At 42.9% G+C, this 72,089-nt stretch overlaps 1 protein-coding gene and 1 long non-coding RNA gene across 2 annotated transcripts; one reads left to right on the forward strand and one right to left on the reverse strand.

The window, feature by feature from the left end:
- Positions 1-6,496: 6,496 nt before the first annotated feature.
- LOC121322638 (Krueppel-like factor 7) lies at positions 6,497-34,365 on the reverse strand. The gene is made up of 4 exons (XM_041262815.1): positions 33,881-34,365; positions 11,927-12,533; positions 9,342-9,465; positions 6,497-6,569 (listed from the first exon to the last, which is right to left on the reverse strand). The coding sequence occupies exons 1-4, from the start codon at positions 33,980-33,982 to the stop codon at positions 6,518-6,520; spliced, it is 885 nt and encodes a 294-aa protein (XP_041118749.1). The 5' UTR covers positions 33,983-34,365; the 3' UTR covers positions 6,497-6,517.
- A 242-nt stretch (positions 34,366-34,607) lies between these two features.
- Positions 34,608-49,414, forward strand: LOC121323670. Its single transcript, XR_005951153.1, has 3 exons — positions 34,608-34,677; positions 35,608-35,691; positions 49,378-49,414. It is a non-coding gene; the product is annotated as an uncharacterized LOC121323670 (long non-coding RNA).
- Positions 49,415-72,089: the final 22,675 nt, after the last annotated feature.

A 72,089-nucleotide genomic window follows, 5' to 3' on the forward strand; every position in this document is an offset into this window, starting at 1 on the left:
GTCTCGGCTCTAAATCAATGGAGATTTCTGTAATGGTGAGGATTTTTTTCGACCCTTTGTAGATACATTTTTTCTTTTCAAAATGTTTAAAAACCGCAACCAAATTAAAGGGCTTTCTGCACATGCAAAGGGCTTTCAATCACAAAAAACAATCACAGCAACGCGACAGTCTTGGACTTGTATAGCGCCTTTCGCTGTCGAAGTCGTCCTGAAGCTCAACGCGCTCTCTCTACATGCCTCCCTACAGCCCTGAAGCTATGCTTTAAAATACAGGAGCTCGACACACAGTATGAAGAACGTTCAGGATTTGTAAACAGATTGCCCATCACCGGCAACTGGATTCAGAGACAATGCATCAAGTACAATTATCCATGTGTGAATCGTGCGCGTTCAACAAAAACAATCTACACACAATCAAGAGCAGACACTTGAATCATCAACCAATTATCCCGCAAGCAAAATATCACTGTAGCTCCATATTGGTGAAACGCAATTGTTAAAAAAAAAGAAAAATCAATGCCATGTTCCATGCTTATGGTCAATTCAGAAAGGCTGCTCGCTGAATCCATGTTTTATATAGTCATCTACATTTTGCAAGATTTTAGTTCCCATACAAAAGATTGAGAGCGAGTGAGCAGAAAATAGGGAGTTGACTTGACCTTTAAATCCTTTAAAAAACCCAGTGTTGTTTGTTATAAACATTTGCAAATTAATATTATTTTTTTTTCTATTTCAGTAATGCTACCATAACAAAGAATGTTTGAATAACTAGCCTACGCAAAGTGCAGGAACTCTCGAGTGAGAATAATAAGTGATTTACAGACTTTTTATTGTGTTGCACGTTCTGCTAGCTGACTGAAAAGGACAAAAACGCTACATATAGAATTGCCCAAAGCAGTTCAAAATGCCAACTAAGTACTGAAAGTTATTTCAAATGATCCTGAAAGATAGGAAACAGCACAGCAAGGTTCAATACATCTTACAGGTATTGTTATAACGTATATACCCGTGAGCCTGCCTCTAACTGATGAGCCTTGTTCCAATGAGGTCTTTAACTGTGTACTTGAACCCTGTTCATTCAGGTATAATACTGTATAGAATGAATTCATTCAGTACATAATCCTGGGGTTTGTTACCATGTGGGTCTTTGGGGCTTCACCGGATTGAACTGTGTTTGTAAGGATGTGTGCTGCCTCCCCATCCCTCATTAATAAATATCGAAGAGCACGGCACACAAATGGAACCCCAAGCCAAGCAGATTCTACCATTTATTACACATATTACATTCTTAAATAAAAATGCTCCACAGAACAGTTCTTGCATAGATATCTTACAATACCAATTTAAAAAAGAATTATGAAACAGACCAGTAACAAAAATAAATTTTCTTCTTCCTTAATAAAGAACATTACCTTACTAACATCATATAATACAAATAATATATATTTTTAAAACACTTTGTACAGCAAAACAAAACAAAACAAAAAAAGTGGTGGAAATTAAACAAATAAAGCACGGGACAGGCTGGTGTGTTTCTCAAAAGTCATTCTGCGTCTGAAAAACAAAAATAAGGTGCAATGGAGACTCTTTTACTGCATTTCTCCACGCGTCGAAAATCGATTTGTGAACCGTGGTGAAGCTTGGAATCCAAACATCCAAAAGCTGGAAAAGGCTGATCTGCTTGAAGAACCCCCCAGGGAAATCCCGAAGAGGAACCTTTTTAAACAGCCAATCATTTTAAATGAGGGGGCTGACACAGCGGGAGTACAGGGTCCTGGGGTTTAGGGGCTCAATGGTCCCATACAATTATAATACACTGGAGTGCAATGGGACTTCTGATTACTGTGCCTCAATGCAACCCTGCCATTAAAAGCAGACAGGGGCTGTCCTAGGAATCTTTTTTAACCAAAAATAAATAAACAATAATACTAAAAACAAGTTAAAGTGAATATTTTCAGGTTAGCACAAGTGGTGCTGTGCAGCTGAAGAAAGCAGCGCAGGAATTTGGAGTGCAGGGCACCAGTGGTGTCAAAGGGGCTGTGGAGCTTCTGTGTGCCAAGCCAAAGGGAAGATATGCCCCTCGCTCCCAAACTGCAATACAGCCCTCTCGGACAGCTTTGTGATTTCTAGCTGAAGATCCCATGTTTATCAAAGCTGATCTGCACTGTGCATGAGCAGAGAGCACACCTGTGATGTTACAGAACAACAAGCAACAAAGTGATCCCTTAAATTAACATCCCCGGACAGTGTTCAGAAAAATGGTACAAATTTTACACTGGAGGAAAATAAGGTGTTTGCACATGGATAACAAGCTGGGCAAGCACATCCCCACACTGATAGAATCGACAGCGTAAAAGAGACCTGCTGTGTATCTGTGAGACATCTTTGCATGTAAAGACTATGGGAGGGAGCAGATGCATGTAGAGTGACGCTACAGTATTTCTCACTCTGTGTTTCACCTTGGGCACTTACATTTTTTTTTTTTTTTTTTTTTTTTTTTACGATTCCCCACAATCGGGAACCCTGAAGCCACACAGTGGCTGGTCCTCAGACCATGAGAGGTAATGGAAAACCATAAACAATCCTAATTTAATGATAAAAATAACTAGCATCAGCATCAACGTTCAAAACATGCAGGCAGGCGCCTGACCGAGCCACCACCACGGGCAGCGAGCAAGTCAAAACCCATCCCTTGCAAATTACAGATTAAAAAGAAAAATAAAACCAGAGCAAACAGGCCTGTAGAAATGTGTAGCAACAGCACACAGTGGAGGAATCCGGAGTCCTTCACTTGGACACCTCCGTCACCCACGACTCAAAGCTTGCAGCTCACTCACCCCGGCAGGACACTGGAGAGAATACAGTCCCTGCGGCACTGCGGATAAAACCCACTGCTCGAAATCGAGGAGGCAGGGGCTTATATACTGGAACAGTGCAAGGTGGGGGGAGGGGAAACTCTGACTGAATACACTTACACACTGAATATGTGAAAAATACATACACACACACACACACACACACACACACACACACACATATATAGACACACATACATACATAAAGATGCAGTACCCATTATTAAGGCCATGGGGCAGTTTTTCCCTAGCGAGCCGTTACAGAAACGTTTTGGATGGTTTCCCTGTTCAAACCCAAACAGTCATTTCAATGTCATTAAAGCGATCCTGCAGGTACGGCACCTCCTGTGGTGCACTGATGCAAGGCGGCATACTGGTGGTACTGCCGGATTCCTGAGGGGAGGGGTTACTCAGTCCCTGCTGGTCAGACAGGGTACTGCATCTTTAACTATCCTAACATGAACAGCTATGTGGACACGTGACACAGACAGGTTCCAGCAGACAGACTAGGGGAGCAGTATACAGACAGCGTGCTCTTATCAATGGAGTGGCATTGTTATACACAGGCTGAGGCTTGGAGGGGGGAATACTTTCATTCATCACAACTGGTAGGGATCAGACGTTGAAGCCTGCGGATATAATTTGCAATTATGCATGATCTGCATGGCTATAGGCAACAGCTACTTTAATTCTAGCCACTCCAGATAACTTTGTACATTTGTTTTGTCAATAAGCCTTACTAAATTACCTTAAAAACTCTGGTCTGGCTAATGCATACAACCGTTTCCTGGTAGATGATGCAATGATCTTCCATATTTATGCACCAAGAGACCAAACGTTACTATTATTATTATTTTTTTTTTACAGGGAGTCGGCTCAGTGTTTAAAAGGTGCGACGTAAAGGAAAAGCAGTAGTTTCCTGCGTTAATGGGGGCACAGTGCAAAATTTTTGGAAAGTATAACCGTGCGCTTTCACAACACAGACCCTCACTGTTTAAAGACTTTAGTAGTTTTTTTGGAACTGGGAAAACAAACTCCTTCTGGGAAAATGATAGGTGTCAAACTCATACAGGTTCAAAGATTTTATTAACTGCTAATATCTAATATATAAATTATATATATATATATATATATATATATATATATATATATATATATATATTATATATATATCTATATATATATATATATATATATATATATATATAAAAAAATTAATAAATAAACAAGGGCTTGATTTCAAAATCAATCAACCCTTTTTATACATTTGGTTAATTTTACAAAACATGCACTTGATCATTGTTGTTATTAATCTTGTATTATTAATATTGCTATGCTAATAATAACAATAATATTATTAACAACAACAATAATAACTTTTAACATTTATTCATAAAACAGGTGTTAAGTCCCATTTAAAAAAAACAAACAAACAAAAAAAAAAAAACAACCTTTAACAAACTCCAAAGACCGGATATATAAAAGCGCTCCTTTCATTTGATCGATTTCTTGGTCACTTTCTTAGCGAGTGGAGTTCATATATTTTAGAAATACAAAAAGAAAGTCTGTAAAACTGGACAGACCTGATCCATGTGATTTCAGCATTCAGTGACCCAGTCTGTGCACCTTGACTGCACCATGACATTCTGGTTGTGTTCACAGATGATGGGTCACACAGCACTGATGATAATGAACCTGGGGGAGCCCAGAACCGTAGCTGACTGTGCATGGAAGTAGTGAGGAATTTGACCTGTAAATGACATTTTTACTCAACAGGAAGCATAAAACAACAACAAAAAATGGACTTCATGCTCTTTTTTGGTAACATAAACTGGCCACATACAGGACGTAGCACATTAGCTCCCCACATTGCCACCTTCTGAGCATGCCCAGGAGTGTTTGTTCTTCTGAGCATGCCCAGGAGTGTTGGTTCTGAGCATGCCCAGAAGGCCTGGTTCTTCTGAGCATGCCCAGAAGGGTTGGTTCTGAGCATGCCCAGGAGTGCTGCATTTTCAGAAGTCGTTCATTAAAGACACACACGCACCAACGGAAAGTGTAACTGAATGTTGACATGGAATGGTGAAATAACACATGATCCATATTTAACTCAATCCTGCTACCCTCCCACTGGCTGCCATCGCTTCCAGGGCACGGTTTTGTGCGGCCATAAGAAGTCTTAATTAAGAGTCTGACTGGGAAATCGTCAGCAGTCATCGTTATGCACTTAACAACGACAAAGTTGTTCTGGAGGCGACTCTCATTGCGGAGGCCCATAGATGCCTGGGAAGGTTTGCAGAATATGAGACCAGAGAGAGATCTGAATAAGATTTAAAACCATTTTCTACTAAATCTGTACAGTGACAAGTTTGACTTCAGAACCGATCATTCTGTAATCTGTGGCTCTGCCATGCAGTGATCAAATGGGGTGGTACTTTTTTTTTTCTTTAAAGAAAACCTGTCAGGAAAGAACTTTTTTTTTTTTTTTTTTTTTTTTTTTAAATAGAGAAAAAAAAAGCACAGCTAACATTTCAAAAGTCAGTGCAGTTGATGGGTAAGAGATGGGTAAAGTTTGTGTGGCCCAAAGCATCCTGTGTTCCCGGGCTTGTTGCAAAGTTCAGCCATGTAGAACGTCGAAAGGCAGTTCACTGTGGGCAGAAGGCCTCCTAAGACTGCAGTTCCAGGAAGGATGCAGAGCTCTCAAGTTTGCAAACACGCATTTCAAGTTTTCAAGAATGAGGCCTAATCCAGAAGGTAGTCGTGAGAGAAACTCTCTGGTATACATTTTAAACTGTTTTAAGGAAACCAGGCTTTTTTTCCCCTCCTTTTAAGACCGTCATAAAGCCTTTTCCTTTTTTCTTTTTTTTTTCTACGTTGAAGTCAGTGCTCGCAGTTACTGGATTTGCACGTGCATACTGTAGCATGTTGTCTGTAGATATACACAAGCACATCTGCACACAAATGAAGCAACAATTTTTTGTGAGTTTTAAGACATTTCAGATCCGAAGAAGAGGCAACAAAGTGTCGCTGCCCAGTTAGGTGCCTTTAAGGTTGCTGGCGTGGAAAGGAATGGCATCTCCAGATTGGAGCAAGCAGAGGGGCCGTTACAAGACGAACACTTCACAGAGCTTGAAGAGATTCCCTGAAGCGTTGCGGGATCCAGTTTGGCCACCAGTTTTTGTTTGATTTGTTTTCTCAGTTTTGGCTTTAGTTTAGTTTTTTTCTCCAAGTAAAAAAAAAAAAAAAACTGGGGAAAATTTAATTAAGGTCATATGCAATGGCAGACAACTAATGCAATCCTCTTGGGTTTCCACAGCAACAGGAACACCACCAAATAAACGAGGCGTGATTGTTTCAGCAATCGTTTGGCAGTGTCTGACTCCAGCACCAGGCTGGGTAAGGCATGACCAATCAAGTAACAAAGTTAAAGTTTGTATGCTCTTTTATTCCCAGCTCTCACTCTTTCTTTCTTCTGTTACTCTCCTGCCTCAAGACAGGACAAACTGAGTGTATTCTGTGCTCTTCAAGATGTGTTCGGGGCTCCTTCCAGTTGTGCAGAACTGTCTGCAGCTTCACACGTCTTGACAGAACTGATCGAAGATCTGCTATATATATATATATATTTATCTAATATATATAATATAATAGATTAAAAGAGTTCTTCCTCATATATGTCTCTTCATGTGAAGAGCAAGATGGTCGGACCGGGAGAAACACCTGAAACACACACAAAAAAGGGAAGTGTTTAAATCAGTGCTGGACTCCCCTTACTATGCAGTCTCTGATACACTGCGGAATCTGCTAAACACCAGTTCCATTTGTGTGCAGAAAAAAACAAAAACTGCATCAAACTGCAACACAATACTGCATCTTCCTCAAAACAGTATTTTTGTCAGTTAAGTTTAGCCCTGCTGCTTGATTAGCTGTGGGTTTAAATTCTGTGCCGGGTCTACCTCAGTGCCAATACAGTCACAGGAAATATTCCTCAATATATTATTTTTGAACCTCGAAGAGAGTCATGTGTGGATGTCTCCACTTACATTTCCCGATTAGCACAAATCTTGGACTACCTAATTCTACTTCAGGTTAGGCAATCCAAGATTAGGGCTAATAAGGGTCTGTGAAACCAGCCTGACATACTGTACCTAAATACATATAATTATGCAACTGTATCACGTTACTAAGTTGTCCCACTAATCACTTTACAATTAAAACAGCCAGATTATTATTAATTTGCAAAAGAATAGGCAGGGGCAGATTAACTATTTAAACAGATGGCATTCAAAAGCAGGAGAGGGAGAGAGAGAGAGAGAGAGAGAGAGAGAGAGAGAGAGAGAGAGAGAGAGAGAGAGAGAGAGAGAGAGAGAGAGAGAGAGAGAGAGAGAGAGAGAGAGAGAGAGAGAGAGAGAGAGAGAGAGAGAGAGAGAGAGAGAGAGAGAGTCTTGCTAGCAATCAGGCAGTTTATCCTATGGGCCGGATGTTGTATTGCAATTCACAGTGTGTGTGCTATCCTGGGGAAACCCCAGGAGCAATGAAGCAGGTTACACTGGCTTAGTTTTATCACATACTGTATGTAAAATAAAATCAGATCTGTGTTTAGTTGGCCCTCAACTCCTGAGGTTGACCAGTTAAAGTAAGTCGGAAAACAGCAACGTCAGACATTGGACTTCTGAGAATACGACTGACAGCTTGAGAATGAAAAGGAGAGAGAGCAGTAGTAGCTATGTAGCCACTCTATCCATCCATCAGTAAGCCAGCTTCTTCTGCTTCTCGTATCATTTAAGAGGAGCTGGCAGTAACAGGGAGAGTGATGGTTTCCTGCAGAGATGGACAGATGGTGAAGTGAGTCAGTGCCAGTGGCCCCGGCACCAGCTGGCACTTCCAGAACCAATCAGGCAGCTGGTGGGACACGAGAACCCCCTGTACCCCCCACCCTGCCGTGTGTCAGCACTTGATTAGGCAGGATTAATGACAGGGGGAAGTGAAGTCCAGGTGGGCTGGGTTCCACACGATACTTGCTGTCAAGGTGGCAACTGTAATGCCCTATAGGGGCTGGCTAATGGAGAGTGCACATCACCACAAAAACCAAGTTCCCAGCTGTTTTTCTATATAACTTTTTTTTTCTTTGTAATTTTACTGTCTGTTATTTTCTCCAGTCATTTGTATTTCAATAATGATAATTTAAAAAATGTCCTGGAAAAGGTTTTAGTTACAGAATATGTGACTGTCCTTGCATAATCGGAAAACTACATTTAGAGCAATCTAATATATTTCTATAATCTATGATATATTTGTACTTGACATTTGGGCTGTTTCTCTGAGATTTGGTAACCTCAACCATTTATCATTAAGACACAGGATCAAGTGAATAAAACGGGGGCGAGGACGGGGGTGTTTTCAAGAATCCCAGAATAGACTCACACTGACAGACACGCTATGAGAGAGAGGAAACACAAAGAGATACATGGGAAATGAAGGGCTGACAATGGAAATGAACGGACATGCTTCTGACTGACATCTGCCAGCACTGTGCAAGCAGGCATCACTCACAGTGCTCCTTGATTGACCCGAAACGCCCTTGCATGTCCCACTGTGCTAACAGTTCTGCTCCCTTCTTTATTATTCTGGGCTCTGGTGCTTAGAAATGATCCCTGCTCCCCACTCCCTTTTTTTCAAGGCATATTTAAAAATTTGTTTTACAAAGTGGGGGACGTCCACACAACATCGTTTTTTCAGGATTACTATCTTTAAGGGGACATTTTCTCAAATTTTGTCCAGACATTGATAGTAACACCTGCCCACACACACACACACACACAGTGCAAGAGGTTTTAACCTTTATCCCTCCAGCCACACAAAAGCTAATCCTGAGACAATAGGCTGGCCGAAGCCCCACTTCAATGGAAACTCAAAGGCTTGCAGGAAGCTCTATTGATGCTGGTTTCCTGTCAGACAGAGTCTCTGCTGTGCTGTTCCCTGGCTCTGCAGCCTGCTCTCCTCTTACTGATCCCACACCTGCTGCCCGGTCCTGATGACACAATCTGTCAGGTAACAAAGCAGGGTCCCCGCAGAGCCCGCAGCAGAACAGGCTTCCGTTTCCACCAGGCTTCCTTGCAGCCCATGTGTAAACACTGTATAGTTAGAACATAGCGCCGATTCACAAACTCGCTTCATTCACATTCAGGCCATGGTGACAGCAAATTGAACTCGTGCTAAAGGGATGGGAATAAGACTCCCATTGCATAGCAGTTTCACCCATTCCTAGTTTTGTTATGAGTTTAATAAGATACCTGAGCTGGGTGAAACTGCTATGCAAGAAGAGTCTTATTTCCACCCCTGTGCTAAACAGATTTATTTTTTATATCAGATAGTAAAACACCCAGGAGCTGGCACTCACTATTAGCCTGGACTTTTATTGTCTGTTATTTTCTACAAAGGTTTGCGTTGCAGAGGGCTGGGGTACGGGTGCCTGGGCAGGGGCTCTCTTACCTGTCACAGTGGTTACACTTGAACGGTTTGGCTCCAGTGTGCTTCCTGTAGTGCCTCGTCAACTCGTCGCTCCGTGCAAAGCGCCAATCGCAGCCCTCCCATGAACACTTGTAAGGCTTCTCCCCTGCGGAGAGATCGAGCACAAAACCTTACTGTGCAGAAGAGACAGTCGTTACTCCCCAGCCAAACACAACCTGACCCCACTGAGACCGAAAACTAACACAACCTGACCCCACTGAGACAGAATTATTTACAATATATATTTCAGCTTGACCTGAACAGAAAATAGTCCATCTGATGTCTCACAGGCAGTCTGCGGCCAGTTTACCTTGAAAGACAGGGTTTGCTCACATACATGTCCCGTTTGTTTTTATGCACACAGTAATTCGTGTTTAGGACCAGGCATTAGCAAAAGCTTGGAATAGCCCCTTTGAATACAGCCTTTGCACACAAACGCAAGCTGATAAAGTAGGTGGGCTTTAGAATTCCACTGGACTAACGCAAGTCGTGGCAACATGGAGGGGGGGCAGGGTAGCACAATCAGGTTGTCATGACAACATGTAGTCCACACCAGAAGTAGAATTCGCCAACCAATCAGGCCTTGTCGCCAGCTTGACAAACAGACAACCAAGCTCGCACCTACCCACTCTAATCAGCTCGCCACTTCAATGATTAATAAACTACACATCATGTCTAGCAGCACCCTGAATACGCCCTCTCTTATCCAGCGTCCACAAGGTTCAAGCCTCTTTGTAAAGCACAATCCTTAATGAGCTTGATTGTATTGCATTCTTCTAGCAGGGATCACTGCCAGGATGATAAATGCCACTCTTAGTGAAGTTGGATTAAGACTTTATTTTGTTAACCCCCCGCAAGTGATGCAACATGAGGTGAACAGTACTGTGTGATTAAAAGGTGCATCAGACAACGCGCATAATTCAATTCACAGCGTGCACAAGACAGCTAAAACATACCACTTGAAGCCTTTTATTTGGTCTTTAATGCCGGATCCTGCCATTCCCAGCTAATCAACATGCACTAGGTGAAGACCAGCTGTGATAAGGAGCAAAAAACACACCTAGAGGGGGTAGCCAGACACCTCAGCATTTCCCCGGCCCGCGCTCCCTCTTCACGGCTAAGCAGACACCAGGGAGGCTGACAAACAGCAGCGATCAACACGCTCACATCCTGATTTAAACACTCGCAAACAAGCTGAACCTCGAGCTGACCTTCTTGAAATATGGAAAGTCTACAAAAGAGTCTGTACAGAATGGGAAAAAAACTTGCACGTTAAATAAGTTGTAATGAAAATAACCCGCTAACCTCATTTAAAAAAAAAAAACATAGCAGCAGGGTTTTCCTTGGTCTATTTTTTGTTTTTGTCTTTCTCTCTTTTTTTAAAGCCTGCAGCGAGTCAGGGACGCAGGTGAGAGACACGCTGCAGGATTCTCACTCTGCTTCCATTAATTGGAGACAGATCCCCAGAGGTTGAACATCAGCTCAGCAGACTGGGCCCTGCACCCACGGCAACCAGAAAAAACAGCCAATTAGAGCTTGGAGCCATGGCGCATGATGCAGTCACTTAGCAACTAAAAAAAAGAAACAGAAGAAACCGAGGAGGACATGACAAGGCAGCAGGCCGAATCCTGCACCCACAGAAAACACTCCAGGAAGAGCCAATTACTGCTTGGAGGCACACGTTGCCTGGCAACCAAAACAAAGAGAGAGAGAGAGAGAGAGAGAGAGAAGAAAAAGAGTGTGAACAGCAGTGTAGTAGGCCGAGACTAGCACCCAGCTTGGCAAGTAATTGGCCAATTACTACTTTCTGCCTGGTGCTGATGTGGTCTCCTAGCAACCAGCCCCATCTCCCTAGTCAGACAGGTGCCTCTGTAGCAGTTAATTGCATTTTCTCAGGCAACGGAAGAAAAATCAGTTATATTATCTGTGAGGTTGTTAAAGTAGCTGGGTAAAAGCCGTTTATGGATTGTTATTTTTGAGTTCATGGTGCTGGTGGATACTGCTTGATATTATGAGCTATTCCAGCTTCCCAACCCCACCTTATTGCTACTTGCATAACTCATGCCAACCATTATGAATGCAAAACAATCAGCACACGCAGGGCTATGCACTTTCCATACATGCGGCAGTTTTACGAGCCGGTATAATCAGAATCTTCGGTGGCTGTAATTTATGGGAATAATTAAATAAAAATAAAAAAAGCTGATTAAGTAAATTACACCGCTGAGCTTCACTTGTAGCAGATCATTATGAGCATGTGTTATTCACAGTGCTCTCACATGCCTGTGCTTTTCAGTTTTGGTCTCCTGGTTGTCTATTAAAAGACGTTAACTATAAAGGAACCTCAGCCATAAATTATGCTGTTTAAAAATGTTTAAAATAGGTGTGCATAACACATTTAAATAAATGCAAGTCTGCACTTGCATTGTATCTGCTTAGTGCTTGGCGAAGGTTTCTGTTCTGGACAAAAAGTGTGCAAACTCAAAACGCCCCCGCAGTATGAAGCAAATCAGAGGTGCTCGCCACCTCGGAAGGCGGTCGAGCACCCAGACGAAGGCAGCCCTTACCCGTGTGTGTCCTCTGATGTGCTTTCAGGTGGGAGCTCTTTGTGTAAACCTTGCGGCAGCCATTGAACTGGCAGCGATGGACCCGCTTCTTGTTTTCGGGGGTAGTTTCAGCTGTTCTGACACCAGCGGCCCCCTGCTCCCCGTCACTCTGCGCCCCCTTTGTCGGGGAGGGTAGCATCGTTGCAGTGACCACCTTGGCGGCCCCTGTGCCGATCTTCTTTGCCACCAGCTTGAGTGTTAGTGTGCCGTCAGCGGCGGCTGTGAGCGTCTGCGCGGGTTTGATGAGGTGTCTGCCGAGCTCGGGGGAGGAGGGTGGGGTGAGGGAAGTGACTGCGCTGAGCTGGGCTGCGTTCACGCCTCCACCCGTGCCGGCACACGCCTCTTTGGTCATGGAGTCCGATGTCTGGACACTCAAGGGGACATTCAGCAGGACGTTGTCCTGGGAGACGAGGAGTCCCGTGGGGCTGGGCTGCTCCGAGAGCAGTAAGTGGTCCTCGACTTCAACCTTCATGAAGGAAGGTGTCAACAGGCAGTCCAAGTCTTCATCGAAGGGGTCTGTGAACTTCTTGGGCTCCGTCTGCAGGTAGCGCTCCAGCTCCAGGCACGTCTGCAGAGAGATCAGAGACAGGAAGTCAGTGCCATGAGGCAAAGGGTCTGTACAGCAACACACAGCTTTGTATTTGCAAAGCGAAGATACAACCGACACAGCAAGTCTCCTAATCCTTTTCTCCAGTGCCAAGTTTGCTAAACCCTGATGGACCCGCTCCTAGGCACTAGGCACTTCCTTCTGTGGTTTCACATGGTATTGGTTTACTGTTTAACTATGCAAGTTTAAAAAAAACTGCTGTTTCTTTGCTATAAGAACCTCAAACAACTCTTGCTACCTGATACTCTATCTCTCTAATGTCACGAGAAGCTGCTGCGTAACTCCTAACAGCAAACTACAAGGGGTGCGCCGATACTCGTACCCGCACTCCTGGTTGCCTTTAAGAAGCATTTAAAAAAATCAGCAGGTATGAAATAAATCCATTCGCGTTGAACTCAAAACAAGAAAAGCTGACCTTCCCTCACCAACTGATCCCAATCAATGGCAATACATTTCAGCATTGTTTTATTTTCCTCTCATCCGCAACACTGACACGTCTACTGTCACAGACCGATAATGATAACAAAAATGAAAAGTGGAATGCATTCCTTTAATACCTAATGATAAATACTCCTAAAAATGATCAGCACACCCCAGCCTAATATACTATACATAGGCCTATTCTTATATATTAGCCCTAAACATTTTCTACATTACTAAAATATTGAAATGGTTGTTCTTAATAACACCCACACTTTCATTACTGGTACATTCACCTTTGAATGTCCCAGAGGAACTAAACTTCATAGCTTTCATATAGTACAACTGCTTGCAATAAAAAAGCCAAGTAGAAAAATAAATGAACCACACATGGACATAATATAATATAATCTCTGAAGATTAAACACCACTCAACCATGACAACAAAACTTCACTGTGGTTTAATATCGTAATAAAAAGTGTAAAACACAGTATTCGGGTGGTCAAGAGATGATCTGGTTTCATTACAAATTAAAATACAGTATTGTGGTCGGGCAACTGCCTGTGCAATACCAGATAAACAAGAGGGCCAGCCTAGCCCTGCATGGCCAGGAGGTCAATGCATTGCTCAGCCCAGCCCTGCACATCCAGGAGGTCAATGCATTGCTCAGCCCAGCCCTGCACGGCCAGGAGGTCAATGCATTGCTCAGTCCAGCCCTGCACATCCAGGAGGTCAATGCATTGCTCAGCCCAGCCCTGCACGGCCAGGAGGTCAATGCATTGCTCAGCCCAGCCCTGCACGGCCAGGAGGTCAATGCATTGCTCAGCCCAGCCCTGCACATCCAGGAGGTCAATGCATTGCTCAGCCCAGCCCTGCACGGCCAGGAGGTCAATGCATTGCTCAGCCCAGCCCTGCACATCCAGGAGGTCAATGCATTGCTCAGCCCAGCCCTGCACGGCCAGGAGGTCAATGCATTGCTCAGCCCAGCCCTGCACGGCCAGGAGGTCAATGCATTGCTCAGCCCAGCCCTGCACATCCAGGAGGTCAATGCATTGCTCAGCCCAGCCCTGCACGGCCAGGAGGTCAATGCATTGCTCAGCCCAGCCCTGCACATCCAGGAGGTCAATGCATTGCTCAGCCCAGCCCTGCACGGCCAGGAGGTCAATGCATTGCTCAGCCCAGGCCTGCACATCCAGGAGGTTAATACATTGCTCTTTGAAATCCAACACCCCTTTTGAACTCAGAGAGATCAAAACAATTACCATATTATCACAACCCCCCCCCCCCCCCCCCCCCCCCCGTGTAATTAAACAGTTCAAATTAATTTTCCTATAAAGAGGTTTTAATTAAAAGAGCTGTTCTTTTTATCAAACATCGTTTGAAGCTATGCCTCAAGATGCAGCCCGACGTGGCTTTTTAACACAGTGTGTGCTGCTGAAATTACCCGTTCAAAACGATAGATCAAACGGGACTAAAGGGATGTTTGCTTTTTTTAGTCACTATGCTGCTACTTAAGCTTCCACAGGAAAGTCTATAGAGGTCTAGCAATTTTAATTTATTTATTTGTCACCACCCAAATTTTTGTGTAAGAAAAATCTAAGTGTTTTCTTTGCTCCTTCGTGTTTGAGTACAATACTCCCCCTGTGTGGGAGACTGAGCATCCTGAAGGGATCCTGACAGGGAGAGGCTGTGAGGGAGCTGGAATACAGTTATCAACAGGAGCCATACAACATGTTCATTTTGCTGTGCAGTAAATGGGCAGTAGCGCGTCTTTGTGGCAGCTTGTGAGGATCACCTCGGGGTTAAACCCATACATTTTGACAAAAGGGGCCACCACGAAAAGTCCTGTCAGCCCTGTTAGAATAACTGTGGAAAAAAACAAACAGCGGGACGTCCACTAATGAGCAACTTAATGAGGGAAATTAACAAGTGGTACAGTATGTTATGAAACTGGGCACCAAAAGTGTTCCAGTAATTTTCTTCATGTAATTATGAAACAGTTAGACGCTCGATAATGAATGAAATAAATAAAGAAAGTCCCACAATGTGCTCCAAAGAAACATTAAAATGTAATATATTTTGGGACTGGGTTCACTGGATATGAAAGCACCAAGAAAATCACCATTATCGTCTCAAAGGAACAGGCTCCTCCCCCAGTTCCAATAAGCAACAGCCTCTCAAAGGAACAGGCTCCTCCCCCAGTTCCAATAAGCAACAGCCTCTCAAAGGAACAGGCTCCTCCTCCAGTTAAAAGCTGTAAAACTGGTGTATAAAACAATGGCTGGGATTGGCTGCACCACTTTTATGCAACGTGTAACAATGGCTGCATGTGCTGTGCAGTACCTTCCTTGCACCTCCTTTTAAGAGTGCCTTGTGCTTGCTGCTGCACAGAAGGAAGCCTCGTGGCAGCTCCTCTAACATCACTAAACCTCTTGCATGTGTCAAATGTGCAAAAAAATAGAAAGAAAAAAAAAAAGCTAGCTCCAGGCTCCAGCCCCTGCCGTGTCCCGGCATTATCTTTTCATTAGGCTGATATTAGGTCCTGCCTTTCAGGACCCTCGTGAGTACAGTAAGTCAACAATCCTCCCATGCTGCCCTTGTCTCCCCATGAAATCTTTAAAAGCAAGCAGCGTGATCAAGGATCTCTGGACTCAGACTCTCACGCTGGGACGCTCGTCTGTGTAATTACGAGTCGGTCTTTTCCATCCCTGCACCTGTGCTATTTTGCGTGCCAGCTGGGGTGGGGGAAGTCTGTTATTTTCTCTCCTCTAGACAGTCCTCTCCAATCTCACCCCAGACGCTCTGTTGGGACTGGCTCTCTCCCCCATCCTCCTCCTCCAACCCCTTCAAAATCACAACAATTAGTACTAAAAAGCCATCATCTCCTGACAGCTACCAGACCAGGCTAATAAAAAGGGGACAGAAAATAAATGAATAGCGCATACACCCCGCGAAAGAAAATTTGAAACAGCTGCTTACGCATTCAAGGCAGATTCGCCACTTTTCATTTTCGGATAATTTAATTCAGTTTTGCTTGGCTAATTGCCAGGAGACAGGATTACACAGTAGGGATATTCACACATTCAGATACATCCATTCGCTTTTGTTTTATGCATGTAAAGGGTAGATCTGTGAATACATTACTCAAAATATGAACAGCATATAAGGAAGACAGCTGCTAAAACTTTATGAAATTAAAATGTATTATTATATTCCCCTATATTATAAAAAATATTTGCTGTGTATTGTGTGTGCTTGTTTGTTTTGTTGGATGGAAATGTCTTGGCTCACTATTAATTATTTATGTATACTTGGTTCTGAACTCAGTGTATTGAAATGCCCTTGAAGTATTTTTTTTTAAAGCTGAGGACAACAAGACGTGGTCATACAGTGCTTGCTTGCATAATACCAGCAGGTCTAAACCAAAACCAAATTTGTATCCTCTCAAGACTACTGTACACATGCTATTTTTTCTGGAGCTCCACTCTTAAATGTGCTTCCTTTGTAACATGACACTTCTGGTTCTGCCCTGTTACAGTTTCTTAGCCAACAATACAGTAATTCTTCCTGACAAAAACAAAGGATGAAAAGGATTCAGGTTTGTGCTTGGTGATTCACTGCACCATTTAAAACCTATAAATGCTACATAATGTTTTCTGTTGCATACAGAATCAGGGGTAAGCCTGTAATAGACAAAGTGAAGGGGAGAGCTTCAGCTATTCACGCCTTCATCAATGTCCGGACTCCGATGTATACCCTCATTAGCAATCAGAACAAAAACCAAAAATAAATATTTTCGTTCAGTTCAGTAATTCAAACATTTTGGTGATCTGCTGTCTTCCGTGTCATTTATTCACTGTATCATTCAATCTTTGCCTTGTTTAGGTTTTCTAATTCTGCCCACTGGTTTTCCTGTTCGCCCTGGGAAATCTCCCGCTTGCTGCTCTGAGCAGAACTCAGTTGAACAGGAAAGTCGCTGCTGGTGCAGCACAGCTGTAGACGTGATAACCACCAGCCGGATTACTACAAACAAAAGAGGAAATCCTACAAAGCTTGCATGGTCACCCCCTTCGTCCCGTTTAAAATGCACAGGGCATGGACAGGGCATCATTCAAAATCTGAGATTGATCTTCCTTTACAAGTCTGCTCTGTGAAACGCTTCAGCGAGCAACAAGCACTTCCAGGAGTCCAGCAGTGCAGCGATTTGCTGTACTGAGGAACAGTAACACAGAAGCGGAGTACAGAGTTCCCAGACCACCTACTGCACACCAAGTGCTTGTGTTGAGTTATGCATCACAATGTGTCATGGGTTTAAATGGGGTTTGCGAGGTGAGGCAATGCTGAAGCTGCAAAGCTGTGCTACGTTTTTAGAAGTGACTCCTGTCATTGGCATTGCTTGACAGGCACAAAGGTAAATGCAATCTGGCCTGTCATAGATGAGCATGAACTGTGTTGCGGTTTGCTGAAATGACTCCTGAAACTCTATAGTGCTGGGCAAACAACTTTTAGATGACAAGGTTAGGAACCAGTTTCGGCTGGACATCGTGGAAACAGTGCTGTATGCAATCAGTACCTGAGAATCTTTCATAATACACAAACAATATGCTGTCCCCTGGACTGTCCTGAAAGAGCCTTGGGCAATTCCTTCAATTAAATAAATGAATACATACCATCCGCACAAACCAGCCAATAACTCCAACTGATCCTATCAGTGTGATCAGATCCTGAGTTACAATCGCGGCTCCTCCGACACTGCCTTACAGTACTCAAAGCATCCTGCAAAGACTGGAAAGGGCAAACAAGAATGGCACACAGACACACACACACACCAAAGCTAGTCAGATTCCACTATTGCTGTTTCAGTGGTATTATTATTAGAACTAGAACACAATAGCCTTGCTCTCAGCACAGTATTGTTTGAACCCCTTTACCCTGGACAATAATGTCCCACTCGTACCTCCTTTATACACCTGGAATGTCTGTGCTTGGTTCTTCACTGCAACCCTCGTAACCATAGCCACTGTCACCGAATGGGAAGAAAACGAGGTGCAGCGCCCTAGAGGCTGAAGGGTTTGCTTTAAAAAGGCCTTTGAAATGTTTAAGAAGGTAACAGAACAATATGCTCTTAAACAGGTTGCAAGAGACGCATTGAATAGGCCACGTAGGCCTACATAGGACAATCCCAAAATGTTAGCACGCTTGCATGTGTATACAAACACACACACAAAATGTTAGCATGCTTGCATGTATATACAAAACACACACACACATACAGTGCATCAAACCCAGCAGCTCCAGTCTTCAGTCTTATTTTCCCTCGCTGGGGTGCTGGTAGATACAGCAGGTTATCCTCAGATAGGACTTGAAAGTCATCTTTTGGATGTGAAGAAGGTGCAGCCCTCTGAGGAACCATCCATACATTTGTTAACTGTTCCTTCCATTTTAAACACAGAACACATGCCCCTGGGTTAACAGTCCCTGTTATTTTTATAACCACAGCAACCTTAACCATGGCAACCCAGAGCTACATCCAAATCAACAGCAATGAGTAATTCTGAATCAGAAAGCGGAGCTGGTGAGAGCCCGCCACAGCTCGGCCCTGCTTGTCTCTGTGCTTTCCAAACGGAGAATCGACTTGAGGTCCGACAGAACACAAAAGGAAACCAGATGAGCAAAACAGGAAATGAAAAAAATGTAATAAAGAGAGATACTTTAAACAGGGGTCAGACTTCAGGTCATTGACTAAGGATTCAGATAAATCTGTGCTACAGAACCTAAAGATTACACCTTGGAATCCAGTTATTGTAGATTATGAAGCCTTCAGTCTTACTGTAATAAGAGAAAGGCAACAACAGAGAGGGCAGGTGACAGAAATGGAAGGGGCAATGCCACTCAACATTCTGAAAAAGAACAAGGCTTTACTCTAGGTCATGCGGTCGGCTGTACAGTGACCCTCATGGATAGATATAGGTGCAGCAGGAGCAGTATGCTCTGTGCACTGGTAGAGTAGCAGAGTGCAGCTACTTCACAGCTTTTACTAGACACCCAGCTGAAAGAGGTGGTGGCGATGTCTAATTTAATACTGTTCCAATGCAAATGGACATTCTCTTTCGGTAATTATCTTTTCTCTTAACATTACAAAGCTCTCTGTTACACTGGATCACCATCTTTGCTTTGTTGTAGATTTGCTTGTGCACATTAACATTACCAGTGCTTGCCAAGAAAATGTCCCACTGCATCTTGAAGGAACTACTCAGCTATTAAGCTGGTTTTTATCTCACTTATCATAGCCCACAAATGAAATCTAGAGTTTAGCCACATGCACAGTTCACAGCATGTGCACCAACATTTCCCCATCTACGCAAACAGAGCTTAGGTTTTATAATGGGTTTTATGAGTCAGTAAGTTGAACAGTAAGTGTGCAAAAGCCAGGCCAAACCCTCTAGGCAGCGCAGGTTAAAGCCAGCGACACAAGCTTTGGAAAGTAGATACTACCCTGGTTTTCACAGGATTTCCACCAGCTGCACTGTATCTGTGCAAAGACTGCTAATGGAGCCTGGCCGGTCAGGCTCGGTAATCTGATCAGGACACAGTGATTTTCATTAAATCCTACTGTCAGGATTACTCATGTCACAATCGGATTGAAAGGGGACACTTAAATGGGGTTAACAGCTTCTTGTAAGCTTTGATGTCTGCAAAGTGGGATATTTAGGCACATTACTCTGTGTGCCGGACTACTCTTCATTGTTTGCAAAAGAAAAGGTTACACCACAGTGGAAAAAAGAATGGAAACAAAGAAACAAGGAGAAGGAAGACAAGGGAGGAATAACAAAATGGCAGGGGGGACAAAGGAAAGAAAAGAGAACAGAGGGAGGAAGAAAGGACTAAGAAATGTAAAGAGAACAAAGAGAGTAAGGCAGATAAAGAAGGAGAGCACGCGTGGACAGAAAGTGTGCCGGACTAATTCTCTGGGTGTATGAATGGAAGCTGTGGTTCCATGTTCCAGACTGCAGGCAAGTCACTGTCGAGATCATCCTTGATAACACTGCTGGCTCTCGTGTGGGATCAGCCCTGTCAATCCCAAACACAGACAGTATTATAGGAAGTGTGTGTCACTAAGCCATAAAAAACACAGTCTCTGCTGTTGAGATTCTCTGGAGTGATAAGAGGGGCTCTGCAGTTTCAACTACACAGGAGCCTCCCCTCAGGAGCCTGTATGCTGCACACATCAGTGGTCATTGCTGTTCACATCAGTGGTCATTGCTGTTCACATCAGTGGTCACTGCAAAAGCTGTGCATTAGCCCAGAACCTCTACAAGGACTATACAGTAGAACAAAACTTTTGATCAATACATTGTAAGCATTCTGTTCTGTCCTTTATTATCTGTCATCTGAGCCATCTAAACTTTAGCCAGACCCTTCATCTACACCTCGCACAACACATGCTGAAGTAGGACAACTGTACATTATTAGCTCCTAAAATGACCCCGCTGCTGATGTGATACACGTCTAATGCAGGCATGCTTCTTTGTTATGCAATAGCTGCCGCTATGCCCAGATGGGCACAGGAGGCAAAACAACACTGTACTTTTTATGAAGCTCAGAATCACCACTACCTTCGGCTTTTAGAACAAAAACTTTTCAAATGTAGTGCTGAATTACATTCTGAGCTCAGCCAGCTCCCACATACTGCACTGGAACACCAGCCAGCTCTCACATACTGCACTGGAACCATCAGCCAGCTCTCACATACTGCACTGGAACACCAGCCAGCTCTCACATACTGCACTGGAACCATCAGCCAGCTCTCACATACTGCACTGGAACCATCAGCCAGCTCTCACATACTGCACAGGAACCATCAGCCAGCTCTCACATACTGCACTGGAACATCAGCCAGCTCTCACATACTGCACAGGAACCATCAGCCAGCTCTCACATACTGCACTGGAACACCAGCCAGCTCTCACATACTGCACTGGAACCATCAGCCAGCTCTCACATACTGCACAGGAACCATCAGCCAGCTCTCACATACTGCACTGGAACACCTGCCAGCTCTCACATACTGCACTGGAAACAACAAACTGCTGTGGGATTTCTGCCCTTGCAAAGTTACTGCAGATCTGATCGCCATTTCGTTTTTACCCATTCCTGAAATAGTTGTCGACTCCACAAATCAGTGAGCCCCTGTATTTTTTTATGTCTCCGACTGTACTAGTGTATCCTTGCCTCGTCCTTCTATACTGCACCTGAGGTGACAACAGAATAACCTCCCAGAAGTATAATTTGTTTAGCGTTGTGTGTGACATTTAAACCATGCTGGTTCAATAAAAAGGTATTCCTGTTGCATCATCCTCTGTATTAATTGAGAATGCAAACAGAGGGTATGGCAAGGAGGCAGCAAGACAGGTCCTCCCAGTGACTTTGGAAGAGCTTTTGAAGTGTAACCCTCAGGCAGATGAGAAGCGCTGCAGGCTGGCCTGGGGAAAGCCAAATTATAGCTGCCAGGGGTCTGGGGTGGGTTAGGGCAGCCTTTTAATTATTGACAGCTTTCATTTGATGGCCTTAATTTTCATTTTTTGTTTGGGTCCTGGCACACACTCAACCCCCTACTGTTTTGAATGTTACTTTGTTAGGCATTAAGAATCTCAGTAATTAAAAAAACCAAAAAACCAAAAAAACACTTGAATAGGGTTTAATTGTAGAATGCTGTACACTAAAAATCTAGAATCTTCATTCTGTGAATTCGCTTTGCAGCGAATGCAAACGAATGCATCCTGACACTGCAGACTGTGCACTGCACGCCAGTGTTTAGGCTGGCTCCTAACATTAGCCGTTGCTAGGATTTGCATTCTGCACCATCACCACAAGCGTTCATTTAACTTTACAGAAGCTTAAGAAATTATATTTAATGTATTAAGGGAGACGCCATAGAGCAAGCAATAACCTACAGGAACATTTCCTAACGTATTATAAATACATTTCCATGAAGAACAAACAGGAGGGTTCCACTCCAACAGAAATCAGCTTTATCATGTTCAAGAGAAATTAAACAGCAGAGCTACAGCATGTGGAATTAACTTACAGAGCTTACAGAGATTAATGTGATGTCACTTCCATCGGACTGCAGATGGCTGTACCAAATTATTTTGTCTTAATTCGATACATTACATAGCTTAGCTTTTAAGTTAAAAGAATAAGTTATCATAACACAGTTAACAGAAAATGTAAATAACAGGCAAGGACAATGGCACTTAATGGGCTAGATTTTTAAAGAGGGCATACTCTATCAAAAGTGGGGGTTGATATTTGCTTTCTGGGGTATTTTTCCCTTCAATACCAACCAGAAAACACTACAAACAGGAGCAAACCCCTCCTGCAGCGATCTAGTTCAATTAAAATACAAACACTACAACACAACATCTTTTGCTTGTCAACGATTAACCATATTACAGTACCCGACTCATTTCCACAGCAGAGAATTGTTTCAGTAAAAAAAGGTGACATCATGTTTTTATGAGATCACCTCAATTACAAAGCCCTGTTGTGACTTACCGATATCTTAGTTTCAGAAAAGTCAGAATTGCTTCAACATTGCCTGTGTTTTATACAGATACCTGTGTTACTCAGATGTTGCCGTGGAAACCAGTCATGCTGCGTGGCATGCACTTCCACCATACTGTCAAAGCCCTTTACCTCCGATATCAACAGTACAATACTGGGCCATGTGCAGTATAAAGCAGGGATGAGACCCACACGGCATGGACAGATTCCTGGTTTTACTATGAGTTTAATAAGACACACCTGAGCTTGCTACCTATACACTGTGTCTAATCAAGCTGGTAGTAAAATCTGGAATGGATGCCACTGCTCTGCAATAGGACTGTTATTCCCTGTAAAAGGTACAGATGTTCTATTCTAATTATTTGGGTTGATGCTAAGGAACATCATACAGAGAATCAATTTACAGTAACAACTTGATTACTTAAAGAAATTGATTTCACAGATCAAAGCAGAAAATATCAGGTTCTAGTGAAATGGGGGCTTGGACCCAAGTAATACAACAATAACACACTGTTTAAGAATGAACTGTATTAATGGAAGTAATTCTACTCTTTTAATTGCCCACATCGGATTTTTGTTGCATTGAGGTGGTGCCATCATTAACACGTAACCCTACTGTATTCCAGGGAGGGGTGTGTTTAAGCTCTGTTTAACTATTAGATCAGGCCGTTATTGCTTTCCACACCTCCATTGTCTTGCATAAATCTGCAGAATGCCCCCTGGGCCCTGCTCCGCTGTATAAGGCAGCCTCAGAGTCAGATCCTCGCCCATGAAGACAGTGCACACTGTATGTAAAGAACACTGCATTTTGCTTTGGCATGACCTTACTTCGACAAAGGGACAGTTTTATAACTAGATGAACATTCAGCCTTATTTCTGTTGTCCCTGAAGTATTCATCATGGACTCACAATCTAAATCAGCCGCATGACCCAGATTAGACCGTTTCCACTTTACTTCCCCTTGTGGCACTTTATCTAATATTCTACTGTACTTCATTTGAAACCAGGAAAGTACCTCAGATCACATGGGGGTGGCCAGTAGTTTACAGATTTTGAAATACCCTTACAAGAGTTTATCATGATCGTAATGCTTTTCCCATGGTTACACTATGCATATGCATTTAGTTCAGCTTACCATGGCTTGCCATGTTTTTAATACAATGCCAGTTCTCTCCAGGCTTTCACAATGGGTGTCTATGCTTACCATGCTTTCACGAGGTTTAATAGCCGTGATAAACTTTTGTAGGGGCATCACCATGCGCCACGGCAAACGGCCTGAGCTCTATCAGCTGACTGTAGACACAGACCGCTGCTTATCTAACACAGCATGGCACAGTGTACAGTATACAAATATATACCGTATACAGCTGGTCACCTGCTTCACTTCAAAGCACAGGGGGGAAGGCTTCAAATAGTGTGAAAAGGGTGTTAATCAAACAGTATTAACTGTTTAAATTGAGTAAAGGATTGTTGAGGTGAGCTCAGACAATAAGAGTGAAACCCTTTGGTAAACAAGCAGGGTTTCCTGAGGAAAGCCCTGGTGTTTGGACAGCGGCCGAGACCCCGCGCAGTTTGCTCGCTTTATCTTGTGTTTAACCGCAGTGGGAAGCAGCCTGAGCAGAGAGAGGAGGGGCCTTTCTGTCGAGGTTTTGTTTACAAAGAGCGACAAGAACAAAAGGCTTACTACAGTTTCCTATTGAGATCATTCATAACGAGCACAGCATACCCCCATTGTGATGGCACGTGGAGTGAGCGGCTTTACAGAGATACCAACAAAACCAATACCGTGCAAAAAATAACTGCTGGAATTCACGCAAAAACTACCTTCATAAAAATGTAATACCAGCTGTCATCTATAAAACACACGTTTAACAAAATATAGAACGCACAGTCTCCTTAAATAAAACAGTGATCCCTAACTGACTGAAAGCCACCAGGGAGATAGAAGGTCAGAACAGCTGGGTTCAGGTAGGCAGAAGCAGGGAAAAAAAGAAACTTCATCAAACACAACCACCAGAAATCAAAACAACCAACAAATTTGAGTCACTTCAGAATTTTGATGAGCAGAACCAACAACAAGAGAATGAAAGGAACAACATCCAGGACCCCATTGACAGTGGTGACCAGACAGCAAAAAGAAGGGAGGTCATGATTGTTGGGGACACCATATTGAGAAACACAGCAAGTTCAATTCGCAGTGTGCTGCCTTCCCGGAGTCTCGGTCAAGCACATCACTGAGAACGTGGACAGGCTCCTAGAACGAACAGGAGACGACCCGGTAGTAGTCGTCCACATCGGTACAAACAACATTGGAAGAGACAGACCAAAATCCCTGCAAAACAAATTCAGAGAGCTAGGAAGGAAATTAAAAGAGAAAAACAAAACTGTGGTATTTTCTGGTATACTACCCGCACCTTGCAAAGGACCATATGGACAGCTGGAAATAATTAATCAAAACGCATGGCTGAAGATGTGGTGCACACGGGAAGGCTTCACCTACCTTGATCATTGGACCACATTCTACAACGAGGACTATCTGTATAGACGGGACGGACTGCACTCAAATAACAAGGGAACCAGTCTACTTGGAGAAAAGATCCTCGAGCAGGTTCAGAAGCATTTAAACTAGAAAGGAAGGGGGGAGAAATCAACAAAAAAACAGAAGGGAGACCACATCAAAACAAGAACAACAACTCAGGTAAGACAACCATTAAATGTATTTATCTAAATGCTAGAAGTATCAGAAACAAAATTCTAGAACTTGAAGCTACTGCACTAACAGGTAACTATGATGTGATAGGTGTTACAGAAACTTGGTTGTCTGAGAGTGATGGGGACGAATATAATATTTGTGGGTATACACTGTATAGGAAAGACAGGCAGGACAGAAGAGGAGGAGGGGTAGCGCTATACATAAGAAACAGTATTGAAGCCCAGGTGTTAAACCTGGACAAAGAAAATAAAACAGAATCAATATGGGTCAGAATAACAGACAAAAATTCAAAGGGCATAATAATAGGAGCATGCTATAGACCGCCAGATTCAGACGGTGAGCAAAATAATCTGTTATACAATGACATTAGAAATGCGTGTAGCAAGGGAGAAGCCATACTAATGGGGGATTTCAACTTCCCCCAAATAAAATGGGAAAACCCGGTGGGGAGCACGAAGGATGAAATTGAAATGGTGGAAATGACAAATGACTGCTTCCTAACACAATTTGTCAAGGCACTGACTAGAGGGGAGGCATGCCTTGATTTAGTCTTTTCAAATAACGAAGACAGAATAACTAAAACAGAGGTCAGAGAACCACTGGCAAACTCAAACCACAACATGGTCTCATTTGAAGTGTTTTTTAAAACCCCAAAAGTAATGACTAAAGCTAAGGTTTACAATTTTAGAAAAGCAAACTATGAAGGTATGAAACAGAGACTAACAGAAGTAGATTGGAGTAAAATAGAGAAAACACCCACAGAAGAAGGATGGTTGTTCTTCAAAAATGTAGTACTAGAGGCGCAAAACAATTATATCCCTAAAGTAGACAAATCTAAATGTAAAACTAAATTGCCAAAATGGTTTAATAGATCAATTAAAAAAAATATTCAGCGAAAAAAGGCACTTTACAGAGCATTAAAAAAGGACCAAAAAGAAAGTACGCAGAAAGAGTACACAGAACTGCAAACGCAAGTCAAAAAGGAAGTTAGAAAGGCCAAGAGAGAAATAGAAATGAACATTGCTAAGGGAGCTAAAACCAATTCCAAAATGTTTTTCCAATATTACAACAGCAAGAGAACATTCAAAGAGGAGATTAAATGTTTAAGAGATACAAATGGCAAAATCATAGATGAAGAAAAAAAAATAGCAAATATATTAAATGATTACTTTTCACAAGTTTTTACAAAGGAAGATACTGACAACATGCCCCACATGTCATCCAGTTCCTACCCAGTTTTAAATAACTTTAGCATAACTGAGGCAGAAGTGTTAAAGGGACTAGGAGCTCTTAAAATAAACAAATCCCCTGGGCCGGATGAGATCCTCCCAGTAGTACTCAGAGAAATGAAAGAAGTAATTTACAAACCGCTAACCAAGATCATGCAGCAGTCTCTTGACACAGGGGTGGTACCGACAGACTGGAAAATTGCAAACGTAATACCGATCCACAAAAAGGGAAACAAAACTGAACCAGGTAACTACAGACCAGTAAGCCTGACTTCTATTATATGCAAACTTATGGAAACTATAATAAGATCCAAAATGGAAAATTACCTATATGGTAACAGGGTCCTGGGAGACAGTCAACATGGTTTTAGGAAAGGGAGATCGTGTCTAACTAACTTGCTTGATTTTTTTGAGGATGCAACATCGATAATGGATAATTGCAAAGCATATGACATGGTTTATTTAGATTTCCAGAAAGCTTTTGACAAAGTCCCGCACAAAAGATTAATTCTCAAACTGAACGCAGTTGGGATTCAAGGAAACACATGTACATGGATTAGGGAGTGGTTAACATGTTGAAAACAGAAAGTACTGATTAGAGGAAAAACCTCAGAATGGAGTGTGGTAACCAGTGGAGTACCACAGGGATCAGTATTAGGTCCTCTGCTATTCCTAATCTACATTAATGATTTAGATTCTGGTATAGTAAGCAAACTTGTTAAATTTGCAGACGACACAAAAGTAGGAGGAGTGGCAAACACTGTTGCAGCAGCAAAGGTCATTCAAAATGATCTAGACAAGATTCAGAACTGGGCAGACACATGGCAAATGACATTTAATAGAGAAAAGTGTAAGGTACTGCACGCAGGAAATAAAAATGTACATTATAAATATCATATGGAAGATACTGAAATTGGAGAAGGAATCTATGAAAAAGACCTAGGAGTTTTTGTTGACTCAGAAATGTCTTCATCTAGACAATGTGGGGAAGCTATAAAAAAGGCTAACAAGATGCTCGGATACATTGTGAAAAGTGTTGAATTTAAATCAAGGGAAGTAATGTTAAAACTGTACAATGCACTAATAAGACCTCATCTTGAATATTGTGTGCAGTTCTGGTCACTTCGCTATAAAAAAGATATTGCTGCTCTAGAAAGAGTGCAAAGTAGAGCGACCAGAATTATTCCGGGCTTAAAAGGCATGTCATATGCAGCCAGGCTAAAATAATTGAATCTGTTCAGTCTTGAACAAAGAAGACTACGTGGCGACCTAATTCAAGCATTCAAAATTCTAAAAGGTATTGACAGTGTCGACCCAAGGGACTTTTTCAGCCTGAAAAAAGAAACAAGGACCAGGGGTCACAAATGGAGATTAGACAAAGGGGCATTCAGAACAGAAAATAGGAGGCACTTTTTTACACAGAGAATTGTGAGGGTCTGGAATCAACTCCCCAGTAATGTTGTTGAAGCTGACACCCTGGGATCCTTCAAGAAGCTGCTTGATGAGATTTTGGGATCAATAAGCTACTAACAACCAAACGAGCAAGATGGGCCGAATGGCCTCCTCTCGTTTGTAAACTTTCTTATGTTCTTACGTTCTTATGAAGCACAGAGACTTTCCCCACACAAACATGCTGTATGTGCAAACATGTAAATACAGGCAGTGGGGTACACATGGAGCAGGGGACTGAGAGAGTTCACATTCCCAGCGCAGTCACCGAGCCTCACTGGATGGAACCTCAGGCAAGTTAACTGGCCTCTCTGTGTTTTAGTTCTATTCATCTGGAAAAGAAAAAAAATTGAGCAAGCTAATGTCTCCAGCGCAGTTTGAAAAAAATTAAAAGGTAAAAAAAGTACTTTCAATTGCCTTATTTACTTAAAGAAAAGGATGCCAAGAGGGTAGCGCAACAATACTTAAAAAAAAACAAAAAAAAAAAAAAAAAAAACATTTTTACATTATGCACAGACGCTATGCTCGTGCTATGGCCAGAATAAAGATATCAAAAGCATGTGCAAGCAGCTGTGTTTGTAAATATACTGAGCTTTAACATTCTGGCACATGGGTCTGAGCAGGAAGTGAAGGCTCCTAATAAAAGTGATGCGGTTAAAACACTGAAGCGTGGCATTTACTAAACCAATGCAATCAGCCATCTCTGTGTAATACTGCACATGACAATGCACAGAGCTACGCTGCTGTGAGATTTCAGGTCCAGTCTTTATTTCAGCACAGTTATTAATAATGGAACACCAGGTCACTTATGACCTGCCTGATGTAATCCAGAGAGTTCAGCTTTAAGGCAATGATCTATTACAACCTCTACTGGCTAATGCCACTGCTTATTAAAGTGAGTCATGAGCTTTACTGTCCTTTATTTTCTGTTTATGGTACTGTATGATGGATTAGCTATAAAACTAACATGTTGGTTTACTGCCCTTGATCTCTCCCATCTCGTCCTTGGGAACGAGCAAGATCCAGTCAATGCCTTTTCCTTGTTAAAAAAACAAACAAACAAGGCTTTACAGTAAAAACAAATGAACAAACAGCACTTTAATAGTGTATTTACTGCTGTCACATGACAAAAACAACACCACCAACACCACCACCACAAACCGGCTTAATGTTTCTCTGCCTGCCAGCAAGCCTACTTTTAGACAAGTACCCTTGGCAACACCTGTTGCTAGGCAGCCAGGTCATCATAATCACGACCGTATATGTGTGTGTGTGTGTGTGTGTGTGTGGGCAGGTATTACTATCAATGTGGGGACAAAATTTCCCCACTAAGATAGTATCTCCTGAAAAAATGACGTTGTGGGGACGTCCGCACTTTGTAAAACACCTTTTTAAGAACGAAGTATGCATTTAAAAAAAAACAAAAAAAGTGCCAAAATATTTAGTTTGTTGTCGACGTTCACCCCGTGTGGAATTTTGTCTGAGTGGACTTAGAAATAGTAAATAAAAATACAGTGAGAGTCAATGAGAAGTCCCCACAAGTATAGGAATACAAACATCCAAACATGTGTGTGTGTGTGTAGGGTACCTGCTAGGTGGCTATTACAAAAGCTGCAGAATGACTTAAGTTGTAAAGAAACGCGGCAATGCATGACTTTAAGGTATGCATGATGAATACATAAGCACAATGCTACCTCATATGCTGTTCCTTTTTTTAACCTACACTACTCTGAGCAAAACACGGAGCCCTAGACTCTCTTCAGACTCGCCCTACCTAGGAGACACGGCAGCACAAGTGCCATCTGCAGGCTCATTTCAGATCCCAAAGCCACAGGAGACCCTGGATTTGAATTCTCTGATGCAACGTTAAACCAAACACAACCGAACGCAGTCCCAAGCCCCAAGCCTCTCAAGACTGAAGGGTAATTGTATTGAGCTTGCTTGCCAAACATTTTAAATACAGACTATTCCGCTGCACTTGAAAGGGCCCCCAAGTCTTGTGTCATCTCTGCAGAATTAGAGTCTGTCTTCAGTCACCAGTCACGCTAGCTCATCAATGCTTAGGCATGTACTGTAACTAGCAGCAGCCAGGGAGTAGAGCTGGCTGTACAGCAGAGCAAGCCACCTCCCCCTCCTCCTCCACACTCGGGGGTTATGCTTTCCAAGCAGTTTGTGTATAGAGCAGCTAAAGAACAATTTAATAAATGAATGATAAAAACAAAAAAATCTACCCAGGGCTCCTGCTGCCGTGACTGGGGCAGCTGCATGCCTTCAATCTCACAGATAGACAAAAACAACGGTGTTGTGAACAGCCAGCTGTGAGCTCCAGCGAGGATTACATAACATACCATACAGCACAGAACTCATAGCCTACAGTCACAGGAGAGTGGCTGGATAGTCAAGTACAGTGTAAGTCTGTGTTTGCATCACCTTGCTGTCACTGTCTGCATTGTAATCAAGCAGGCTGCTTGCAATCGCTCTCCTGCACGTGGTTTCTGCTCTCTGTGGGTATTCAGGATAGCGGAAAGACACTCACATAACACTCCACACATCACTAAAAACACCCTCTCTCTTATCAAATTGCACAGACAGGATCCTTTCTCAATGTGCTTCCGTGTATTATTGGGAGTGATTACATTAATAAGCGATTAACCCACTCTTTGAAATAGCTCCATTAGAAAACCAAAAGGGATTACACCTCTTTAAAACAGGGCTCTTTCATCAGATAGCTCCTGAAATAAATGCAGTGAAAGCAGCCTCTTCAGAGCTTCCAGCTTATTGCAACTCTATCACACCACAGCATGAAAACAGGAGAACAACCACAAGAAAACAACTCAATCCCCGCCATGCAGACAAAGCTAACCCAGTTTCAACTTCCAAATGTTTTTTTTCCATCTAGCCAGAATGCACAGCTGTACAGCGTATTCCCCGCCTCCTTTTTTCATCGGCATTTAAAAACAGCATTTGTTCTATAACCGTGTTGCTCCTCCTCCTTCTAATGACCTCATTAAACTATTAGATTACAAAACAAAAAAAGAATGCAAACAGATGCAAATTACAAAACAAGGAAAACAATGCTGCATGAGCATTCCGAAGAACTCGTCCGAGTTACGATTTCATTTCTTTCCCAAAAATTCAGACAGTAGTGCAGACACAAAAGACACCAGAGGACCCAACTGTAAGGTGCCAACTATTACATAAGTCATGGTGCATGCAGGAAATTCAGGAGATAAGAACAGAATGAGCAGGGGCTACGTGAGCATAAAATCAGGGAGGACCACAGGGAACCAGCACAGGATTCAGAGATAGAAACAGAACGAACAGGGGGTAGATGAGCAGAGAATCAGGGAGAAACACAGGGAACCAGCACAGGGGAAGCAGGAGCAGAAAGAACAGGGGGTAGATGAGCAGAGAATCAGGGAGAACGTGGGCGCACTGACACAACTGGTGACATTATTTATTTCCCTTTAATGGCTTCAGCTTTGCAGTACACCATGCTCTTAAAGGGACAGTCAGATTTGGCTCAGTTTCACATACAGTTCAAATAGAACTCCTTCTTTCACTTCCTATAAAGGAAGAACAGTTCTTTGGATGACAGTGTGGTCTGGAGTTCCAGTATTCACCTGGGAAGGCTTGGTGTGGCTCCAGCTCTACTGCAACAGTGAAAGAATGGATCGGGTCCCAGTCTAACCTCCTGCAGGCTCAGTGATCCGTGCCAAGAAACTGGCTGACAGCAGAGCCCAGTGTTCACCATGCTTTGCTCAGAGGGGAGATGAGACAGCACCTGCACTCCACTGTCTTTGTTTAACAGAAGAACAATGCACACCCTGGAAAAGCATCGAGCCTCCCCATACAGCCGTGCAGAGAGCAACAGCATGACGATGGAGTATTAACTCATTCTTCACCAGGTTACAGTGCAAGCAAGCCCCCTGCACACACAGGCTCCATTGCATACCCATTAAGCCTTAATCTAAACTTAGAAGCATCCTGTCAAAAATCAATTGAATGCTGCCGGCAGTGTCCCAATTTGCCATTGTTGTTTGCAGTATGAAAAGGTCTTTCTCATCAGGGATTTTCAAATTAAGTTTTATGATGCACAATTACGAGTAACTTTGTGCTCCAGACTTCCAATTAATTGTTGTACATTTTTTTTCTTCCTAGACACATTTGGGATCAGAGGGCTCTACCATGTTATCAAATACAGCCTGCAGCTTACTTATACCCCTACCTTTTAGCTAGCACACTATCAATCAATGATGCTGCATCCTGCCTGACAGGTTCTTAATTGTGCAAATCCTGGAAGCCGATCCTGTGTTTCTAGAACTTGTCTACATGCATGTGTGAATCTGTACATGCATGTGTGAATCTGTGTGCTAATAAACCAGTTTCTAGAAGAAGACTGGTTTTGATGGTTCTGACTGAGCCATTATCAGCATGGGAAATGCTTAGAGAGAGAGGACAATCCAGTGCCAGTTAAATAAAAGAGCAGAGCCGTTCTACTCTTAAAGAAGAGTCCACACCATAAGAGTCAATTTCCTAAAGTGGCTTGTACAACAGAACACAGCAGCCTATTAACTCAGAGAACAAGGGGGCTTTAAAAGTAAGATATATAGGAATGCAGGTGGCACTGGGCCAAGGTGTACCACACGGACAAACACACAGAAAGAGATCTTTACAAAGCAATGTATATTGCAATATGAAAAGGCTTCTAAAATGAATACACCAGGTACTTTACTACAGCGACACAATGAGATCCAGTTGTATTAATGATCAATAGCAAAACATCCAGACAAAAAAATCTAACAAGTCAAAAAATACTGTGCCATTGCAGCGCATCAGAAATAAAGTATCTGCCTGCCCTGTGCATGTCAAGTGTTTGAGTTACAGACCCCGGGTGACTTCATTTTAATGAATGAGTGGAAGCTGAGCGAGATGTGTCACAATGTTTCACAGACAGGAATGGCACCACTGTACAGATTTGTAACGAACAGTGCAAAGTACACTGCACAACCTTTACTGCTGCTAATTCTACATAACGCATTGCTGGCATAGTTTAGGTGACAGTATCCACCCTGTGTAAGTGCATTAGAACGATATTTAACAAAGAAATTACATTTGACTGACTGGAAACTGGGTGCCTAAAGTTGAAACCAGCTACTTTAATTGTACAATGAACTCTCCTAGTAATAGCCCGCTGTGCGCAATTATATTTACACAATACTCCACTCAAAACTGCTAAAATTGTCACTCACATTAAACTAAGCTGAATATCGTCGTGCTTTTAATCTATCCACCGCTGACTGACTGACTATACAACAAACACAGCGACTGACAGCCGTATATATCGATCTCTCCATTGTGGATTTACTGTCTTCAATAGAATAAAGTAAAGCATGGCTTTACATCGGCTCAGTAATATATCCTTGTCTCACACACTCACCCTAAACCTCCACTTTTGTAAATTTTACAAAACCACCCTTTCGTGTCAAATTATTGCATTTCAAAAATAATAACGGATTCGTGCATTATACTTATTACAGTAATTATTATTGTAGCCGTGAGCAGCTCAGCAGTGCTGAGCGGTAGCTCCCAGGATATAATGCTACGGTACTTTTTATTAGTCCGATTAATATTATCATCACGCAAACCTGGAGTATTGTTAATTTAAAACCCCTTCCGTTTTTGCCAAATTAACCCCAGTGTCTGACAGCGTGTAAATGTGGAGTGCTACTGGCGACCACAGAGCCAATATTGTACAATAATTACAGAAACAGCCACAGTAACGAGAGCCAATGTTGTACAATAATTACAGAAACAGCCACAGTAACGAGAGCCAATGTTGTACAATAATTACAGAAACAGCCACAGTAACGAGAGCCAATGTTGTACAATAATTACAGAAACAGCCACAGAAACGTAACCCATTCACCTGCTGCCAGTTCTCTTCCAGGGAAGGCAAAGCGGAGAAGTAGCCGGTGTCGTGCACGAGCTGCAGCTCTTGAAAAATACTGTGATTTGCTAACACGTCCATGTTGACGCTTGACAGTCACAAAGCAATGTTTTGCTCTCCAAAACAGATAACCCACTTATTCAAGAAACAAACCCAAAACAAAACAAAACAAACAAAAAAAAAACATACATTAAATAAATCCTTGCGATCCCAAAACACGGTGCCCGCTGTTCTCCAAAGCAAACACACAATGTGGAATTGCGCTGCGCTCCACTAAATCCTGCAATCCTGTTTACTGGTCTGAGCGCTTCTGATCTGCGTCCCGACACTGTGGATGCAAGCTCAGTGGCATGAAGCGTCCATCTATTTCCGCATTGCCGAATGCAGCCGATTGCAATGCTTGCTGTAAAATTCCAAGTTGCATTTTTTTGGGCTGCTCCGCTCAGCAGCAAAGTGCCGTCTACCGTCCACAGCGAGCAAGGGAACCCAGGGCCGTCAATCAACCCCGTGCGTGACCATATACGGCAGAAAGGGCTGACGAGTTCACTGACGACCAATTAGGGCGGCGCGAACGCGGTGTAAGGGCGGAGGCAGAAGTGAATGTCGGTCCCTGACTGGCTGGCGGGGCTGTCTGTCGAACCACACACAGCTTGTGAAAGGTGAGCTATTTTTAGACGGCTATATAAGCGCCGAAGCGTCACTGTCACACTAGCTGAGAGAAATGGAGTTTGGAGGAGGTTGGGAAGTTGCTGGAGTCTTGCGTGTGTGCTGAAAAAGTAACTATTTACCGTTACGACCTGCTAACTCAGTGAAATGCGTACCAACTGTGTAGATTTGACATAGCTACGGTTGTAAAGAGTTATTCCAATGTGTACCCGCTCCCTAAACAGCGAACCGCTGAGTGAAGGAAGGATCGAGGAGAGCGGAGGTTGTTTTCCTGTGGGTGAGGAAATGCATTCCTCAGGTTTGGAGCCCCCTAGCGCTTGAGATATCGCAGGCTTGCTCAGTGCTGCGGACTGGCATTCACTTCTCCATAGGGCTGGACCATAATGACATTTTCAGCAATCGATTATGTAAACATCACGATAATCGTGATTATCGGCTGAATAAATGCAATATTTTAAATTTTTGTAATTTATCAAAGTTATACTTTAGCACCATCACAACTGCCAGTCTAAGATACTGAGTTTAGAAAAACAAAACAAACAACCAAAAAAAATAAAAAATAGACCGTATATGCAGTTTTAAAATTTCTGCTGGGTGCCCAAGACAAACGCGAGTCTAAAAATACGCCTTTTGTAATTAGTGTATTTATAAAATATGTCATTTTCATATATATATATATATATAGAGAGAGAGAGAGAGAGAGAGAGAGAGAGAGAGAGATGTAGAGATGTAATATTATAAGGAGCGTCTCCCTGCTGGCTTCCAGTGGCAGTAGTGCTGTAACGTGGTTGACTTGTAAACACTCCCTCATAGAAATCCTAATTCAGCGTGCAATTGATTGGGAGACACTGCAGTCTTAAATACCGTATATAGTGTTTATTACAGTTCTGGCACAGTGTGATTAGCTGTTGCATCATACCTCCTAAGACATGTACATACAGAACAGTGACCCATAACAAACTATATGTGATCTGCTGCTGATTAAAGTCTCTTAGAGCTCTCGTAGTGCAGTTAACTAAGAGTCATATCTGTGTTTTTAGGTCTCTGGTGTGTAGCTGTATGTGTTGCATGATGGCGCTGACTGGGTATAATTCAATGTTGGAAGACAGATACAATGACACATGGTAGGTGAAAGCTGTTGCAGGTAATTTTCTCTATTGATTTGTGTGTGTTTTAGACAAGAGGAATGGCAGTGTGGCAGGCTTCCCTGAACAAGGGGGAATAAGAAACAGCACTGAGTAGCAGATAACAGGCTAACAGAAACACTTTGTAATCCCTGTCAGTAACGCAATTTGGAAGAAACTTTACAAGATTTCATGAAGAATTTGTCAGTCCATGATGCATTTCACCAGCGTATGTTCATAGCACCAGCACATACCCCTTCTCTAATTGAGTACCACACCCTCAATTCCCTGGAGTCCCAGTACTAAACACATACATACATACAATATAGGCTAAAATAAACGTGTTCTCTTTAAGATACATTTCAACATTTTAAACAAAAAATCATCTATATATATATATATATATATATATATATATATAAAACATGTCATTTTATGTCCACATCTGTGGACCCAGGACCTGAAGGGGCTATACCAGTAAATCGGTTGCAGATTTTTTATTTATTTAAAGGAATGATTTAAAGGGTTTAAAAAAAAAAAAAATTGTAACCTCTTCTTGCTTGTTTTTTATACTTTAGCCCTATAATGCTCATCTCATTTCTCATCAAGTAGGATGCTTAGTCACCCCAGAATGTTATTATTTTTCATATGCAGTACATTGCATTGCCAGACAGGAAACAGAATGGTGTTTTGTACAAGAAACAGAATCCAGTCACATGAATAAAGCGGTTTTTCTCATTTAGAACATGCTTGGGGATTACAGGGTTAATTTTCAATGTTCCTATATTTCAAATACTGTAAAACAAACTGTATAAAGGAACAGTTGCTGCACCTTCCTGGTACTGTGCCTGCAGTAATCGCTTCCTATCTCCTCTCTGTCTGAGCTTTGAGAGGAGGCATTGTAGGCAGCAGCAAATCTGTTTTCACTTCAGCTGCCCTGAGTAATAGCTGGGTAGAGATCCTGACAGGCATGTTCACAAAGATGACCCAATGCCACATTCTTTCAAGTAAAAACAAAAAGTAACTGAGCTGCCTGCAGTGTGTGCGTGCGTGTCAGTATGTGTGTGTGTGTCAGTGTGTGTGTGCGTGCGTGCACAACTTTTAGTACAATCCAGTTAAGGACAAGATTGCAAAACTGATTTTTCCCTGATCTTTTGCCTGCGTGCCTTATTAGACAATGCCAGGAGCCCCATAGTCCTTCTTGTTTAATATCAGCAAGACCAGTGTGACCGATGAAGCACTGCTGTCCGCTCTGCCATAGTGGATGTATATTTTATGGGGGTGTGCAGGGAGGAAATTGGTAACTAAGGGATAATGTTATCTGTCATTTCAGTGACACCCAAGGAAAAGTCCATCTCAAAGGCCTTGAGTATGTATTAATATCAACATAATGAATTAGCCATTTTTAATGAGCATTCTGGTTGTAGGAGCACCACGTGCAAAGATTAAATACCAAATTATGCATAATGGTTATTCATTATTCAATAATACGTGTCAGGGAGATATTTTTGTAATAGTTTGCATTCCCCTGACATGATTATTAAATGGTTACCTGGTGGAGTTAGAAATTGTGAAGTTATACAAGTCAGTAAGCATTTCTACTGCATAACTGTTTCCTACAAGGCTTTGTATGTGGTACTGTCAGGCCCTAGTAACATCGAGTTTGATTGCCCACAATAAAGCTGGGATTTGATCTAAAGTGGGATATACCATCCATCAGCAATCTAGTGACTCAACTGAAAAAGCTGTCTGGGTGTTTATTACTGAGTATTCATTGTAATGTATGGGTTAAAAAATAATAGAAAAAAAGTAAAACTGTGGTTTACTTTAATTGAACTTTTAAGTCACGTAAACCCATCAAAACCTTACATCTCAAGAAAATTATTATTATTATTATTATTATTATTATTATTATTATTATTATTATTATTTTAAAGCGGTTGCTTTTATCTCAAGTAACTTACAGACACTAGGGGGTGAACCATGCATCAACAACTGCTGCAGAGCCACTTACAATATAGCATTGTACTAAAGTGATCCAAGTCCAAACAAGACACTGAAATTGTCATAAAGAGACAAAAAAGTGTTTGAAATATTGATCTAAACCAAAGATTTAGTTGATCTAATCTGAGGGAAATGCACACACAAAAGAGAGAGAAATAACAAACTGTTAATAGAAGCCATGTTTTTATCATAACCAAGAGAACCCTAAAGGGTGCTTCTGCTTGGATCATTACTGCATGTGCCATGCATACTAGCTGTTCCAGGGTCTTAACCCTGGGATCCTTTATTCATGGGAACCGATTCTAATTGCAAAGTGACTTTGACAAGTCGTGTGTCAGCATGCAAACTGTGAAGAAAGGTTTAATCAACCCTCACAGAAAATCTGAACATACAGTTACACTGGCATGCAGAGTGCTGGACACCTCTGTAAAGGAATTATTGAACTAAGTGGCAGAAATGCATTGTTTTCAGGTTGATTAATCACAGAAATAGGTTGAGGGTTAGCCACAACCCACATTCCTGAATATTCTGATCCTCTGAATTCTTGTGAGTGTGTTAGACTGCAGCTTTCAATTGCAATGCTGGGGTTGTGACTGAGCTGTATCAAAGGATTCAGATATGCACATTGGGGTGAACAGAGCTTAGACAAAATGACTGTAACATGAAAATAGCCTTAAGTAGGTGAGATGGATGACAGTGTGACAGTTCAGGTTATATAAATCTGTAGTACTTTTAGATTGCAATAGATTTAGGTCATGGCAGCTTGAGTCTCTGGGTCTGTACCAGAATTGCGTAAAAAAGTAATCTTATTGTTCTGTTCTGTGTGTGGCACACTGGAAGTCACTGAATGTGGTTTCCAGTGGTCATGATGGATGAAGCATGTCCCTGGTGCAGCTCTGCAAGGGTTTCAACACATCTCCCACTGAACACCACGAGTTCTCTCTCTTTAGTGCATTTCTCCCTGTAAAACCCGCTCCTCACTAGAGGCAGAGTGTTGCAGGGGGCAGGTTGTTACATTGTGGTGCACCCAATGCACAGAGCTGAGGCGTGCTTTTCAGATCTCAACTCGGACCACAGGGGTGCTGAAAACCTCTGTTCTCAGGATATGACAAACATAATGGAACATCGCTTATATAAGGGTTATTACGGTATTTTGCATGGTGTTTCTGTAGTGTTACAGTGCTTTTCCCATTGTTATACTATGCATTTACCATAGATTACCCTGGTTTGCCATTTTTATTGATATATACCTTGTAACTCTTTACAGTGCTTGCCTGTGCTTTATTACACTTTGCTGTGCTTTTACTATGGGACACTTTTATAAGAGATGATTTAACGTGAATCTAAAAGTGAATCTATGTACCAAGTTGCTCTTTAACAGTAAGTTTTGTGATATATTTGTGCAACAAGTGTGGGAATTTAGTCTTTAGTACTAACTTGAGTGCTGGCTACAGTACGGTACCATCTGCAGATCATTCCCAACTCTCGACTGTCTTAGTACCAATCACAACGATCCCCAGCTTTAGTACAGACCTTAGGCTTAAGCTGATCACTTCTCCTTCGGTTGCAGCTTATGTAGATGTATAGATTCTCACAACCCAAGGAGATATCGTCACTAAAGGCATGCCACCGTAGCCACGAGACCTGGATCTGAGTGAATTGCAGATGGGAGGCAGATAAAGAGGCTTGTAATTCATGATATGAGCCCACACCCTCTGGAGTGATTTCCCTCTGTATTAATGTGCTGGTGATACAGAACCCAGGAAGCACAGCCCCTGGGGCGACTTCATCTTGAGCAGAAACCAGAAGAAAGGTTGTATAACATGGGACTCGGGCTGTCAATTACACACTGTATCTCAGCAAGGAGAAGGAGGACAGCTAGTTCAGCCGTGAACGCTGTGAATCTTTAATGCTGTGTTTGTGTTTCCTTTGCAATTAAATAAATGGACCACAGAGAACAGAGTAGGAATAACAGTGAATGAATTTAAATAAATAAATGCATGCAAGGCACTGTCTTTCCTTCAATACATTTATTTTTCTCAGTCTCATAACATTATGGTAAACTAGCGACTGTCGTGGTACATTGATACAGTCTATAATTCCTATGAAAATGCAGTGTTACCCAGAGGCAATATAGTCATGCGAAAGCAATTCCATCATGTGAGATATGGGATATTATTAAGCTGATGCTGCGGGCAGTGTTTTAATATTTGTTATTGGCCAATTTGTTGAGGTATTGAAGCAAAATGCATTATTGCCTGTTTGAGCCAATTTTTTGTAGTTTTTTTAAGATAGGATAAAACCGTAAGGGGCCTATCTGAGAGCCCAATAAACACACGGCATCAATCATCTTTTGGAGCGGTAACGCTGGCATTTGTCAAATAAAAGTTGAATCTATTTACATATAAATATATTATTTTGGTTAACGTGTTTTTCTTTTTATAATAACAGTATACATTTACGTACTGTATCATCAATCATAAACAGGAGAGGGAGAAACAATAAATGATGTAACAGCGATATTAAAAAGGAATGCTGCTTTTTTATTGCACACATCTAATTCCGGTCTTGACATTTTGGAGAAAGCCTGCCTGCCATTAAAATGCTGCCTATAGGATTCAGACAGCTCTTCCCTGAACCAGTGAAATCAGTTTTTAAACTGAATATTTGCACAAAAGAGGGGAAAGAAGGTCAGCATTCAGGAGATATTAAAAATCACAGGAGGGTGTACCCTATAAAGATGGTGTTTCCATGTGGTATCCCGTGGTAACAGCACACAGCATGACAGCTGTCCGGTATCGATTGTGATTAGCGCCGCAGCCCTTTCAAAGAAAACAAAAAAGAGAAACTGTGCTGAATGTCTGAGATGAAAGGAAGAGGAATTCAAATAACTTTTTTTTTTTTTTTAATGAGCAATTAAATAAAGTGGTTGGGTTTTTATGTCTGCATCAGCGCTAATGGTTTCAATGATTTAGCATTTATGGGGTGGGTGAAAAAAACATTTTTTGTTTAATAGATGAACAGATACATCTAAACATGTATGGACAGATTGCTCATTAAAATCTTTTGCATGTTCGTTCACCACCTATATATATATTGCTCATATATATATATATATATATATATATATATATATATATATATATATATATATATATATATATATATATATATATGTGTGTTGTGTCATATACAGTATATATATATATATATATCTATATATTATATATATATAATATATCAGCTATTTATCGAGGGCTGCAAATTGGCGCGAAGACTCAGAGAGAAAGCCAGCACTGTAAGAAACACAAAACACTTTACCTGGTTACCGGAGCAACGCTGTACTGAAACGTTCAAAGGAATGGGGCCATAATTTCAGAGCATTTACTCCAGTCTTTAATTAATTAACTCCTATTTGTAGTAAGGTTCTATATTTCAAGTCCTCTTCAGCACTCAAGGTGTTTTGTTTTTCATTTTGAAACATTAACATGATTTTTTCTCCTTTACAAAAAGGGGCTAATTAAAGAATGGAGGAAGCTCTGTGAAAGTGTGGCTTAATGAGCAATTAACGCAATCACCATAAGGCAGTTACATTTGAAAGTCTGTTTAAAAGAGGAACCAAATCTGGGACTGCCATATTAAAGCTGGTGTAAAAAAAAAAAAAAAATATATATATATATATATATATAAAATCAAGGGATGCCAAGATATTAAGAAAGTCTGAGACGGATGAAGTGAGAAACATACGCCCCACCCCCAGGCATTCCTCAATCATACCATTCTGGAGTAGCACCACCTCACCTGTCAGCACGTTCAAATCTTGTGCATGTGTATTTAAGAATCGAATGGGTATCAATTCAGGGATGCCAAGCTGTTTCACGAGAGAGAGGTCTGCGTAGTGGAACGATGAACTGCACCCCCACCGCCTCCTCCCTGGCCCCAGCAGCTCTGCGTTTGTTCCTGTGTCCCAGTGCTTGTTGGAGTGCAGTATATTTCATTGCTCTGCTAGTGTCTCCAGCTCCCTCTGCGGATGAAGGTTAATACTCAAGCCTGGTCTGAGCTGCACCCTTTTATCTCTGATCTCGGGAGCAGTTCTAATAATGTATGACACTAAACAACTGCACTGCCTTTTACTGAATGGACAAGCACAGACAATCAGGGTACTGGGGTATAGGAAATTACTTCCAGATTCACGGACGTGTTGTGGCACTGTATAGTACTTCTTTTAAACTAGCTTTAGGATGTTTCAATACAGCCTATTGAGCCCTAAACTACCAGCAAAGTGTGTCACATTGGTCTTGACCAGAGTCCGCAAGGTGTTTACATTTCTTTGGTTATGGAAACACCTGCCAACCGAGCAACTACTGTCAGCCATCAATGCTCAGCTTCTTATAACCCACTGTGATTTAAACTAGCAGCTAGGAGATGCAGCTTTTATTGCATTGTGCATTCCAGGGATCCCATCTGCATAGCAGATTAATCAAGCCCATATACACCAAGGTGTGTGCTGCATATACAAGCCCTTACTGGGGTTAAATAGCTGTATTTAATGCATTATATTAACGTGGCACGCCTGACCTATATACTATACAGATATACTGATAGACTGGTAGATTGTTGAAAAATAATTATTTAAGTTGAATTCAAGCTGTCAGATTTGTTCAATCAGGTTTACCTACCTTCCTGATAAGGCTGCTTCAGCCTGCTTGTCGTATAAGATAACAAGGTTGGCATTAGTGCTGGGCATGTGATTATAACAAGTCAGGGCACGTTCGTGTGATGGGAGATTCGGAGTGGAATGATGACTATGTTGAGGGTGTATGTCCCTTGTTACCAGTAAGCAGACTGACCTAGAAAGCAATAGATATTCACGCATTTATTTCTTTATTTACTGCATTTATAGGAATCACAAATTCTGTAGACAGAACAGTTGCCAATCAAGTGAGAATAACGCTTTTTGCATTGACTAAATAAAAGAATCCAGGGCAGCTTGTTTTTTTTTCTTCTGTATGTATACGCAAGCTGTAAGGTGCAGAGCATTGCTGTAAGGCGCAAAGCATTGCGTTTGTAAAGCGTGAATGAAAAGTAAAGGGCTGCGGGAGCTTCTCTTTCAGCCAATCCCAGAGCTGCGTGCTGATCGTTAGCCGATGCTGGCCATGGGAAAGCTATCTATATTGTATTCTTAAATTATCTAGTGTAATTTTTTATACTTTAATTAACTCCTTAAAGTCCTGCTGTTGTGACTGAGTCGTCTGCCCAGAACCGTGCAACCAGCAATAGAATGTCTGCAAAATTCCATTCCAATATAAGAGTTTAGAACTTCAGTTCGGGAGGAAGGACTGCCCCCACACTCATTACTTCATCTACTAACCAATCAGGAGATTAGAAATAAACCAGTCACGCACCCCTCCTTATTCACAGACCACCTCCTCCAATCACCACCCCCTTTTTTTTTTTTTTTTTAATTTCATCTTTATCACACCTCATAATCATCAATTCAAATATCACTACTCTCAAATTCTGTGTCTTGGGGGTTTGTCCTGAACCACTAAAGTTAAATTTGATTCCAGTTGGATATATAAGTATCTATAAACTGCTGACAAACCCAATACTCTATTTTTCAATCTGTGTATTAGGATATAACCATCACCACAAATATCTTAGGCTTGCCATTAGCCTGATATTGATGATTCAGAATTACCATTCTCATGGAATGGCCCAAAAGGACTTGTGCATTTTCAGTACATAATGGTTTACAGCACAGCATTAGTTACAGTGGTTTTAAAGTGGGGTTTAAAGGGACAATCTGTTCTCCCTTATTGAATGTTTTAAAAGCATGGCACGAATACATTTGGGGCTAGATTCTGAAAGCTATTTACTCCAAATAAGTCATTAGCAGGATTTTTTTTTTCTCATAAAGGAAAAATGCACACAGTAGGGCACAAGAACTCAGACATTTCATTTTGGAAGATTCTGGGATCAATAAGCTACTAACAACCAAAGGAGCAAGATAGGCCAAGTGGCATTCTCTTTTTGTAACTTTTCTTATATTCTTATAAGTTAGTTAGTAATTTTTTTTTTTCAATTCATTTTAGAATTGTACTTTCTGAAGAAAACACAATTTTAATTACATATCTTTGAGTTTCCAGCCCTGTCTCTATCTTTCAGAAAAATAGCCCTTATAAAAGTTCACCATGGTATTTTTTGCAGCTTTTCCATGCTTTCCTGTGGTTATAATTTGCATTTACCATAGTTTACCGTGGTTTGCCATGTTTATTAATATGCTTTACCAGACCTGGTTATTCTTTACAATACTTCCATATGCTTTACCATGCTTTCGCTGTGCTTTATCAGACTGCCATGCTTTTACTATGGTAGATTTTTATACAAGGGAAACTTTGAAAATAGGTCCTAAAGCTGTCACTTCATAACAGAATGATAGAGGTGGTGTATTTTTCAGCCGTATTTAAACAGGCTGTCAGAAGGATCTGCTGGCTCGTTCAGCTCCCAGTGTTCATTTAAAGGTTGGCTGTTGTGGCTTCAGTAGTAATTTGTGGGTAATTAGGCTCATTTGCAGAGGTTAATGAAGGATGACACTGCGAGATTCAAATTCACCATGAATCCAGTGCTGTTAGGCGCAGCTGCTCGCCAGTGGATTTTTCTTTTCTTGTCGACTGCCCGGTTTACTTTTTCATTTTGTTTCTGTCTACAGAGAGTGACAGCCCATTTCCGCCTGGCCCCACGAGAGACACGCAGTAACCACCAGCCGTTATCTCATTTATGTAGCTCTAATGAAAGGTGGAGTCTGCAGTCGGTTTCTGAACTCATGCCAATTAACCTGCTGTGCCACCTACAGTAGCCATCATTTCAAAAGAAACCCATTCCGCACTGTTGTGCAGCTCCGCACTGCGTAACTAGCTTGCATTCACAGCTGGATCTGTGTTGCTCTGTGTTTGTTCCTTGTCTTTTGCACACGCTCCTTGGCAGAACAATCCCTGCCTCGGGACACAGTACTTGTCACTCTTAGAAGAATCTCTTGTGTTGGCTTGTGCCTGACAGTGTTCAGCAGATAGCTGCGCATACTGTATACCTGAAATCTCAGAACTCCTGGGACTGCTGGGTTCATTATTGCAATCTATCATGTGTGGCCTCTATACAGATGATAGCTAATGGCTTGCAGAAGGATAAACTATTGGTCTTGTATAACGAAGGCCTAATGGCTAGAACTAGGGTATTGTGTTCGATGTTTACACAGCGCCTAGAGGATTATAACGGCTATTTAGAGGCAATCATGGGCATCTTGTAACAGGATTGTAAAGACTTGTGACTGCATGTTGTGTTTACCAGCACAAAGCGACTGATCTAATGGATTTTACATGAATATCATAGTGATTACATAATATTGATCACTGTTTGGTATTTAGAATGCTGCGGCCATATTACAAAATGATCTTAGGTGACATTCTTATCATATCTTCGGAGATAGAATGCCCTAACTACAAGTTTGGGAGAGTTGATATTACAGAAAATGCTCTCCTAATGTATTTTCCTATCCTAATTTAATATAGGAAATTGCACATTACAGATCGTTCCCAACGTGGTCTTTTCCTGAGTTTCTTTCCTAACATGTAGGACTCGGGGGGGGGGGGGGGGGGGGGGGGGGGGGGGGGGACCTTTCCTATCTGTCGGTTAGAAAAAGAAAATTGTTAGTTTGCAAGATCTGAACAAACCATGCAAAAAACTAAACAAAAAAAAATGATGCACATTTATTATTGTTGTTGTGCGTTAGATTTTAAGTATTGTATTGCACAAATATTTCTGGGCATTTTGGTCTTATTATATACAGCATATTCTATAGTGAACCATAATGATCAATTCGTATATTTGGGCTACGTGTCACGTCTAGATCTAGCACCGCCTCCCGAGGAGTGGTTTGTGTTATTAATGTACAAAATTATATTACTGTACGCATTTGCTTTTACACCAGAGGCACGAACATATCACAGTACTGTTATTATTTTTAGCTTTACTTTAGCCTGTGAGGTATTGCTGTGTGTTGGCATTCCTAATTCAAATAAAATTGTGTTCATGACTGAGATTTAATAAGTATGGCTTCATTTTTATTTTGTAAATAGCGGTATTTATGTATTGTTGCTAACTAGGTTTTGTTGTAGATTTTTCTGTGATCAAATCCTTATTCTCTTCTTGACTACAATATAGAGCCAGTGTTTCTTTGCCACAACTGAATCGAGTTTAGATGCCATCATTTAAAAACATTTATAAAAGGGAATGTTCGGAAGCTGCATGCTGATTGGCTGCTGAGGGGTTTTAAACCATGTATAAATATAGCGTAATGCAGAACGGAATTTTTTGTCTAATTGCAGTTCGATTAATAAATTATATATACATAACGTATTAAACTCGCAATGGAGAGCTTGAGTATAGTTTTTTATTATCACTTTATTGTGCCTTGTTACTTGTTTTTTTTTTTCATTTTTGCTAAAAGCAGCTGGCTGTTTGAGCTAATATATATATATATTACATTTACAGCCGCAAGTTTTTAGCTGTGTTTTAATGTTATATTAGCTGTCGAGGCCTAGCGCATTGCAAAGCGTGCAACTAAATTTCGCCCTTCCCCTAGGTCTAGCATGTTCTCGGCTGTGTGTACTCTCATTTTAGCTAGCTTCAGGCATTTCAGTTAAGTAGCTGGACAGGGCTGCAATTAATTATTTTGATCCTGGCTGGGATAAAATCGAATTCTATTGTTGTATTTATTGTTGGAAATGTTGAAAACCTCCAGTTTAACTGTGTCTGGTGGACTATTTTTTCTTCAAAACAGAAGAATATACAATAAATTTTTTTTTTTTTTTCTGTGTATTAGTGTGTCCGTTTTATAAGTGGGATAACACACTCCAGGGCCTGTGGGTTGTGGTGCATTAACACAAGGCTTTTTTGTTATGAAGGGACTTAGCTTTGTGCCTCCAACCGCATATTAATGCAACACAACCCACACCCTGTCGTGTGTTATCCTTTACGTATATTCTGTTAGGATAGGGGGAGGCACTTAGGAAGTTGTAGGCACTGCTAGCTTAGGAAATGCTTCTGTAATACCAAGTTAGGAGAGATCCTATCCGAGCCATGACAGATAAGACATGAAAGCAAGTTAGGCAATTGTTCTGTAATATGGCCCTTGGTGTGGAATATCACATTGCCTTGTAAGGGCAGGCTGAGTAATAACTCTGGGACGGGTATCAGGGTTATCTTGTAAGGGCAGGCTGAGTAATAACTCTGGGACGGGTATCAGGGTTATCTTGTAAGGGCAGGCTGAGTAATAACTCTGGGATGGGTATCAGGGTTATCTTGTAAGGGCAGATGAGTAATAACTCCAGGACAGGTATCATGGTTATCTTGTAAGGGCAGGCTGAGTAATAACTCTGGGACGGGTATCAGGGTTATCTTGTAAGGGCAGGATGAGTAATAACTCTGGGACGGGTATCAGGGTTATCTTGTAAGGGCAGGAATAATAACTGAGTAATAACTCTCTGGGACGGGTATCAGGGTTATCTTGTAAGGGCAGATGAGTAATAACTCTGGGACGGGTATCAGGGTTATCTTGTAAGGGCAGATGAGTAATAACTCTGGGACGGGTATCAGGGTTATCTTGTAAGGGCAGATGAGTAATAACTCTGGGACGGGTATCAGGGTTATCTTGTAAGGGCAGATGAGTAATAACTCCAGGACAGGTATCAGGGACAAGGTATCATAACTCTGGGACGGGTATCAGGGTTATCTTGTAAGGGCAGGCTGAGTAATAACTCTGGGACAGGGTATCAAGGGTTATCTTGTAAGGGCAGGATGAGTAATAACTCTGGGACGGGTATCAGGGTTATCTTGTAAGGGCAGGATGAGTAATAACTCTGGGACAGGTATCAAGGTTATCTTGTAAGGGCAGATGAGTAATAACTCTGGGACAGGTATCAGATCTTGTAAGGGCAGATGAACTCTGGGACGGGTATCAGGGTTATCTTGTAAGGGCAGATGAATAATAACTCTGGGACAGGTATCAGGGTTATCTTGTAAGGGCAGATGAGTAATAACTCTGGGACGGGTATCAGGGTTATCTTGTAAGGGCAGATGAGTAATAACTCTGGGACAGGTATCAGGGTTATCTTGTAAGGGCAGATGAGTAATAACTCTGGGACAGGTATCAGGGTTATCTTGTAAGGGCAGATGAATAATAACTCTGGGACAGGTATCAGGGTTATCTTGTAAGGGCAGATGAATAATAACTCTGGGACAGGTATCAGGGTTATCTTGTAAGGGCAGATGAGTAATAACTCTGGGACAGGTATCAGGGTTATCTTGTAAGGGCAGATGAGTAATAACTCTGGGACGGGTATCAGGGTTATCTTGTAAGGGCAGATGAGTAATAACTCTGGGACAGGTATCAGGGTTATCTTGTAAGGGCAGATGAGTAATAACTCTGGGTTATCTTGTAAGGGCAGATGAATAATAACTCTGGGGTATCAGGGTTATCTTGTAAGGGCAGATGAGTAATAACTCTGGGACGGGTATCAGGGTTATCTTGTAAGGGCAGATGAATAATAACTCTGGGACAGGTATCAGGGTTATCTTGTAAGGGCAGATGAGTAATAACTCTGGGACGGGTATCAGGGTTATCTTGTAAGGGCAGATGTAAGGGCAGGTATCAGGGTTATCTTGAAGGGCAGATAAATAACTCTGGGACGGGTATCAGGGTTATCTTGTAAGGGCAGATGAGTAATAACTCTGGGACAGGTATCATGGTTATCTGAGTAATAACTCTGGGACAGATGAATAATAACTCTGGGACGGGTATCAGGGTTATCTTGTAAGGGCAGATGAATAATAACTCTGGGACGGGTATCAGGGTTATCTTGTAAGGGCAGATGAGTAATAACTCTGGGACGGGTATCAAGGTTATCTTGTAAGGGCAGATGAGTAATAACTCTGGGACGGGTATCAGGGTTATCTTGTAAGGGCAGATGAGTAATAACTCTGGGACGGGTATCAGGGTTATCTTGTAAGGGCAGATGAGTAATAACTCTGGGACGGGTATCAGGGTTATCTTGTAAGGGCAGGCTGAGTAATAACTCTGGGAGGGGTATCAAGGTTATCTTGTAAGGGCAGATGAGTAATAACTCTGGGACAGGTATCATGGTTATCTTGTAAGGGCAGGCTGAGTAATAACTCTGGGACGGGTATCAAGGTTATCTTGTAAGGGCAGATGAGTAATAACTCTAGGACGGTGTGACGGAAAGATGAGTTCTGGTGATGAATCTTCCTCCCAACCTGTGAGGGCGCTAAAGAACGGGAGGAGAAGCATCCGGAAGGGCTGGCCTGACAGTTCGTTTCCGGGTCAGGGAAGTGGGTCAGCCTGGAAAAGAAGCGAGACTCTGTTGTAAGACCGTATTGATTTGAGAGATAAACGAGAGGCAGCTGCAAGTAATAAGGCAGCTGCAACCGTTTATCTCGATATCATGCGGGATTACATATAGGGGCCAGGGTAACGCTGGTCTTCTCCTTCGTTTGGGTAAATGTTCGGAGAGAGAAGGAGCGAGAGAGGAGCTCTCGTTGTTACAGAGAATTACGTGTTGTGTTTTGTTGTGTTTGTTTGTAATTGTCTGCGTTTTGCACCACCAGACAGTTAACTCACCGGTCCGGAGCTGTCGACCAGGGTCAGCACAATCCGGATCACCACTGCACGGAACCGTCACGAAATACAGTGTCTTCACCCACCACAAGCACGTCTGCACTCACCCAGGACTGGTGACCGTGTGTTCGTTTTGTTCGGGACTGTGTCCTATTATTGCTATCCCCGTGCTTTACACATTGTTGTGTATAGCCGGGGATTTATTATTTAACGGTCACCAGACCTGGATTATAAATAAAAGCACCTTTTCACTGGAAACTGTTGTCTGCCTGTCACTCCTGCATCGCATCACCGTTATACCTGTTCCCCTCCACTAGCCACTTTGCCACACGTGGTGTCAGAACACGGGACTATGGACCGCAACGCGCTGGCGGAGTTGCTGCAGGCACTGGAGACCAGACGGGATGCAGAGGAGAGACGGAGGGAGGAGCGCTATACGGCGCTCATTGAACGGGTAGGGCTGATCGTTGCTGCAGGAGCGACCCCTACCGGAACATCATTGATGTCGGCCCCGAAGGCACGGGCCATGAAAATGACGGCGGAGGATGATCCGGAGGCATTTTTGGTGGCGTTCGAGCGGCTGGCAACCGCGGCGGGATGGCCTCGGGAGTTCTGGGCAAGCCAGCTAGGACCTTGCCTGATCGGGGAAGCGCAGGCAGCTTACCAAGCCCTGAGCGACCAGTACGCCACTGACTATGACCTAGTCAAGCAGGCTATCCTCCGTCGTCTCAACATCACCGCGGAGACCCACCGGACGCGGTTCCGCGAGTACCGGAGAGCCCCGGAGACACGCCCCAGGGTGGTGGCACAGCGGTTGTGCGACCACATGGTCCATTGGCTGACCCCAGAGAAGAAGACCGCTCAACAAATGGGGGAAGCCATTGTGGTGGAACAATTCTGCCATGTGGTCGGCGCCGAAACTCAGGCGTGGGTACGGCGCCACAACCCTGACACCCTGGAGGAGGCGGTCAAATTGGCCGAAGATTTTGAGGACTCTTTGACGTCAGCCCGGGTCGGGATCCTGTCAGCCCCTGCCCTGCTCAGGAACCAACCTCTCCCTCCCTCTCCTCCAACACCACCACCATCACCCTCGGTCCCGGCACCCAGACCTCCCAGACCGCCGACCCCGTTGGGCCCCCTTGCCTCCCCCCCATGGAGACCGAGGATGGCCCCCAGCTGGGGTAGAGGTGTTGCCCCTGCCCCGTTGCCCTACCAGCAGCGGGACAGATATTTAACCTATGCCCCCTCTGTCCCTCCACTCTGTTTTAGGTGTAACCAGCCAGGACATAGGGCCAGGTCATGCCCCGCTGCTATGGAGTGTGACGTGGCTGCATGCAACTGGACACCTGGAACGGGTAAGCAGGGGGAAAACGGTTGGGAGGGGCCCTGTCTGATTGACGTGGTTTTAGGGAATGTGAAAACCCACGCGTTAGTGGACACAGGGTGTGAGCAGACCTTGATCAGGACAGCTCTCTTGGGCGGTATGTCGTGGCGGCCACAAGGTCAGGTGGCCATCTCCTGTATCCATGGAGACACGGCGGCATACCCCACCCTAAAAGTATATTTATCGGTAGGACCGATAAAACGTCACCTTGTAGTCGGGGTGGCGGAAAGGTTGCCGCACCCAGTTATTCTGGGCCGAGACTGGCCAAAATTCAAAGAATTGGTGCAAATAATGGCAGTCTCAGCCACACACGTAAACGTGGCAGAAAAAGGGAAAAAGGAACGGATTGGTGATGTGTTTCCTTTTCATCCTGAAATGTTTTCCCCTCTGTTCCGTCCTAGAAAAACAAATAAGGAGAGACGGACCGCGAAATGGGAGGGAGCGTCTTTGAGACAAGGCTGGGGTCTGGTGGGAGAGTGCTGTAATGGGAACAAACGCCAGTCGAAGGGAGTGGGAACGCAGTGTGACCGAGAGAGCGAGGTTACTGGGCCGACTAGGGCAGAGGTTATTCCAGCCCCTCTCAATATACCGGACCCGTGGTACTCAAGCGCGGACCTAGTGTGGGGCCAAAAGAACGACCCGTCACTGGTGCACGCTTGGGGGCAGGTCCGGTCCATTGAAGGTAAGGATGTTGATGGCGCTGGGCCGCTAGTATATCCACATTTCAGTATAAAGGGGCAATTACTATATAGGGTAAACCTAGCCGCGGGCACAGGACAGCCTGTAACACAATTATTGGTTCCCCCGTCTTGTCGGACCGAGGTCATGAGGCTGGCGCATGATATCCCTTTTGCGGGGCACCTCGGAGCCGAGAAGACGAGGGAGCGAATATTGGCTCGATTCTATTGGCTCGGTCTTCATACTGATGTGTCGAAATATGTAGCCACATGCCCAGACTGCCAGCGAGTAGCGCCAGGTCGAGTGCGCCCCGCTCCTTTGGTCCCACTGCCGATTATTTCCACTCCGTTCGAGCGCATTGCAATGGACATAATGGGCCCTTTGCTACCTTCTGACTCTGGGTATACGCATATATTAGTAGTGGTGGATTATGCAACGCGATACCCAGAGGCAGTTCCATTGAGGTCCACTAGTGCAGCTGCAATAGCCACCGAGTTAGCGCAGATTATGGCTAGAGTAGGGATCCCCAAGGAGATTTTGACGGATCACGGAACCAATTTTTTGTCCAATACGTTACAGCAGGTGTACAAAATATTAAAAATACGTCCCATCAGGACGTCCGTTTATCATCCACAATCGGACGGTTTGGTTGAACGTTTTAATCAGACCTTAAAGTCGATGCTGAGGCGATTTGTAACACAGGAGCAGAAACATTGGGCATCGCTTCTTCCCTACCTCCTTTTTGCGGTGAGAGAAGTGCCGCAGAGTTCAACGGGGTTCTCCCCCTTTGAGCTCCTGTACGGCCGGCAGCCTCGCGGCATTCTCGACCTGCTGAGGGAGGGGTGGGAGGAGCACAAAGGCTCGTCTAAAAATGTAGTGAAGTATGTGCTCCTACTACGAGATCGGCTGGATTTGGTCGGTCGTTTGGCCCAAGACAACCTCAGATCGGCTCAGCACCGACAACAGCAGCATTACAACAAAAATGCACGGATTCGAACCTTTCGACCAGGGGACAAGGTAATGCTGCTACTTCCCTCATCTGAATCGAAACTGTGTGCTAAATGGCAGGGGCCGTATGAGGTGATTCGGGCTATAGGGAAAGTAAATTATGAAATTAGACAGCCCGATCGCCGAAATGAACGTGAAATTTATCATGTCAATTTGTTAAAGCCCTGGCAGGCAAGGGAGGTCTTATTTATAGCCCCAGGCAATATGGAGGATGATTTAGGTCCCTGTCCAGAGACCCCGAGCACAAGAGCGATTTCTATGGGGGAACAATTGGTTCCGGATCAGCAAAGAGAGCTGCGTAAGCTTATTGAGGAGTTCAGCGATGTTTTTTCTGACGTGCCCGGCAGGACAAACTTAGTTGAATATGACATTATCTCTCCACCAGGTGTCACAGTGCGAGAGAGACCGTACCGGATCCCGGAAAGTCGACGAAGTGGCGTTCGCAAAGAGGTATGGGATATGCTCGAGCTTGGGGTGATTGAGCCTTCCAGGAGCGAGTGGTGCAGTCCGATCGTCATAGTGGCTAAGAAAGACGGCACCAACCGCTTCTGTGTGGATTTCAGAAAGGTGAACGCTATTGCTAAGTTCGATGCATACCCCATGCCTCGGGTCGACGAACTTTTAGACAGACTGGGAAAAGCGAGGTTTATTTCCACTCTGGACCTGACGAAGGGATACTGGCAAATCCCTTTAACCCGCAGCTCCAGAGAGAAAACCGCATTTTCAACACCAGAAGGGCTGTTCCACTTTAAAACCATGCCGTTTGGGCTACATGGTGCGCCCGCTGCCTTTCAGAGACTGATGGACCAGGTTTTACGCCCACATCATGAATATGCAGCAGCGTATATTGATGATGTGGTGATTTACAGCTCCACCTGGCGAGAGCATTTGGCTAGGGTTGCAGCCGTTCTTCAGTCTCTAAGGGCAGCCCGGCTGACAGCTAACTTGAGGAAATGTGCGTTTGCCAAAACAGAGACTCAATATTTGGGATTTTTAATGGGGAATGGAAGGGTGAGACCTGTAGTCACCAAAATCCAGGCTTTGGTTGATGCAGCGATCCCCAAAACCAAGACTCAGGTGAGGTCACTACTGGGCTTAGCCGGTTATTACCGCCGCTTCATCCCCGAGTACGCCACAGTGGTTAACCCGTTAGTCGACCTCACCAAAAAGAGTGCTCCAAATTTAATTAAATGGTCAGCTGAGTGTCAGGGAGCGTTTGATACTATTAAGCGTACACTTTGCCAGGCCCCCACTCTTATTACTCCAGATTTCACCAAGAGATTCATCCTCCACACCGACGCATCGAATGTAGGTTTGGGTGCAGTCTTGTCCCAAAAAGTAGCTGGAGTAGAGCACCCGATATTATACCTCAGTAAAAAAATGTTACCTCGGGAACGCAACTACTCCGTAGTCGAAAAAGAGTGTTTGGCCATTAAATGGGCTACTCACTCTTTACGATACTACCTGCTGGGACACTCATTCGATCTGGTCACAGACCACGCCCCACTCAAGTGGTTAAGCACAATGAAGGACAGCAATGCCCGGATAACTCGGTGGTATCTGGCATTGCAGCCCTTCATGTACCACATGGTACACCGTGCGGGGAAAGACCACCAAAATGCGGATTATTTTTCCCGGGAGGGGGGAGTAATGGGAAAGGTAGATTTAGCCGAGTGTTCCTTCGGCTCCACTCTGAGCGGTGGGATATGTGACGGAAAGATGAGTTCTGGTGATGAATCTTCCTCCCAACCTGTGAGGGCGCTAAAGAACGGGAGGAGAAGCATCTGGAAGGGCTGGCCTGACAGTTCGTTTCCGGGTCAGGGAAGTGGGTCAGCCTGGAAAGAAGCGCGACTCTGTTGTAAGACCGTATTGATTTGAAAGGTAAACGAGAGGCAGCTGCAAGTAATAAGGCAGCTGCAACCGTTTACCTAGATATCATGCGGGATTACATATAGGGGCCAGGGTAACGCTGGTCTTCTCCTTCGTTTGGGTAAATGTTCGGAGAGAGAAGGAGCGAGAGAGGAGCTCTCGTTGTTACAGAGAATTACGTGTTGTGTTTTGTTGTGTTTGTTTGTAATTGTCTGCGTTTTGCACCACCAGACAGTTAACTCACCGGTCCGGAGCTGTCGACCAGGGTCAGCACAATCCGGATCACCACTGCACGGAACCGTCACGAAATACAGTGTCTTCACCCACCACAAGCACGTCTGCACTCACCCAGGACTGGTGACCGTGTGTTCGTTTTTGTTCGGGACTGTGTCCTATTATTGCTATCCCCGTGCTTTACACATTGTTGTGTATAGCCGGGGATTTATTATTTAACGGTCACCAGACCTGGATTATAAATAAAAGCACCTTTTCACTGGAAACTGTTGTCTGCCTGTCACTCCTGCATCGCATCACCGTTATACCTGTTCCCCTCCACTAGCCACTTTGCCACAGACGGGTATCAGGGTTATCTTGTAAGGGCAGATGAGTAATAACTCTGGGACGGGTATCATGGTTATTTTGTAAGGGCAGGCTGAGTAATAACTCTGGGATGGGTATCAGGGTTATCTTGTAAGGGCAGATGAGTAATAACTCCGGGACGGGTATCAGGGTTATCTTGTAAGGGCAGATGAGTAATAACTCTGGGACGGGTATCAGGGTTATCTTGTAAGGGCAGATGAGTAATAACTCTGGGACGGGTATCAGGGTTATCTTGTAAGGGCAGATGAGTAATAACTCTGGGACGGGTATCAGGGTTATCTTGTAAGGGCAGGCTGAGTAATAACTCTGGGACGGGTATCAGGGTTATCTTGTAAGGGCAGATGAGTAATAACTCTGGGACGGGTATCAGGGTTATCTTGTAAGGGCAGATGAGTAATAACTCTGGGGCTGGTATCAGGGTTATCTTGTAAGGGCAGATGAGTAATAACTCTGGGGCTGGTTTCAGGGTTATCTTGTAAGGGCAGATGAGTAATAACTCCAGGATGGGTATCAGGGTTATCTTGTAAGGGCAGATGAGTAATAACTCCGGGACGGGTATCAGGGTTATCTTGTAAGGGCAGGCTGAGTAATAATTCCGGGACGGGTATCAGGGTTATCTTGTAAGGGCAGATGAGTAATAACTCTGGGACGGGTATCAGGGCGTATTCTTGTTAGTGGATACGTTTGGATGACCTCATTATTCTGCATCAGTAGAATATCACCCAAGGTGGGAGTGTTGCTGGTTTCTTTGTTGTTGTTGTTTTTTTAACAAAAATCTTTTCAGAAGATTAAGAACTAGGTTTTGAAAACAAGCAGTGCTTTTGTCAGTGTTTGTCTACGATTGTATTCTTGACTTATGCCCATATTCAGAAACACCGAATTTGCTTATGAGTGTTTTCCCAACGTGAGCAAACATAAACGTGGCACTTACTTGAGTGCTAACACTTCCGGGTTGTTTCTGAATGCTTTTACCAGACAACTGATATAGAATTGTTTCACTAACAACTCAAAATGGCTACTGGTAACTTTCAAGAAAAATACTTTATTGCAGTGAAATGAAAGCTTGACGCTACAGTTGATCCTGGAGGTGTGAGTAATAATGAAAGCGCACTGTATCATTCAGATCCTGTAGCCGAACTGCAAAATCCATTACCGGATAAGAGAGATTTCCTTGGGTCGCTAATTGTGTTAAGCTTTTGTAAACAGGAAGGAATAAGGCACAGAGGAGAGAAATGGGAGTGCAGCAGCAAGTCTGCATTCAGCAATGGGGAAATGCAGGAGGGCAGTAGAGTGCTATTGGAATTGGATTTGGACAGCTGCAGTGGTATTATGTTGAACAAAAATAAACAATAATCCTTTATTAAACTCCTGTATGGGACTGGGTAGAATCTTTGTGCATGGGGATTTTATAAGAAATCTTTTTTAGAAACAACACAAGAAATGTTTCCTTTCCCATATTGTTCAGCATTATGATTGCTGTGTATTCTGGTTTTGCTATATAAGAATCACACACAGAAAAACTGCACATATGTGATAGCACAAAAGGACTCTTACTTCATAAATATATTCAAAGATACTGAGCTGGATATTCAATGGAAGTACCATCTGCACTGCAGTCCAGCCCTAGACTAAACATTCACTGTAAAAAAAACACTTTGGAAGAAATATGTCTGAAGACGAGTTTAGATGCCTTTGCATATTTTATAAATTTACAGTGTTTCATCCTTTAAAAACAAAAACAATGTATTTTGCTAAGCAAGCACAGTTGACATTTTGCACATAAAATATACAGAACCTAAACTTACGGCTGACAGGTTTATAGTTTCACCAGCTCAGGGTCAGGGAAAGACATGCTGTATTTTTAATAAGAATTCTTGCCTCCAAGGAGATTGTGTAAAGAGAAAGAAAAGTGGTGGTGCTTTGAAGGCTTTTGAGATGAAGCTGCGCGGAGAGAAGAGACACCTCTCTGTCCCCTGGGAGCTCTCGTCAGCCAAGCTGCAATGATAACACCTTGCCAGAGAACGGCAGCTTTAATTGGAAATGTCACGGCACTGTCACACATTCGATCTGTGCTCTTGAAAATTGAGTTTGTTTTGCAATTAAACACACATGCATTCAGCATGGAGTGGAGCTCAAGTGCTTTGCTCTTCAAGGTGCCTGTGTATGTCAGCTCCACAGGCAGCTGTATCCTTTGTTTTTGGCTCATTGCACGAGTTTACCGGGGTTGCAATCATTTGCAAGAGAACCGCAGACGAGTTGGTGACCCACTGGCCTGTGGATTGCTCAGAGGCAGCTAAGGCTTTGCAGTTCTGCATTTTAATAACAACTGCATGAAACTGTTTTAGACTGTAACAGAGGTACCAACTGCCTTCCGGTGTTCAGCATCAACTGCTTGGCAGAGCTAACCTTGTAGAACAGAACCAGGGATACGTAGTAAATTGCATTATGACGGTAAACATTTCCTTCCTAATTCTAATGCCATTAGGGCTGACGGATCCATCACATCCAATCAGTATAGGCTCTATGCAGCTTCAGGAAACCTATAAAACCAGACTTTGTGCAGAAGCACAGTCACTGTGGTATTAGAATTGTGTTTTCCGACAAGCTTTTATTTTTTTTTACTTTCTCTCTGATCTGGAGTTGTGTACTGATTCCCACTGCCTGTATTCCTGCCTGTTTCAAAGCTAGCCAGCAGATCTCTCCTGTCCTTTTCTATCTGCCTGGCTCTCAATTGTTACGAGGATTGATTATGTCCAGTATAAAGCACATCCTGGCCAGGCACAGGACCTTTTGACTGATCCAATCAAATCCTCAAGTCATCCTCACCACTGCTGCTGCTGCTGGTCTCTATAGTGCACCCCCCTCACAGACATGGAGTGTCACACAGCACTGATTCTACACAATGAGCAACACTCTGTCTGTAAACAATTCTAAATGAATGCTGAAAATCCTGTTGTTTGACATTGCTTTCAATTCTCAGTGATACTACCCTGTTATCACAAGGAAGCTCTGCTGCTGTTGCTTTCTTATCTATCTATCTGTCTATCTATATATCACACACACACACACATATATATACCTATATTTGTGTGGAACACTTTGCAATGTTAATTCAAAATAAGTAGCTTAGTGGATACTGTATGTAAATGGGAACGTGTGTGTGTGTGTGTGTGTAGGGAGGATGCATGGTAGTGACACAGTGACACAGCAGCAAGTTGACTGACAGATGCCAATGATCGTCATGCACTGTCACACATAGGTTACGTTGGGTAGGCATACCGTAAGCTTTAGATGGACAAAAACAAATAAATAGCTACATGCATCCCAGTATGATTACTATGTCTAACTGTCCCAAGTGAAAAAGAAAACTTTAAAATCTTTTCTTTGTGCCGGTGGCAACCCAGTTGTTGAAATGGTCAGAGTGGTTGTGGCGGCTGTCAGCAGGGCATGCTTCTTTAAGAAATTGTAATGCAGGTTCATCTTGACATGTTGGTTCAAGATGAAAAATATAACAATAAAATCATTATTACTGAAGCAACAAAAAAAACAAACAAACACATTTGTGTGTTTTGCTGGTTTTCTTGCCCGTGGCATTGTGAGCACATGGGTCAATAGGCACATCAGTGCACATGTGGAAATGGGTGCTGGCCCAGCATGCATTCCACAAATCTACAAGACAGGCTGTCCACAGGAGTCCTAAAACAAGAGCTGTGCTTGTGCTGCGTTTCATGTGAAACAGTATTCGATCACCTGCAGTGTGTCTGAGTTAGCCAGACACAGAACTAAACTCAGCACCTTGGGGACAGTCTGCTATTCACGCCTGGAGGGAGCATGAATCATACTTGCTTAAAAAAAATAAGAAAATACTACTGTGACTTGCAGAGTTTCCTGCTATATCATACCATGGATCTGTGAAGTTTAGCAAGAACATTAATAAAACTCAGTAGTAAACAAAAAAAACATTTAAATGGGTAGAAATCCTGCAAGAAAAATGTCAAAAGAAAGAAGCCCATGAGTTACACAGATGCTTATCTTGCCCTGCCTAAAATCCCCAGCCCTGAGCTCCCTCCCCTGCTGTGCCCTGTGCTGTTCTTCAGGGTTAAATGCAAGCTCTCTTGTTTTCTTTGCCCCCTTCCATTTCTCACAGAGTAGGAGAAAAAACTCTTGGTGAATTATTTATCTCACTGAACCACCAAGCTTTGACTGTGAATCCAGGCAGAAATAAGAAAACCCAAGGTGGCAGCGAAACAGCCCAGGCAGGCCTGTGCTGGAGATGGCGTGACATGAGGGGTCCTTCTTTTCATTTATCACCTCAGGGCAGCCAAATGTGGGTTCAAAAATGTAAAAGTGTTTGTGGCAGGCTGGTGAGTGGATAGAGGCCCAGAGACAGACTGCAGTTCAAAAAAAATACTAATTTTATTATAAATAAACACAAAATAAAAGAGCACAAGGGCAAAACAGAAAGGTTCAAACACAAATAAAGCAAGACCAAAAAAACAAAACTTACAAAAAATAAGGTTTCCAGGCTGGGCAATGCCTTCACTGGATTCAAAATTTCAAAAATACAAACAACCAAAAACCACCAACCTGCTTCCTCAGCTCCCTCCTCCCCAAAGAGAAGTAGAGGCCTCCTTTTCTGTCAGGTGGCTGGGCGCTGATTGATTGTTAATTAAGTTAATCATTTAATCAACCCCAGTCACCTGAACATAATAAACCCAGGCAGGTAGGGGAAATTAACCCCATCCCTGCCAATTTCTAAACGGCTCTGCCACAGTGTTAATAGGTCAAATAGGTCTTGAGATTGAAATGGTGAAGTATCCTAAAGCACTGGTGTTGGGAAGTCAAATGTTAATCCCACAAGGAAAAAAATCTCCATCTCTAACAAGTTATTGCAAAATGTGTCTTATGAGGAAACATGTCCAGAGACTACTGAAGGAGTAACGACCAAGGATTTCAAATCCATTTACTTTACTTTGTACTGGAGCAACCATATCAGTGGACTTGCTTTCACTGGGATTCAGATCATTGGGATATTTGCTGTTTGAGATATTGTAGATGTTGTTCAAGTAGCAGGAACGATCCTGTTGCTACCTGGTACCTAATCGTCTGAGAGAAACTGGCATACCGCACAGGAAGGGACTATTTACCAGGAAGTAACTTTGCATCTTGAAAATCTGCATATCCTAATACAAGTAAGTACATTAACACAAGCTAAAAAGGGGTCTGTGATAATATAGTACTAATGGTCGCAGGAGTGAAATAAATGGATTTTAAACTACTTTTTAAATTCATTTTAAAACACTCCTTTAAGGGATATTGGGGTGTCAAGAATGAGATACTCTGGATGCAGCAGCACAGTGCAGTGCAAAGCTATAAAAACGGCACTTTAATATCTCAGATGTTCTGTACTTGAATAACTAGGCTTTCTTTGGACTGGTTCCCATTTCATATTAAGACAAATAAGTAGTAATATATAGTCAGCGAAAGTCATCTGGTAATGACTCTCAGACTCCCAAAGCCATCGGCACTAAAGGTACCTTGAAGGACCTTACCACAGGGCACTCATGAAAAATATCATTATCTTTTAATCATTGCACTGTTGAAATACAGTACTTTGCTCTCCTCCACTGGTGAGTAAAGGGCTGTATAACTGACTCGGGGCTCTAGCAGCTCATATATCACTGAGTCCCATTGCGTATCCTCTGTATACTCTACTGTATAGATAGCTGATGTTATAGATTTCATTAACATTGCTGATCTTTCACACCGTTAATTGCATGCCCAGGCTCATGACTCCGGAGCGTGGAGGGACGATGCAGTGCACTGCAGGGCAGGCTCATGACTCCGGAGTGCAGAGGGACAATGCAGGCTTTTGCAATGTGCTCTCCTGAGGAAATCTCATTTCCATGTGTGCACTGATATAATGGCGTCACCAAGCTTTGCATGATCACTGCTGATATTGTATTTTACAGCTCCAGCTTGAGCATCTTGTGTCCCGTGTGAGTGTGCAACAATTGTGACAGCATTTCAGGGTAAGTTGTGTTTGCAGTGCAGAGCCATCACAAGTGCAATTGTGTGTAAGTACACTTGTTTTTACTATGTAACCGCTATGTAAATACACAGTCATTAGAGACACTTGATGTAAAGTGTTTCCACTTTTTGTTTTATCAAGGCTACACAGCAGACAGGCCTGCAGGCTGTTGAATAGTCTGACCCAGTCACTCAAGCTCACACATGATTTCACTATTGTATATTTTTCATGTGGAGCTTCTTGATAACTGTAACGAATAGCTCATTTGTGCAGTGCATACCACACATTCACTTTGTTTACCTTTAACAGGTAACCACAGTTTAAAGCAAAAACAATATTTGGTTGCTTTTTTTGACATGATATGAAACAAACACCCCTAGATAATTCCTAAACAATAAAATGTGTCATTTTCTAAAGCTTCTGAGTTACCGGTATATCATTTAGCAATACAGACTTACGCTAGGTTCCTTTCAGTTAGCAGACCGGGCGAGTTAGAAACCATCAATAGTTAAGCGGGCGATGTTCTAAACAGCGCCACCCCTGGTGCGGCTGATATCTGTAACACTTCTACTACTCTCCCAGCTGACTCCAACATTGACAACACCAATGATACTTCTAACACATCTACTCTCCCAACTGACTCCAACATTGACAACTCTGATGATACTTCTAACACATCTACTCTCCCAACTGACTCCAACATTGACAACACCAATGATACTTCTAACACCTCTACTCTCCCAACTGACTCCAACATTGACAACACCAATGATACTTCTAACACATCTACTCTCCCAACTGACTCCAACATTGACAACACCGGTGATACTTCTAACACATCTACTCTCCCAACTGACTCCAACATTGACAACACCGGTGATACTTCTAACACATCTACTCTCCCAACTGACTCCAACATTGACAACTCTGATGATACTTCTAACACATCTACTCTCCCAACTGACACCAACATTGACAACTCTGATGATACTTCTAACACCTCTACTCTCCCAACTGACTCCAACATTGACAACTCTGATGATACTTCTAACACATCTACTCTCCCAACTGACTCCAACATTGACAACTCTGATGATACTTCTAACACATCTACTCTCCCAACTGACTCCAACATTGACAACTCTGATGATACTTCTAACACATCTACTCTCCCAACTGACTCCAACATTGACAACACCAATGATACTTCTAACACATCTACTCTCCCAACTGACTCCAACATTGACAACTCTGATGATACTTCTAACACCTCTACTCTCCCAACTGACTCCAACATTGACAACTCAGACAGAATTCAGAAGCAACTCTGAGACCCCCAGGTTATGAATTGTAAGTGTTAAAAGAGGACTCTCATCTCTTATAAGGGGGCTTTAGCCCCCCCAGGTCCCTGGGTTTTGTACCCTGCAGCTAGCAATCACAATGACAATTATGAGTAACACAGTAAGACATTGCCAGTTCACTGACACAATACACCAGGATATGCTTCACAGTTGTGTAATGCTTTAAAAAAATAAGAAAATCTGCCATCTGTGAGATAATCTTTTTTCAAATGAGATATGCCTATGCGGCATAACCAGGAGCCTGGCATTAAAAAGAGCGACTAGTTTATGGGAAGGAATGTATAGAACGAGATTAGTTTATTCAGGGGGGTGGAGGCTGTGCTTTAACAGCTTCACATGCCACAAGCAGAACTATGAATTTAGTGCCGCACTGCACTGGTAGCCAATGGAGACTAATTAATATTGGGTTGGCGTAGTTGGATCTACGAGTTTTCATTATTAAAAGGGCAGCTGCATTTTGAATTTGCTGCAGAGGCTAAAAATGCTGCACTGTGGAAGAAGACGGAGGGGGTGGTAATGCATCGCTGAGATCCAGACAGACGTGGGGGGACTGGAGAGTGAGAGAGCACCTTGATCCAGACAGATGTGGGGGGACTGTAGAGTGAGACAGCACCTTGATCCAGACAGACGTGGAGGGACTGGAGAGTGAGACAGCACCTTGATCCAGACAGACGTGGGGGGACTGTAGAATGAGACAGCACCTTGATCCAGACAGACGTGGGGGGACTGGAGAGTGAGACAGCACCTTGATCCAGACAGACGTGGGGGGACTGGAGAGTGAGACAGCACCTTGATCCAGACAGACGTGGGGGGACTGTAGAATGAGAGAGCACCTTGATCCAGACAGACTTGGGGGGACTGGAGAGTGAGACAGCACCTTGATCCAGACAGACGTGGGGGGACTGGAGAGTGAGACAGCACCTTGCTGGAGTGTTACATGTCTCCCAGTGTTACAGAGATGCATTTGGAAAGGAATACAGCCGTGTGAGCCGGTACCTGGGAATCGTTTTTTACATGGAATCCGCTATCCGTTCAATACTAATGACCAAAGAACAAATCACTGTATAGGACATTCAATTGCTGTTTTTTGCATAACAGCCCTCCACCCCCCATGCTCCCCTTCTCCTTCTTCCCCCTACACACATACACACACACACACACACAACTTGCATGCACGCACGCACACACTCGCATGCACGCACTCACGCACACACTCTCACATACGCACGCACACACACGTATGCACGCAAACACTCACGCATGCACACACACACACTCACACTCAAGCTCAAATGCACGTACGTACGCACACACATTCGCACACACACTGCACAGTTCACAACGTGCATGCACGCTGCATGCACACTGTTGTGTGCGTGTGAGTGCTGATGCACAGGGTGCGCACACCGCACGTGTGCACTGCACACACGTCACAATGTGTGCACACCCGCAACCCCGTGTGAACACACACACACACACACACACACACACACACACACACACAGCAACCCACCCCAGCTCCCTCCCTCACACAAGCCGTATTTCACCCAGCAACAGCTGTCAGACTGGGCTGGTTGCCATCTCTGTATTGATCCAGTTACTGCCCGGGTCCATTAGTGCCCTGTGCTGCCCCTCCAGGATGCAGACTGTCTGTGGGGAGCTATCACTCTGAATAAATTATAATACAGGCCCTGGCAAACAGCACAGGAAATACAATTAAAGGCATACTGGTCTCTTTTGTCTGTTGACAAATCTCTGCAGGAGGATGTCTATTAGTTTCAAAGTAGAATACTGATAAGGGTCATTTCAGTACACAGCACATGTGGTTTTTTGGGGGTTTTTTTTGTATTTGTTTAGTTATTTATTTTCCAGAGGCAAAAAACAGGTGTTTTATGATACGGAAATGCAATGTCACATCGGTCAAATGTGCTTTTTTTGTTTGTTTGTTTATTGATTGTTATTAATACGCAATAACAGTATATCCAATGCAGTATTAAACAAAGACATCTAAATCTCGCTCTCTCACTCTATACTGTATATAAAAACATATATAGTAATGCTATCTTAAAATTGTTAGTGGAACCTGGCCTGGTTTGAAATTCACCACTGAAATTTTTTTTTTGCATAACAGCCCTCCACCCCCCATGCTCCCCTTCTCCTTCTTCCCCCTACACACATACACACACACAACTTGCATGCACGCACGCACGCACACACTTGCACATACGCACGCACACACACGTATGCACACAAACACGCACGCACACACACCCGCACACACACTAAAACACACACACACACACTCATGCACACGCACACACACACTCACACCCATACGCTCAAACGCACATACGTACGCACACACACTTGCACGCACACACATGCACACACACACAGGAAGCTTGCTGGTTTAACTGGTCATGCTGGTTAGAGAGGCTTCATGCTGGCTGAAGGGCTTGTTAAGCTGGTCCATGAAATAAGCTTTGAATTTAAAGTCTGTGCTGTAAGTCCCAGAAGGACAGATGGAAGAGCAGGTGAAAAACTGGCTAAAATAAATACATATTTTCTTGCAGTTTTCTTTTCTATGCCCATGCTGTAGTGTACATGTTTTTTAAAGCAGATACTAATTAGAACGGAACCTTTCAAATCAAGTAAAGCATTTTCTTGTTGATAAATTAAGGACGTCATTTATTTTCATTGTTGTTGAGATAAACACTAGATGAATGTTTCTATTACTATTTCATTAATCCCTAAGCGGTATGACTGTGTCTAATAAAACTGAGACCCCCGACAGTGGCTTTCATACAGCCAGGATGTTACTGAAATAAATGTACTCCTTTATAAAGAATCCAATTAAAGCAAAGATGGATTAAAGACTAAAGAGGTATGCTTGTGCCTACTTTAATTACGTATCTGATTCTAGTGATTAGTGCAATGACTGAGTGGTAATTAATGAATAAATACATATAAATTGACACTTAAATGCTCCTCCTATTCAGGACTCTGGGGGTTATTGATAGCAGTCTTGTTTAGTTGAAGGCTATGTGGTAATAATGAGATAAAGTGTGAAATATGGAACACTTTCATAATAAAGACATAATTTAAATACATGAAGCTATTATCCAATTGTACAATATATCAATCATGGCATATTAAGCAAAACAGACTGGTGATAGTTAATTAAAACCCACCACGAATTTAAAAGTAAGCTATAGTAATACATTATTGTATATAGTAATAAGGCTTCAACATTTTTTCTTTATACAATTGTGTTGTATTGAAATCAGATTATGTAATGGTACGTTATTTTTTTTAAATATTGTATTTGTTTTGGGGAAATCCAGTTAAAACCCAGATAAACTGCAACACAAAATAAGTGAACTGGTGCACCTGTCTAAATGACTATTCTGGCACACTGCTATTAACTCTGCCAAGCTGCTGTACGTGGTCGGTGTGCTTTGTTCTGAATCTCCTCTTCCGTGACTTACATCTCTGCCCCTTGGGTGTACCCTCTGTGTGGAGTTTAAGAAATAGCTTATTCTGACATGGTTTAAACAATTCATGATTTGCTTCAATCACCCTGCCCCCCTCCCTCTGAAACATTCTTCTGTTCTTACTTTCTCTCATACAATGATTAATTCAGTAGCCCTTTCTGTACCTCAAAGTGCAGTGTTGCTTGTAATGTATTGACCAGAACAGGGGGTTCTTAAGAGTTGCTCAGTGGTTCAGAGTGCTTTATAAGGGAGTAATGGTTTGTTTTGACCACACACAGATCTTTGTTTAGTGTGTTTAACACGACCAGGGAATGCACCAGGATTGTCTGCCTGACTATTTTAACCCATTAATTACACACACCTGTGATTGCTGGCAGGGGCTGAATTAACCCCATCCCTGCCAGCCTTATATCCTCAGACACACACTCTCTATTTACAGCAGCAGGACTTCTGCCTTGCCACAGCCCCATTTTGGGATTTAACAAAAGGGCGTAGACAGAGAAACTTGCACAGACATTCTAAAATTCTGATGCCGTGCATATACACTGACACCAGTCAATCACCCAAACCGCGACTCTCAAATTAAAGCGATGTTTTAAAAATACAAGCCCAATTCCGCTTATTATAAGTGGACTTGGCAACTGATGGCAAGCAAAAATCTACAAACCGAAAGAAAAACATACCGTTCCACTGCCATATCGAAGTTGTGTCATTAACAGTTTCAATTCAAATTGTCCTCAGCAACACAGCGTGACTGTACACAGGGAACGTCCAAAATAATGGCAGACAATATTTCAACATCAGATTGTTCAGATACTGACAGGGAGGTGGAATTTGTGGCCGAGTATGACTTTCTCACACAAAGGTGTGTAGGTGATTGTGCATATGTTGTCAGGAAATGCAAATGAAAACCAAAATCCGAAGATGAAAAAATGCTGAAAATATTAATTTTTTTAGTTTGCATCATCGTCCAAGACGTCATTCTGAAAGGAAATACATTGTTTCAGAATCTCATTTGCTAGTTTATTTGATATGTGTCAATTCTACAAACATTTTCAAACCCTTTAAAATTGCAGTAATGTAGTGCGCTGAAGCCCGCTTCTCCAGTCTGTTAAAGAGGGTATGCAAAGCTCACAAGCCATGCTGTGTTTCTATCAGGAGTTCATGGAAAGTCAGCAGTGGCCTGACACATTCCTGGATAATGAAATCTGTGGAATGTTAAAGGCAAAGACATTATTATCGCCAGGAGGACCAAGAGCAAAGGTTATCAGACCAGACAGCATTCATCTGCTCTACGCAGTTACTTTAAAATCGCCTGTTAGAAGGGTGAACAATGTAGACTTGAGGGTTTAAGAAAACACCCTCAAAGCTCAGAGTCCAGTAGCAATGATTCCCGGGGGCCATTCATGACTTTTTAATGGATGGTGGAAATAATGCCACTGTCTTCTCTAAAGGCAACCCTTTTCCAGAAGCCTTAACCTCTGCAAGAGATTGTTGATAGTTAGTATTAAGATATTGTAATCTCAAAATCTCTTTTTTATTAGTGGCGTGTCACAAAGACGGCGGGAGTGGGTGACGTCAGACCAGAAACAGAAACCCAGAAATAAACAGAGATCGAGAGGTGGAGTTTGGTGGAGCTGAGCGAATGGTTTCGCTCAGCATTTAATAAATAAACAGAACAGAAAATAAAAAGGTTGTACAAACAAAAGGACATGGCACTCGTTGCCAAAACAAAAAGACAACCACGGTGAGCAGATATTTTAACTACTTTTATCACAATTATTACCTCTGTATCCAATCCCGTTCTCCACTCACCAAACACACAACCCAGAGTGGGTGAAAACATGCAGCTTTTATGCAGCTGTACAGAGACTCAATTGCTAATCAATCATTCAATTGGAGTCGCGGTACAACTGCACGTGAATTAATAAAGTGCAATTCCCTGTGCTCACATATTATTACTTTTTACTTGCACATGAAGTGCTGTGCAATCCTCGTGCCTAAATACAAATATACATTTTAAAACTCGTGTTACACAGACCTGTTTATATCCCGTGTGCCAATGACTATACACCAACATTAACACACAACAGATAACACAAAATACACACAGGGACGGGCACTTGCCACATGGCTGTATAAGTACTGTATGAGGATGGGAAAACATTGGTAACTGGCTTATATTTCAGCACATACATGTGTGTACGCATCTCTACAATACTATTGGTAAATGGCTTATATTTCAGCACATGTATGTTTGTATGCATCTCTACAATACTGTTGTCCTTCAGCAAGTTGAATTATCAATACAATTTTATTATACACCATTCACTCGATATATTGCGGGTGTCAGAGTCCAATATAAATCCACTATATATCGAGGGCCACGATATAGCGAGAGACCCATAGAAAAACAAACAGGCTAGCAAATACTGTACAACCACTCCCTTGTTTTATCGGGGTGTCAGGGTCCAATATAGATCCTCTACGCGACCCATTTTTTTTTATAAAAAGCAGCACACCATTTTAATTTGTACTGCAGATGGTAATTGCTTCTCATCAACTGAAGTCTCCAATTAATCTTCCTCTCCTTTCTTAAATGCACAAACCCACTGCATTGAAAGAATCCCATTCCCAACATAGGTTGCTATAGAGCTGACGTCACTGCCCTGTGACTTTTTTGCTAGTGCATTGCTGCTGCCACAAGTGAACACCTCATTGGCTAAAATGGAAACCATTTCACCACGTGGATATTTATTATTTGCTTTGTGTTATTGTGCAATGTGTGTGTATATGATAACAATACAACATTAATTCTACGTGAACTTGCCTATATATATTACAGCTAAGGCATGCGCAATTAGACTGTACAAACGGGTAGCCAACTCCAGGACAGCAATAAATCCAAATCCGCAGTATAGCGAGGGCCGATATAACCAGGGGTGTGTGTATTTTTTTACACAAGTAAATCACTTTTCAGCTGATCCGAGTCACAAAGACACTTTGAAAATATAACTTTGTTATTGTTGTTGTTGTTTCTCATGCAGCTGACTTGCACGGCATTTGTTGTTCGGTATTATAAAAGAGCAGAGCACCCTTTCAAAAGTCTAACAGTTTTAACCATGCTTACCATATGCTTGTAAGGTATGCACCAAAGCTTTCACTGTGCTATATTCTTCCATGCTTTTACTGTGGTATATGGCAGTATGTTTTTAAAGCTAGACAAAGTATAGAATAATGTCTGAAGGATTTGACCAAAGCATCTGATTGAAAGTGAATGACCTGCAGACAGCACTCTGAGGCTTTAGTGGTTCTTATCAGATAAATGTGGTATAGTCAATCAGTGTTGAGTCAGGAGAAGCAGAAAGGAATATCCACTAGAAACTGTCTTCAGTGCATCAGATGATTGTAGGACATTTGCCCAGCACATCTACCTTTCATTTCCTGAACTCTGCACCACTCTGACATCAACCTTCCCTGACACTAACCCAACCCCAACCCTAACCTTAACCAACCCCAAACCCGAATCCTAACCCAACCCCAACCCCAACCCTAAAACCTAACTGTAACCCGATCCCTAACCCAACCCCAACCCTAACCCTAAAACCTAACTGTAACCTGATCCCTAACCCAACCCCAACCCTAACCCTAAAACCTCACTGTAAACCGATCCGTAACCCAACCCCAACACTAACTCTAAAACCTAACTGTAACCCGATCTATAACCCAACCCCAACCCTAACCCTAAAACCTAACTGTAACCCAACCCCAAACCTAACCGTAAAACCTAACTGTAACCCGATCTATAACCCAACCCCAACCCTAACCCTAAAACCTAACTGTAACCCGATCTATAACCCAACCCCAACCCTAACCCTAAAACCTAACTGTAACCCGATCTATAACCCAACCCCAACCCTAACCCTAAAACCTAACTGTAACCCGATCTATAACCCAACCCCAACCCTAACCCTAAAATCTAACTGTAGCCCGATCCCTAACCCAACCCTAACCCTAACCCTAAAATCTAACTGTAACCCGATCTATAACCCAACCCCAACCCTAACCCTAAAACCTAACTGTAACCCAACCCCAAACCTAACCGTAAAACCTAACTGTAACCCGATCTATAACCCAACCCCAACCCTAACCCTAAAACCTAACTGTAACCCGATCTATAACCCAACCCCAACCCTAACCCTAAAACCTAACTGTAACCCGATCTATAACCCAACCCCAACCCTAACCCTAACCCTAACCAAACCCAAACCCGAACCCAACCCCAACCCTAACCCTAAACCCTAAAACCTAACCGATCCCTAACCCAACCCCAACCCTAACCCTAAAATCCTAACTGTAACCCGATCTATAACCCAACCCTAACCCTAACCGTAAAACCTAACTGTAACCCGATCTGTAACCCGATCTATAACCCAACCCCGACCCTAACAGTTAAACCTAACTGTAACCCGATCTATAACCCAACCCCAACCCTAACCCTAAAACCTAACTGTAACCCGATCTATAACCCAACCCCAACCCTAACCCTAAAACCTAACTGTAACCCGATCTATAACCCAACCCCAACCCTAACCCTAAAACCTAACTGTAACCCGATCTATAACCCAACCCCAACCCTAACCCTAAAACCTAAATGTAACCCGATCTATAACCCCCCAACCCCAACCCCAACCCTAACCCTAAAATCTAACTGTAACCCGATCTATAACCCAACCCCAACCCTAACCCTAAAACCTAACTGTAACCCGATCTATAACCCAACCCCAACCCTAACCCTAAAACCTAACTGTAACCCGATCTATAACCCAACCCCAACCCTAACCCTAAAACCTAACTGTAACCCGATCTATAACCCAACCCCAACCCTAACCCTAAAATCTAACTGTAACCCGATCTATAACCCAACCCCAACCCTAACCCTAAAACCTAACTGTAACCCGATCTATAACCCAACCCCAACCCTAACCCTAAAACCTAACTGTAACCCGATCTATAACCCAACCCCAACCCTAACCGTAAAACCTAACTGTAACCCGATCTATAACCCAACCCTAACCCTAAAATCTAACTGTAACCCGATCTATAACCCAACCCCAACCCTAACCCTAAAACCTAACTGTAACCCGATCTATAACCCAACCCCAACCCTAACCCTAAAACCTAACTGTAACCCGATCTATAACCCAACCCCAACCCTAACCCTAAAACCTAACTGTAACCCGATCTATAACCCAACCCCAACCCTAACCCTAAAACCTAACTGTAACCCGATCTATAACCCAACCCCAACCCTAACCCTAAAACCTAACTGTAACCCGATCTATAACCCAACCCCAACCCTAACCGTTAAACCTAACTGTAACCCGATCTATAACCCAACCCCAACCCTAACCCTAAAACCTAACTGTAACCCGATCTATAACCCCCAACCTAACCCTAACCCCGACCCTAACTGTTAACCTAATCTGTAACCCGATCTATAACCCAACCCCAACCCTAACCCTAAAACCTAACTGTAACCCGATCTATAACCCAACCCCAACCCTAACCATAAAACCTAACTGTAACCCGATCTATAACCCAACCCCAACCCTAACCATAAAACCTAACTGTAACCTGATCTATAACCCAACCCCAACCCTAACCCTAAAACCTAACTGTAACCTGATCTATAACCCAACCCCAACCCTAACCCTAAAACCTAACTGTAACCCGATCTATAACCCAACCCCAACCCTAACCCTAAAACCTAACTGTAACCCGATCTATAACCCAACCCCAACCCTAACCCTAAAACCTAACTGTAACCCGATCTATAACCCAACCCCAACCCTAACCCTAAAATCTAACTGTAACCCGATCTATAACCCAACCCTAACCCTAACCCTAAAACCTAACTGTAACCCGATCTATAACCCAACCCCGACCCTAACAGTTAAACCTAACTGTAACCCGATCTATAACCCAACCCCAACCCTAACCCTAAAACCTAACTGTAACCCGATCTATAACCCAACCCCAACCCTAACCCTAAAACCTAACTGTAACCCGATCTATAAACCCAACCCCAACCCTAACCCTAAAACCTAACTGTAACCCGATCTATAACCCAACCCCAACCCTAACCCTAAAATCTAACTGTAACCCGATCTATAACCCAACCCCAACCCTAACCGTTAAACCTAACTGTAACCCGATCTATAACCCAACCCCAACCCTAACCCTAAAACCTAACTGTAACCCGATCTATAACCCA

Source organism: Polyodon spathula, chromosome 11 (genome assembly GCF_017654505.1).
Source record: "Polyodon spathula isolate WHYD16114869_AA chromosome 11, ASM1765450v1, whole genome shotgun sequence".
NCBI lineage: Eukaryota > Metazoa > Chordata > Actinopteri > Acipenseriformes > Polyodontidae > Polyodon > Polyodon spathula.

Bases quoted from the DNA above. Each gene is read 5' to 3' on its own strand.
- LOC121322638 (XM_041262815.1), bottom strand. From the start codon at position 33,982: ATGGACGTGTTAGCAAATCACAGTATTTTTCAAGAGCTGCAGCTCGTG. The intron at 12,534-33,880 runs GTGAATGGGTTA...ATCTCTCTGCAG, and splicing joins TGGAAGAGAACTGGCAGCAG to ACGTGCCTGGAGCTGGAGCG. The intron at 6,570-9,341 runs GTAAGAGAGCCC...TGTGTGTTTCAG, and splicing joins AAGTGTAACCACTGTGACAG to GTGTTTCTCCCGGTCCGACC.